Source organism: Mya arenaria, chromosome 15 (assembly GCF_026914265.1).
Source record: "Mya arenaria isolate MELC-2E11 chromosome 15, ASM2691426v1".
Taxonomy (NCBI): domain Eukaryota; kingdom Metazoa; phylum Mollusca; class Bivalvia; order Myida; family Myidae; genus Mya; species Mya arenaria.
This window is the reverse complement of record NC_069136.1, coordinates 11,432,534-11,504,622: the sequence shown is the minus strand read 5'-3', so window position 1 is coordinate 11,504,622 and position 72,089 is coordinate 11,432,534. Positions and strand designations below refer to the sequence as shown.

The window sequence follows — 72,089 nt, the reverse complement described above, 5'->3', positions numbered from 1 at the left end:
TCAAATGTCGGTGTTTTGATAAAGCAGACAGAAGGAACATTTTGTATGGCTTGTGAAATATTTTAACTGGCTTTTAGAAGAGCAGCTTAAAAAATAATCATACTGCTCAAAAATGTCTAATTCAGTTAAGTGCAGACGACGGCAGAAATTGTGTGCGTTAATTTTCGCGCCAAAATGTCGTAACATTTTATACATTGAAGTTAGGGCCAATAACAATTCTTATCTAATTTAATTTAACTCCCAATTAATTAATAACATTTTGGGAATTAATTTCATTATATTTTTAAAGCATTATTGTATGTCGTTTTAATAGATTAACAAAGACTACTGAATAGTAGGATGCCAATATCAATTATCAAATAGTGCTTACCAGTAGGATGATTGTCATTTGTGCCGTAACTTAGCAACGATCTCGGTTGAGGTGTCAATTGATTTATTGCATTATTAAGGTAAAACCTTAAAAAGTCTCAAAACCATATCTATATCAAAAATTGAAGGCCAAACATTGTTTTGAAGAATGTGGAAATTCTAAGATTGAGACAGATAAGAAACATGATCAATCAAAGGGTTATTCTGACAATGTTCTTATGGAAAAGTCTAACAAAACACTGAAGGAATCCGTTGCAGGCTTGCTTTTTTTTTTTGGACTATCAAAATTTTTGCTGGGCTACCTGGACTTTAGATCCAGTAGTCTGATGGACTACCTTGTGAAAAATGTTAGTGTCTAACCCTGACCTGTGATAGGCAGTATTAAATTAACACCTTCTAATGTTATACCCATAATGCATCAGGGATATCGTTGACAAAAAGAAATTTGGAGAATTGAAATATTAAAATGACCCATTTTAAAATGCGGTCAAACTTGTTAACATCCAGTAGTCTTAAAGCTACACTCTCACAGATTGAACGTTTTGACAACTTTTTTTTATTTTCGAGACAATTTTTGTGGGAATCAATGGAAATCAGTAATATAAGATTGCTGACAAAAAATTAGATTGCAGATTTTTAAATTTAAGTTTGACTTAGAATACAATAACGATGTAATAATACCAAGTTTGGTCTCTTTATGTCAAACCTAACTAAAATTATTTGATACATAAGGTGACTTTGATGCTGCCCTCCCACCAGCCCGCCCAAACAATGACGCAAGTCATTCAAATAACTTGATTTCACATTATGAAAATGTGGTTAAAAATATAAAAATATGCCTTTCAAAGGAAATTAAAAAATAAATAAAAAAGGGCCATAACTTGTATTTAGGCTTAAAACGGAGTTATGTTCCTTGTTGTAAGATGGTCCTAAATAATTTTGAATTTTATTAAGTGCATTAATGAATGGTATAGAAGTTTTTTTATCAAAATCCCAACTTGCCCTTAACTTTTACTTGCCTAAAACTTTAACCTAAGTCAATCAGGGGACATAACCTGTATTAAGGATATGGAGTTATGTAACCTCATTGGGTGATGGTCCTGAACAATTGTGTGAAGTATTAAGTCAATTGAATGAAGGGTATAGAAGTTATTAAAAAATATCCCAACCTGCCCTAAAACTTTAACCCAAGTTCCATAGTCAGGGGCCATAATTTGTATAAAAGATAATATGGAGTTATCTAACCTCATTATGTGATGGCTCTGAACATCTGTGTGAAGTATTAAGTCAATTGAATGAATGGTATTGGAGTTTTAAGTGAAAATCCCAACTTGCCCTAAAACTTTAACCTGCCCTTAAACTTTAACCTAAGTCAATCAGGGGCCATAACTTGTATTTAGAATAACATGGAGTTATATTACCTCATTGTGGGATGGTCCTGAACAACTGTGTGAAGTATTAAGACAATTGAACAAAGGATATAGAAGTTATTAATAAATATTCCAACTTGCCCTAAAACTTTAACCCAAGTTCCATAGTCAATCAGGGGCCATAATCTGTGTAAAGAATAATATGGAGTTATCTAACCTCATCATGTGATGGCCCTGAACAACTGTGTGAAGTATTAAGTCAATTGAATGTAGGGTATTGGACTTATAAGTGAAAATCCCAATTTGCCCTAAAACTTTAACCGGACGCCAACGCCAAAGGCGATGCTGGGGCGAGTAGTATAGCCCACCTCAAATAGTCGAGCTAAAAATAAAAAAGTAATAAAAATGGTATATCTGTAAGAATGCAGCTTTAAAGAGTCAGCAACATGAACAACATCAGCAAACTCGTTTACATGAACTGAAAGGTGAACACACAATAATACCTTCAAGATCTCGTGAAGCCATGAGATATCGTGCTGCATGAGTGATGTAAACATTTTTTCATCAGTTACCAGTTACTCTGAAACCACTATGATGTAAGCAATCTAGCAGGAAATGTTTCAACTCTTTTGTTGTGTTAGTGACAAGTTTCCCTCCCGTCATCTTTTCTCTCAACCTGTAAAAAGAATTGTATTGAATATATATAAAAAATAGTATTATTGTTCAAATGCTTGATGACAGAGCTCATAAAAAAGCCTGTAACAGATGTCAAATAAGCGCTTGACTGTCCAACAACAATATAACTGGCCAAACCCTTTTTTATCCTGGTTCGCAATTTCAAATTTCAGTCAAAGGCAAATGTAAAGGGTCGGTGGGGTAACCAGTAACAAAGATTTAGCCAAAATAAAGGGGGTTCAGAGAAACCTTTGGTCCAATGGTCCTGACCGATAAATGTTGATTTAAATTGTATGGGGCTTATATATAGTCCATCTGACAGTTTACAGATGTAATAAAATAATGAAGATATAATGTTTGGCAATTCTCAAATGAGAATTATTGTTGTTGTTTTTAAAAGAAAACTTCATATTGTCTTTATAATGTCGTCCAATCCTAATTTTTGCAATGTCTGCTTGATGCACAGCAGGAACGTAAAATTTTCAAGTTAACCTGGGAGGAAAAGTGTGCCCCATGTGGGGCTCGAACCCACAACCGCCAGAACATTGGCACAGCACTCTTACCATTACTGAGCTAACTGGGTGACTGGTTCTTTCTACACACACTTCACTTCCTCCCACCCCCGGTCAACCATTTAAGGCAGATGGTGGCACTCCTGCCGTTTGTCACTGCCACCATTAAAGTAAAACTTGGAGGTAAAGTGCTCCCATGTGTGGGGCTCAAACCAACAGCTGCACAGCACTCTAACCAACTGAGCTAACTCGGCAACTGGTTCTTACCCTCACACTCTATACACTAGCACAGCACTCTAACCAACTGAGCTAACTCGGCAACTGGTTCTTACCCTCACACTCTATACACTAGCACAGCACTCTAACCAACTGAGCTAACTCGGCAACTGGTTCTTACCCTCACACTCTATACACTAGCACAGCACTCTAACCAACTGAGCTAACTCGGCAACTGGTTCTTACCCTCACACTCTATACACTAGCACAGCACTCTAACCAACTGAGCTAACTCGGCAACTGGTTCTTACCCTCACACTCTATACACTAGCACAGCACTCTAACCAACTGAGCTAACTCGGCAACTGGTTCTTACCCTCACACTCTATACACTAGCACAGCACTCTAACCAACTGAGCTAACTCGGCAACTGGTTCTTACCCTCACACTCTATACTTTTAATTAGTCCAAATAATTGTACATTGACAGATGCTTTTATGACTTTTGATATGGCAAATCCTTCCCTAGATTAGAAGAATTCCGTATACTGGCTGAGGTCTCAAATCCGAACACTTTTTGAGGTTATTCACAATTATCTTGGAAAGTTTTTGTTGTAGCAAGTTAAAATTGCTTAAGTGAAACATCTTTGGTTAATGTGACAACATCTGTCAAATTACAGCTTCACGACCTCCTCAATTTTATGTTGAAAATCTTTCATTTTATAGGCAGTAAATCACCCTTAAATTTATGCTATAGCGGGCACAAATACCAAACACTTGCAATGTGAAAATACATGGTCATACAATTAAAATTTATGTATACTATATTAAATAAACACTGTAAAGCTGTAAATTTATTTATTGTTTCTGATGTTTTTCAAAACATGCAATTCAAATGTAAAGCGTGATTTCTATTTATAAATATCTTGAATGTAGGTCAACATAACTGCAAAACCTGAAGATGCGCGTGCGCCCTCTTACATTTAACTAGCATAAAATAACAATGAATTACTGCACTTTAACAAAGTCAGAAAATCTTGAAATGCCTAAGGCCAAAAAAAAATATAGATGTGTTTCTGGTGGCCCGACCGACCGTATTTTTTTACCGCCGACCGTAATTTTTTTATGACCCTTCGACCCACGCCGACGATGTTCTCGGGTTCAAATGATAATTAAGACGACAACGATATTAAAATTCGTAAATGTTAGACGGCGACGACACAAACTATTCGCCGATACTTTAGCTTAGCGTCAAAATGGCGGCGTTAACGGATGATAACAATAATATCTCATCTTTTTTGATCGCTATAGAGCTTGCGGCTTGCGAACACAAGCCAGGATCAAAACAAATAAAAAAAGTCGCAACAAATGCTACTATCCGAAATATTTTTGAAGAAATCCATGGTCAAGAAAAAGGGAAAATCGACGCACAAGTTTCGGTAAGAAAAAAAACTAAGTGTCACGAGTCTTTGATGATTCAGTGAAACGTGAAAAGTAGTCTGCATTCTGAAGCAATGCAACTTGCAATTTGTGGGATGTTTTAGACACTCTCCTTTCATATGAACATATTATTATACATCAGCCAAGGGCGTACTTAATTCAATTGGTTTGCAGTATCCCTGTGATTCCTGCAGGTGTGCAAGTTTTGATTTTACACCTCATATTTTATCTGGATGTATAAATGAGATGAAGAACCAAAATTTTCAGTCCTGTATGACGCCATATATTTATACCTACATATAGTGTTGGTTTGCTGTAACCCCCATGTAAATAAATATTAAAATAAATAATGTACCTAGTCAGTGGGGGAGGGGGCAGATGTGTCCGTATTCCCCTAGATTAGAATTTCCAAAATTAAGGGATCTTCTGTAATTTCTTATTTAATAATATTCAATATCAAAATAGTAAATAAACACAACATACAACAAATACATGAACTGCAAACAAAATAAAATCTGTGCTTCAATATGGCAAAACATGACAAAATTGATAATTCAAACATTAACCCTATATAGCAGTTGAAAAGATACTACTCGCTGATAGTTATGATCCGATAAAAGATTAAAAAAAAAAAAAAAAAAAAAATACCTACCTACCGACACTCTTTTTTTGACCATGCCACCAGAAACACATCTATTTTTTTTTAGGCCTAAATAGAGGATTTAAGCATTTCGAGATTTTCTGACTTTGTTATTTAAAGTGCACTTTTAACGCATTATTATATTCAACCCATTTAACTTGATATCATGATCAAAACAAAAAAGGATACGCTGTTTTAGCACATAAACACAAATTAAATCCAATTTAAGCATTTTTTAATGGTGGAATTTAATTTTTTTAATGGTGGAATTTAATTTCTTTGCACTGCGATTTAAACTGCCGAACTTCGGGGGCATAAAAAAATCAAACATAGACGATATCATGCAAATGTAGATCCTAATCATAGAAAATTATCTCTATACAAAATAAGATAAAAAATACATATATAATGTGTCCGAAATATTTATCCGAAATACAACCTTATTTGGATATTCTGCAAAAGAACAAGTTTTACCTTTCATACATGTAACTGCGCACGAAATTTGTTTATAATGAATAGTCCCGCTGAAATCTACAAAATCGCTTTCATGTTTGAAAACATCTCGGAAATATGTTTAGCATCGTCAGCAGAACCGCGTGTCAATTAGCGTACGTTTTTACCTTTCGCTTTCTGGGTAATTTATTCGAAGTGTGTTATCCAATCGTAACAACTCGGCGATCTCCGGCAAGCTACGAGATAGACAATAGTTGGGGAGTTGTCTTTAGGTTACACACCACCATTGTTATTCCCCATATAATTCAATGTAAAATTATAATTTTCCAGACAACATTTAAAGGCATTTCGAGCGAATGCAGGCTATGATAACCACATATATAATATTCTTAAAGTACAAGCTTTAAATTACCTTTTAAGCCAATAAAAAAGGGGGGTCAAGTCATTCCTAAGAAAAATCACTCCATTTGAAAAACAAACTCTAAAAATTGCACCGTCCGCCATGACAGATCTTCCAAAATGACCTTTCAACTATAGGGCAGCGGTTTATGCTTTAATCTCTACTCTAAATGATAAATCAAGCAAGAATAGATACTTAAGGTATAAAAGTTTCAGGAATGATGATAGTTTTAATTTACAGTGTATTGAGCATGTGAAAACATGTCTATCAATCATAAGAACATTTTCTTTTATTGAGAATTTTCACAACGGAAGTACATATGACGTAATAGTGACGTCATTCATAGAACGTTGTCATTCGGAACTCCTCGGCCATTTTTATCGAAAACATCCATCCGAGGTTGTTTGCGATATAAATGACCGAGGAGCTCCGAATGGAACGTTGTTGGTTATTTTGCACCAAGTTAAGTCGTAACGCTAAGTGATCATTGAGTAGAGGAACTTAGTACTAAAATAAAAGTATGGTCATATATCATTCTCGTACAGCAGAGTGATGATGCTATGCGTACCAGATTTATCATTATAAAACCTCGGAATGGGTCATATCTGCATATATTCTCTTTTATTCCACTTCTCAGTGATTTAACATATTATTTAAGTGACATGACATGCAATGCAATGAATATGTAAGTAACACAGATTAAAAAAACATTACTTAATCAGATATATAGATACATGTATGATTATTACAAATTACAAATTATTGATTACAATGATTAAGCAAATCCTTCACATTTTTGCTTACAATATTTACTATTTTTACCCGTCATAAATCCTTTAACCAATAACAAATTCCATCCTTAGCTTCCAGATATAATTAAGAGCTCATCGAAAACAAAAAACAAAGGCATTTACTGGCTGGCCGTTTGTGATGTATATGCATGTTGAGGTACTTATGCGACAAAATGCGAACTATATTTTATCATATTTATTTACACACTAGTATTGGTATTGTACAGACTTATAGTACCGTGAACAAATTTGCATGCTTTGTTTAGAAATATGTTTAAAGTCTGGAAGACTAAACGCTGTAATGAAGTTTGGCTGGAAGAGTATTCAATATAGGAGCAACGTAAATATATGTCCTGAACTTCTGACCGCATAATGCTTTAATTTCGTGTATAAACTTTTTTCTGTGGCTGCCAGTTTTGTTCGAGTAGCTATTAGTTTCCATTTACTTTAATTTGGGAATAAAGATGTTTTAAGGCGCACATTCAAACAACCAATCAGTTCGTATTTTAGCAAAAGTGATACATTATTATATCCGGAAATATGGCATGTCTGATGTTTAAATCCCTTTGTTACGTCCTTTGCATAACGTTAAATATATTAACATATAGAGAAAAAGTGCTTGTGCCATTGTAAGATCATAAGTTTATTTTTTATACATTATATTTGCGAAGCCACAAGTTAATATTCACTTCAGATGTTCTCGAGATGAAATCAATTAATATCTTACATTGAACCTAACAATTTTCCTTCTTCTTAAATTTGAATTAAAAAGTCAATTATTTACACCTTTTTGAGAAAAACGCGCCAAACAATGAAATGTCAATTTAAATTCACTTATAAATCTCTACAGACCACCGACAAGCAATATATATATACAGTGTGTGTATACCACGTGGTAAATTACGTCATTAATGCTACGTCGGAAGGCAATATTTTGCTTCGAATGATGACTTAAAACAACGGTAACTTTACTTTTTCTTGACCATTTAAATGAAACAAAGTGCAGTCTATGTCGCTTAAAGAGCACCGCCTTCGTTATATTACCGGAGTTTGATTAGGTGAGTAGTTTCCTCAAACACTTCAACAACCCTGTTTCCAAAAAAATGTTTTGACAGTGCTACATAAGGCGGCGGTTTCGTAAAAGGTATGTCGCAGTGTTTTAAGAAACTAAACTCTCTATCAAACTCTAGTAAAATACCGAATGCGGGACATTTTAAGCGGCTCAGACTGTGCCATGTTTAATTTAATTTGGTAAATAAAACGTAAAGTTGTCTTCGTTTTAAGTTTTCACACGAAGCATTTATGACGTAATTTATCACGTGGTATAACCACACTGATATAATATTGATTTATTGTATATATAAAGCTGAACAATGGCGCACTATTGTGTTCGGGAAGGCAGTATGACGGGAAGGCAGTATAACTTATGTAACTCACTAGCGCGTCGATCAAGGTTTGAGCGTATGATAGTCCTGTATAGAATTTGTCCATTTTTGGACTAGGGCACTTGTGGCCTAGTTCATAGCCATAAACCGCTATCTGCATTCTCAAGCCGCATCTGGGGGTTCACTGGCGTAATGTATTCATACGCTGTATTTTGATTGGATTGCGGTTAGCGAATTTGAATAATCAAAGTAGTACCAGAACTGATTACAATGAAAACATCCAATAAAAATAGTTCTCCTAACAATTCAAGCTAACTGTATGTTCTTTTAATGAAGCACAAGAAATTCATACGTAGCGAGTGAGTTAATCGGGTTAACTACATGAATGTTCTTGCATACGGTCAGATTATATGCAATAAGAATATGAACATATTGGAAAAGTACGCATCGAAATTTTTCCGTTCAATGCTCTGTATTGGTAGACTGGTACCCTCTTTCTCTTTTATCCGAAATGAAACCAGTATCAGCTAACCGCGGTGCCCGTCGCTCATTCGAAATGTCTTGTGAATTCATACGTAAAGCGAATAAAGCATGCGGTCTAAGTAGAAAACAACCAGGAAGGTTTGTTTAAAAGTATTGTTATCCTTTGTATAGAATGTTGGTATTCCGAAGTCGGTCCCTGTTCTTTTTTGGACATAATTTGCATGTTTCCGTGATATTTTCTTTTCGATACAAAGTTTTTTTTAACTAATCATCGCATGGCACTTAGCACTTCTTTAAATACAACATGATTTTTGGTATTTATTGTTCAAATACCATTAATGGTAACTAAAAACCATATGCCGCGTACCTGTATAACTTTATATTTTTTTAGGAAAAGTAAATCAGGGTACCAGTCTACTTATTGACCTCAAAATGTACTCTGATCAGAGCGTCCGAATGATTCAGACATGAAAGTTATCACTACTTCCGGATGCTTGATGATGTGAATTTCATAGTGTTTAATTGAGGAAATAAAGCCGATATTGAATGATTACCACCATCAAACGGTTTTATTTTCATCTTACCGAGGGTAGCATTTTTAATTTGACACGTAAATTTTCAAGCAATACAAGTTCGTTTGAACAAATCATGTAATTTCAATTTCGCAAAATGGAGATAAAAAAAACATCAAATATGCGCATACTTATTTATGAAGTTTCATTCTAAATGAAGCCAAATGTATGAATATGTGCACAGCATCTGTGAATAAGATGATTGTTTACCTATGTGCATAGAAAAGTATTGGAGCCACTCTCAGTGTAAGTACATAATTACTCTATACATTTTGTTCAGTGATATGGTGATAAGCCATCGCCATTGATAAAACAATCTTGCATGCTTAATTTTGATTTCCTCTCTTATAATGCACCAGTCAATTGTTACCACGGCCCCCTCGGGGATATACCGGGGAAAAGGGCTGTGTTTTTACCTTTCAGGTGTCCAAGTAGCTAAAGAACTTTAGCGAACACAATATATATTACCTTCTTGGACGTGTTGTTAACATCAAAAAAAATATCAACATTACAGTTATGGAAGCCAGAACTAGTGTCCTCGCAATGCCGGGTGATTGCGGTGGTTTTGTCTTCCCTCAAAATATATCAGGGAATTGCTCTTACCTTAGATCCCCTGGGTGCGGGGACGTTATTCAGGGGATTTTACCACCAGTTCGTTCTCCCAGGGCAGGGATTTTACCGGGGATTGGCTGGACCGAAAGTCAAAGTACCTGCTATTCCCCCGGGGGGGGGGCGTGGTTACAATTGACTGGTGCATACGTTACAAGTTCTTTTTCTGAAGACGCTTTGTGCTCACTTTTTGTTTTCTAGCCAAGAATGAAAATCAAAAATCAGTCAGAGATACAGTATGGTGATGCATTGTTGTTGATAGATCAATATAATTTGTGAAATATTTGAGGGAAAGGTATTTAGTTAAATAATTTACAAGTGTAACTTTTGAGTTTTATTTTACAATGCAGTGCCGAATATTGTGGAGATAGAATTGAATTAATTAATCAGTTGACTTGTGGCGATTAGGGAACAAAATTAAAATCAAAATATTCAATAAAGTTCCCTTATCACCCAATGTTGTGGAATAGTGAAGTAATGAAGATTTAACCTCACAACAGTCTTTCTCAAATGCTGTCCAGGGTTTTGTATACTTAAGAATAACTAACCTCGCGATGTCAGACCAGAAATCATCTTGGCATGAGATTGGATCACTATGGATCATTATGCACCAGTCAATTGTAAATACGGTTCTTACATCCGGGGGTATATCGGGGATAGCCGGCGAAATGGGCCATGTTTTTACCTTTCAGGTGGCCACGCAGTGCCGGGTTTTCCCGGAAAATACACTGTGGATGGGGCTTAACCTAATATCCCTTGGGTGCGGGGGCATTTGGTGGGGACTTTACCATCAGATTATCTCCATAGGGCGGGGATTTTAGCTAGGGTTGACTGGACCGAAAGTAAAAGTCCCCACTATTCCGGGACCGGGGGGCATGGTTACAATTGACTGATGCATTAGCTTGTGTATTCAGATAAAGTTAAGAATATATATTTATTTATATAAGTTATACTTTGCAATTTAAATCAAAGATTTGAAAAAGGTATCCTGTATCAATAAATGAAAGTATACATAAATGACTGTGCAAATCTTTATGTATCATCCAAATATGAGTACCTTGCAGGGTGAATGTTATTTGTTAAAATTATACTAAGTGAGCTTCCAAGATTACCTTTCCAATCGCATACACAATGCAGTTTGAAACCTGGATAATTAAAACAAATCTTGGTTGTAGACCTTAACTATTAAATATTTGATAAGTCACAGACATTATAGGTACAGTTTAAAGGGGCTGTACTCAGTTAATGATGAAAAAGCAATAATTTAAAGAAAATTGTAGAAAATTGACATAAACTTGGTATTGATGTGTACAATTAATGCATTGAAACTTACTAACTGACTAACTGATGATCCCCATAGTTTACAAATGATTTATTAATAGCAGTTATTTCGTGTTTTTTTCCATTAAAAAATGATTACTAGGTATGTCTACCGAGTAGAATTCATTCCTTATGCGTGATCTGCCGTTGATGTTATTACATGATATTAGCGAGTTAGGCATACATCTGGAAAACTCCATCCAGTAAAAGTAAGTCTTTATAGCATAGTAGGTACGACACTTCACTGCATTTTTTTTTCATTTTGGTATTTTATTTACAAAAACGATATCAAAGAGTAAACTATTTTATTAAAAAAGTGTCCTTAGATTCGTTAAAGGAAAAAAAACTTTTTTGGTGCCAATCTGGTGTACAGTCCCTTTCATAAACAACAAGTGAAGCCAATGCTGTATTAATTTGAGACAAACAAAAAGAAGACAGCACAAAGTTCAAAAAGTGTGACTAATGTGAGAATACCTTACATAATTTATAATGTTGCATGCGATTCAGACAATATTAATGCTATAAATCACGAAAAAATCATTCCCTTGAATTATTCCTGTCATAGTTTAAAGCTGCACTCTCACAGATTTACCGTTTTTACAACTTTTTTTGTCTTGGAAAGAGCAAATTTTTGCGTTAACATCTTCAAACAATGATATTAGATTGCTGACAAACAATCAGCTCGTAGTTTGTCATATTTCCTTTCGAAAATTAATGTTTTATGGCTTAAACCGTTACTAACAGTTTAAGAATAATGCTTAAAACATCATTTTTTTAACTTTAATATAAAAATCTACCATCTAAATTTTGGTCAGCAGTCTTATATAACTGGATTTTGGCAAAAATTGGCTCGTTCCAAGACAAAACATAAAAAAGTTGTCAAAACGTTCAATGTGTGAGAGTGCAGCTTTAAACTCATAATAAAATTTTAATGCACTGCATTTGACATAATTTTAAACAGATGAAAAAATGTTATTTTTAAAAAGCACAATATATCCTTTATGTGACCTAACATTATAATTAATTTATTCAGATCATAATTAAGTGACTTTTCTTGCTCTTAAATGTGAACAAGAAAGCTTGGGATTGAACACTAAATGAAACAAGAATGAAATTAAATGAATCACAAAATATCATCAAAATTATACACACAAATGTTCTTTGATATAAAAAATGAAACTTTTTAGACATTTCAAAAATTTAACATTTACTAAATACGGTTATATAAATTGATGAATACATTTGTAGGATTTTATATCCTACTAGATGTAACTCGGCTTCGTTCTTTTTTCTAAACTTTCTCTCAGTGATGAGGAATAAATTTTATTCACTGCAGTTGTTTTCTAAGTTTATGAAAATAAGAACAATTGAAAGAATTCATTAACTACTGTTGTTTTAGTGCAGATTGTGGGAGATCATGGTTGATTTCAATGAACCACCAATAAGCCCTGCCAATATTGGATACTGATTCGTCAGTCAGGTGCTTTTGGTAGGCATTATTAGCATGAATGTTCATTTTAAACATCATTTATGAATGTTTACAAAATCATTGAATATTGAAATAACAAGCAAAATGTTAGTTTGAATGATGAAAGCCATGAAATATGTGAAGTATTGAAAAAGAGACCAGTTTTTCAGCTTGTGTAAATAATGAGAAAATTGTTAAGCAAACTTATTTATTGTTTATCAGGAAAATGTTTAAATCTCATGTTTAGGCCTATAGTGATCATACTTGATTGCTATGTTATTGGCACTTATTGCAATATGTTTTATTCATTGCAATATCTATGTAAAACATTAATTATTATGTTGACTTAAGTTTGAAGATGAGAACTAATGGTATAGGTGATATGAGAATGATCTCGTAAGTCTTTAAAAACCCTTTTGGTATTGTGAGTTTTTTTTGCTCCAGTCTTTTTCAGTTTAGCTTTTGAAGATTTTCAAAGTAACTGCAAAACAAGTCCAACTGTCTAGAAAGACAATGTCAAACCCTGACCAGATATAATTTATTGTCTTTTCAAATTACCAACTTGGCAATGGTTTTATCATAACATAGGATATTGGTTTTAAAGAACATGTTAGTGTTTTTGTATGTGGAATGAAATATCATAAGTGGCACTAAATTGAACATAATTTATAGTTCTCATTGATATTTCACATAGCCCCAAGTACATGTTGATCTAAGATTTAAGGCTTGGATGGAGTCAGGGCAAGAAAAATGCATGTTCATACATTATACTTTCCAACGCAAGAACTGTTTATTTATTCAAGTAAATAAAGCAATCCCCACACCAAGGAACTGCAGTATTGCATAACCAGCTTAATTGACATTATGAGTTGGAGTTCAAATTGCTGCAATTAAAGGAACATCTAGTTTTTAGAATTATTCAAACTCTGATTTAGCAACTTTAATATAGTTAGATGAACTACTTTTGCAAAATGAAAGCTTTTTTTTAGATTTACAAGGATGGGTGAAAAGAATTTGCCAAATGTACTGCAACACCTGATACCTGTTGCCTAGGAATCCAACAAATTCTTGGCACTCCAAATGTTACAGTACTAAAATACTTGAAATTGGAGTGCCTGAAAAGAAAGCTTCTTGATTCTACATTCAACATCTTCTTCACGTATGACATATTGGACCAGGAGAATCATGAACCTACAACCTTTTGCATCTATTGAGATAGGGAGCTATCAGGACAGTGACAGAGGACAATACAAGAATGGCCAACTGCTGCATTTATTGAGTTATCTAATGCATACAAATTAAGACAGAGAAAATAGTTCTTAATTTTTCAAAACTACTTCCTTAAGCATCGTGTACATGTATGTAGTTGTGTTTTACAATGATTGTTCAAAGTTACAATGGCCCTGTGGGTTAAAGATGATCTGTCCACGGGGTAACATGTTTTGTACATAATAGGGTTATAAGTACTGCATTTTGATCCAGGAGATTGTATTCAACTAAAGTAGATTTTTGCACATTTGGATTTCACAAGGCATAAGCCGAGTAAAATCAAAATCTACAAAAAACTACCAGAATCAAATATGACATTCCGCCATATCCGGATCAAAACGCAGTACTAATAACCCTTTTATTATATACATTACTGATTAGATCATTTAGAAGCCACATCTTTGCATAGTAAATTTCATTTTAAGGATGCACTCATTGCTTTAATGACGTCAATTTAATATTGCGCAACATACTTGTTATGACGTGACGTCACAAGAGTGGTATATGGCCGTATTGCACTGGAGCGGAATATGGGTTTAAGTATTTTGTGATATGTATTGCATGTGGATTGATGATGGGTATGTAATAAAGAATAAAATTATGTTTGGTATTCAATTCTCACTAGCAGTGTGATAAAATGCTGACACCATGTTATGAAATTTGATGGTCAAAGTATTTAAACATTAGACATTTCAATATTTCATACTTTAAAAACGATATTCATTTCATCTTAGTCTACTCAGCTTGCTTTGCTATGTACAAAAGTCTGCAGCAGTAATATGAATAGCATTAGACAGAAGGCAGTGCTTAGTATTCATCAACAGCACTAAGTTATCATGGTAACATGTTATATGAATTGAATACCAAGCACAAATTAAGAGGGAGAAAATAATTCTTCACTTTTTAAATATAAACTACTTCCTAATAGCATTGTGTATGCAGTCTGACACAGGTGTACAATGTAGATGTATTTTACAAAGATTGTTCAAAGTACGGCCCTGTGGTTTAAAGCTCCCCTGAAAAAGAGGTGACAGGTTTTCTATATAGTATATAATTACATCATTGAAAATCTTCTCTGAAACTGCAAATAACAGGCCTTTGATATAAGAGGATTTGATCAAATTAAAGAGGTATGTGTGCCAACCACGTAAATTAATTTGTACAAGTCTGATTTAACGACTTTGAGAAATTCAAAACAACTATGACTTTATCTGATTTAACGCTTTAGCCCCCGCCCACACACACCCCTCACTCTACGCACACTTAACTAGATTTTTCAAATTTCCTTTGCAGCTTGCAAGCAGTTTTAGTCTAAAGTTTAAGCTAGCCCATCAAACAGTGACCCCTTGTGATGTGAGCCGATTTTGTCAATGCTTAGAACATGGTTGTCAACGTTCCCCTAAATGAAGCCCTAGTCCATCAGTGCTTTCAGCACTTTGATTTATTTCTCACGGTATAGAAGAAAAATATGCGAGTGATGTTACAAATACATGTATGTTAACCATTTTATTTTTAATCATCCTAAAAAATATTGGGGAGCTCCATTCTCTTCTCCGGCCAAAACCTCATGCATGTAAATGTACATCAACTTCATATTAAACTATGTTGTTTTCTATTCAAAAAGATATTGAGAATCGCCAGGTTCAGGACCCCATAAACTTCAAATCCAAATCTTAAACGTACATTATTGTGGCTACAACCCAACCATAACCCATCCGTGTTGTGCGCAGAATACACCACGTGTACAATAACTCAAGCACTATCATTGTCATATTAACCCGTTCCTAGCAGTCAGAAATTGTCTCCAACTATGCAAAGGTTTCTGTGTGATGCAGACCCCAACAGTTGACACTGACTCACTCTTAAATGAAGACAGATTTCAGTTTGTAGTTCGAGAAATGAAATATTGAAAAACAAATGCTGCAGCTGTTTTGAAACGACGTGCGTAGACGTTTAACATTGATCTTGGAAGGACGTAACCTAGTTTCAGATCGTTTCCAACACAAACCATTTAAGATTGCCACAGGCCAAAATTGTTTTGACATTATTTGAATCAACAAAACGAATAAAGAAGTTATCCATTCGCTATAAGACTAAATGGAGGCCGAGTTTAGTTGTTTGGTTTGTCCCATTCGTAGACATCTCAACTACTTAAAGAAGAAGTATTTTAGTTAATTTAATTACTGGTTTTATGAATCACATACCATGCCTGTTTTTTAAGCATATGCAAAAGCATGAATGGCAAAAAGTACTTTTTCATGGCTATATGTTTAACGAGATATGGGCTCTAACAGTAATAGTCATATATTTATGGATTTGATAGAACAATAATGAATCCACCCTAGCAGAAACAACTGTGTATTTGATGTCTACAGATGGGACAGTGGGGCGTTGAAATTAAGTAGGATAACTTTCACAGAGCGTTAGCCCAAAGATAAATAATATGTTTTATATTTTTTCAAGAATAAACAACCTCGCCAATATATATATAAACAGGTATGTTCAAAAATAGCATACAAGAGAGATCGAGTGTCTATACGGATTGAATAATAAATAATATTTGTAATGTCTACAAAGGAACATTTGCATTCGATTCGGACAACTTTCCAATAATGAAAGCAAAAAAGTTCAATAATAGTTTTATACTTTTAATTAATACACCGCCTTACCTAGACCTGTAAACTGTTACACCGCCTTACCTAGACCTGTAAACTCTTACACCGCCTTACCTAGACCTGTAAACTCTTACACCGCCTTACCTAGACCTGTAAACTGTTTTTATTCATACATGTACTAGTATACAAGAGAAAACTGAGAGAAAACCAGTGTCTTCTGATGTTTAAGGGTAACACATGGCAAAAAGCAACATTGACCTGTTACTAATAACAACCCCGTCTTTCTTATTTTATATAGAGAAATAAGAACTCAAATGCATATTAGTAAATGGCATTTGAATGTCTATCTCGAAGCTTGCAAAAAGCATAATGATATAAAAGCTTCAGTCACATTGGCATTACTTTGTCAATTTTCAATTTGGATTGAAAAATTTGGGTACATTTCAGTTGACAATGTAAAGCATCTAGATTTTACCAAGACAACACACCGGAACTAGTTTTTTCACGCAAACCTACCCTATACACTATTAAAGCCGAGTGGTCCGGGAGCCGTGATGCGTCACCGATTAATCCATTGGTGTGAATCAACTACTCGACAGCGCCACCACTAGGGCAACAGCGCCACCACTTTTATAAATATGTGCATTTTTCCTTTTTAAGAAGTGCTTATTAGTTTTGTTGTGTTCCGGCTTAGGTACTATACATAACAGTTCCGGCATAGGTACTATACATAACAGTTATGTTTGCATGCGTGAGAATGTTCTTACGGGGTGTGTAAGCACCGAAATGTACTAGCTATGCAATCAGATCTCAAAATATGCACTAGTCTGATTCGGGAGAAAAGCTCCTGGCACCACAGTTTGCACAATATTGAAACGAAATAGTAACCAGCCTACAGTAGAAGTGTTCTTACACGGTACCACATTCTCCGATTTCCGAAATATGTCCGTTAAATGAAATTATCAAATAAAATATAAATCATACTCACGTTTGTTCATGTAAACATAGGGCACAGCTCCATCACGGAAGTGTCGACAGCTCTTTTTCTTTGCACCACCATAAAGTGGTGGAGCTGGCGTTTACAGGCCGTGTACCAAGTCCAGAGATATTATAATGAAACGTCTTCGTTATCAACTTGATAGTAACTGGAGGTAATTGGGAGACTTGAAATACTAGACGCGAGAAACACAAACTTATTTTCTTCTTTAAAATGAAAAATGGTTATACACATTTGACGGTTTTTGTTCCAGAGACTGTAGGACAAGCTTCAACGAGATCACTTAGAAATTCACCCAACATATCCAGTTTCCGAACCCGCACATCTTTGTAAATTGATTCATTCCTTCCTTCTACAATATTTGCATGAAATTGTCTCCCAGTTGAAGCAACGACTGTTAACAAATATTGGTCGTTTAAAATGATGCCTCTATTCGGATAAGCCCAAAACACAAGACTGTACTATTATGGGAAACATCTGCTCCAGGACATACACACTCGCCTCCGCAACGATTGTAGTTCCTTGAATCATCATCTCTATGTTAAAAATAGTATTCCCTCTCCATTTTGTAGGTGTGGAAGACAGGGGACTGCGTACCACTTTCTTTTCATATTTCATCGTTTTAGTGAACAATAGCAACATATGCTAACTACTATTAAATCTCTGACTCAGAGGAAACCCTCCGTTCTTTATTCAATGGTGATGACACCCTGACTGAATAGCAAAATAGTACTTTGTTTGATGCAGTTCATCGTTTTATTTACATGTCAAACCTAGTTGATCGACTACACTCACCAAAACTCACACATCTTTATGCTATTACTTCTGCCTTTTTTCTCATACAGTAAAACTGCGATCGCTCGAGGTTGCATGGGACCGAGCATAAACCTCGAAGGAACCGATGTTTCGAACGACCCGATTTTTAATTCTCCTGTCTGTTATGATATATATTTCAGTGTGTTTCAAGTATGAAGTAGTCTGTTTACTAAGACACCGATTATGTGTTGCGTTGTGGAAATCGCTCATCTGTTCAAAGGCTGTCGTTTACTATATGTATACTTAATATAAAATGTAAAAGAAATATCAACAAATCGATTTTTTTAAATGGTCACATTGCAAAGCAAAGTGACAAAAAATAATTCTTTTCAGAGATTCCGATGTTGGATCGATATGGAAGTGTGTATTCATATTTGTATTACTTATTTACTTTCTCACAATTAACTTCTCGTCATTAACTTCTCATAATTGTCTTCTAAAATGCCTATATCAACCAATATCGGTCATGCGTTAGCAGTGTTAAACGGTTTTTCACACCTTATCAATTGCCTTTCAACTGTCATTGCAATTTTTACAGAACAGAACAGATAATTTATTAAGACTTGTACAAAGTACATCATCTTCTTAACCATATACATATAATAATTGAACACATGGTGAGAACACAGGTAATACAATAATGAGTAAATTAGAATACAGATGTATGGACATATTCAAATTAGGTGAGGATGAACAAAAATATAACAAAAAATGAATCATTGTTATAATTCAATATTAAGAGTTGTTCGTCTTATACATAACGCTTCTTTGACAAATAAAGATAGTTTTATAAGTTCTTGTCTATTTGTTGAATTTAACAGTTCAATAAATTTTAGTACAGACAGACGTATATAATAATTACATTTGATTTATTTCTTTCTAATAAGATTAAAACATGGACAAATAAAAATAAAATGGAACTCGTCTTCTATATCTCTTCTATTACAACATAAACAATATCTTTCATCACGTTGAATTCGATTACGATTATATCTACCCGTTTGAATTCTTAAAGGGTGAACAGAAAGTCTAAGTCTACAAAAGAAAAGGCGTAAGCTTTTAGGTAAAATATCTAAATAATGTTCATAACCAAAAGTGGTTTTAAAGTCTTTATACAAAAACAAGACTGGACTATCAAGAGAGCGATACCACTCTTGCCTAAAACAATCAATTATTCTAGTTTTTAGCTCACACAAAAATACTTTTCATTTGGTACACTGGCATTATCCAAGGCCAAACTCGCTCAAAAGCTTTCTAACATTTGATTCCCAAGTATCTATTACACAGTCTGATAATGCATACAACTTGCAAACATTTTGATACCTAGCAATTGTTTGTTTATTTTGGAACACGCGTTCGGGAAAAAGTGTGAAATTATGACCTCAAGGGAGCCATAAGGTTTTGTGCATGATTTTTGAACTTGGGACCGAGATTATTGCTCGACTCCTCGACATAATTAAGTTTCGATGCAGCGTAGGTTTATTTTGTATGAAAATAGAAGGAAACAAGTTCAGGACCAAGCTCCGACCTCGAGGGAACGCCGGTTCTCGAACGACCGCAGTTTTACTGTATGTCAATTTATTCTATTTTACTTCGTTTAATCAGTTCCTAAAAAGGAAATTGTTCTTTAATATAGGTCATTGCATTTGTAAATCTCACATCCAATTATCTGTGTTTAAAAACATAAATTAATATGGGCTTTTATGATAAAATTTTTATTAGTAATAACTGCCTCAAATGCCAATTGTTATTTATCATAACCGGAAAAGGAACTCTATAAGTTTTTTCTACAAATCCTATCAAAATTAATTTTGAGTATGTATTTATATTGAAGCGGTGTTTATTTTTTCTCAATAGAATTTGTGTAAACTAAACAGAAAATGTCTATACTTCGTTTTAGGGACAGACTTCTGTCTATGGACAACGACAGGCTAACATAAAAAGTATTTATTTACGATTACAATAGCTGTAAAATTAATTGGTCTAGTGGCTTAGTGGCGTAAAGTTGATACTTAGTGACATAAATCTTGAGCAGCAGTTTTATTCTAAATCTAATGTTGATCTGTCAAGGGCTACTGACCTGATAAGATACTCGATAAACGATGGTTACATGATGGGCAAAATGTTTCATGACCACTTTGAAAAAGGAAGATTATTTATTTATTAATTATAGAACGTTTATTGTTATGCCAATTCCGTTTGGGAATTCTATCCATTCAGGCGTATCGAAACAGGTCGCTTTGTTGGAGAACCCCCTGAAAAAAGACTTTAGTCGGCGTTGCAATAGTAACCAAGTCGAAAGTGAAACGTATTTCCTTTTATAGCGTGAGACATATACGAACATTAGAAATAGATTGTTTAATAATACTAATATTCTAAATGATTTTAACCTATCTTTATCGGATAAATTATGGTTGCTAATGCATTTTCTTCACAGGAAAGTCGCAAAATATATAACAACAAAGGCTTACTTATTTTGAAAAGGAGAAGTGTGCTGTATTCCTATCCTATAAATACACGATATTTCTGTAGTCATTGTAACTAAATGCATATGAAAATGGTGTATGCAATATGTAAAAATGTATGTAAAATTCACACTTTCGTTATCAATGTGATTTAAATTCAATATGAGAAAGGTTTTAATTTGTCAAATTATCTACAGCACTAGTGATAGGTCTAATCTAATATGTAATGTCAGTACAAATGGATTTTTGTCACACTTTTTTTATTCTTTTAAGTCTTATGTTGCATATATACTTTTGACACATACGACGAAAATGTGAATTATTATAAACATGTACATCATGTAATAGGTGAATATAAGTCTTCATTTCCTATGTAAAATATGCTACCGTAATGCATGTATGAGATCATGTCAACTTAATATTGATGCACGTTTGCCATATTATATATTTTGCAAATTGTACCACATGGGTCTATGACCTTCTGGGAAAAGATAAATAAACTAAACTAAACTATGTTATCATGTTCTTTTTATGTATATCGTTTTCCTACATTATTCATAGTAATAATACATGATCTTGATATATGAATACATAATAGCATTCAAGTTTGTAAAATGACTTAAATGTCAATTGGTCCGGGTGTATTACATTTTGTTCATATGTGAGGACTGTTTGTATTTATTGCTACACATGTCACTAAAAAAAACTCATTTCTTATCTGATCTTATTAAGACTAATGTTATGGCTGCATTTTGCAGAATATCCCCCCCCCCGCCAAAAAAATAAATAATAAAATAAAATAATAATAATAATTCAAAAAATAAATAAACACAAATATATAAATAAAATGATATGAAACAAATGAAATACATATAAAAAATGCATAAGGAACAAATATCAGCTTGCATGGAAAATGCACATCAATTCCCTCACCTCAATGTTTTCTTAATATTTAGAACAATGTTCTGGCTGCGGCTTGCCCTCAATTTTTTCTTATTTGAAGTAATGTGCTTATGACACGCTTACATTGAAAATGCCCATCCCCCTTTCCTTTATGTTTTCTTATAACTGTTTGATGTATCATTTACTTCACACAACATACACAAGAATATAAGGTTTTTATAATGCTATTACTTTCCAAAATATATGATGACACTCGTTGCCGTTTGAATGTGCTACTTCATTTCGAATACATAAATTGTAATGAGTTAATTACGAATACCAATAATTTATTTCATAATACAAGGCCTCCAGCCCAAGACACACACCATTCATTTCAATAATATGATGACAAATCCACGTCAATTTTTCAATATTCAATAACCATAACAAATGCAACATGAATATTTAGAAAAAAATACATATATGGAATGAATGAATGAACGAACGAACGAACGAACGAACGAACGAACGAACGAACGAACGAACGAACGAACGAACGAACGAACGAACGAACGAACGAACGAACGAACGGGCGGGCGGGCGGGCGGACGGACGGACGGACGAACGAACGAACGAACGAATGGAACATAAATAAACACACGTGTATACAGTACAATTTTGCAATACAATTTAACTAAATACAAGCATGTACTAGCTGAAGACAAGTATACATTCGGAAAATACGCAAACTATACGCAAATCGATAATCAAAATATTTCATAATCGGAAAAAATATAGGAATTTAATTATTAATTAATACTAACAATAAAAGAAAAGCCTTGTATAAAAATATACTAAAGCAAAAAATGGCCATCCTGCTTATTTGACATGATCGCATTAGACAGTTGAACGCTCTCAAATGATCAGTCTAGCCTATTTATGAATAACTTGAAAAAACATGTCCGTGATTGTTTGAATGAATGCATTAATAGCGTAACTAAAATATGGTAAATTTTCGATCGGCATTCTCATCCCTTCAATAAATGTCAACCATGATGTGTGTTTAATTTTTTGGTCCATTCATTAACTCTATAAGTATGACATTTCCTTGAACCATTTGACACGTAACTGCTTAAATTTATTTAGTTATCTTATAATTGATCATTATTATTGTTTTAGAAATTATTTTCATGAAATCACATGCAGGTCATTCATTACCTTAACGATTTGTTATTGTTTTGATAATCGCTATTATACGTGATAAATGCCATTTGCTGTTGTTGTTGCTGCTTCTGTTGTTGTTGGTGCTGCTGCTGTTGTGGTTGTTGTTGTTGTTATTGTTGTTATTGTTTGTATTGAATGATTGTACTGTTTGAATTAATTCATTTTATTTCTTCGTATACGTTTTTAAGAACAATATCAAGTATGGAACAATTGAACTGAATTAAATTACTATTTTATTTGTTCGAATACGTTTTTAAGAACAATATCCAGCTGTGCACATTACCTTGGTAAACTATTATTTACATCTCATACATATTCATTTACTCAGTATTGTTCGTTTACGACATGAAGTGTCTAACACATGTTTTATAATAGTTAGATGACATGGAATAACATTTTGATGATTAAGAATGGGCGGAGTGAGCGTAAATCATTATAGTATTACCTGAGGTCAGTTTAATGTCTTAAATTAGAATACTACCTCATTGGCTGACACATTGCAAGTTGAAATTCTTAATAATTAAGCTTAGTACTTAATAATTGCTTATCTACAATTTTATTGGCTTAAAATGTAGGTTGTATTCTAATATTCCTTTAGAAGTGTATACAAGTATTAATTCCAAATAAGAATACAACCTTCATTTTCAGCCAATGAAATTGCAGAAAGGCAATCTTTAATTATGATATTTTCAACTTTTGCGAGTGTTTAATGTCCGCCTACTACCACTCATCCGATACACACTCCATGTGCCAGATTTTGCGTTGACAATGTGCAAGCCAATGAGGCTGTTTACTAAGTCAGTAACGCTCATTTTGCCCATTCTTAATCATTAAATTTCTACTTCATATCATCTATCTATTACTCGGAGTTAAATGATCATTGGCCTACATCAAATCATCGTCGGCAACCACGGTCCTTTTTTCCGTTACACTTCATAGCGAAGTGTGTATCGGGGGTAGCCGACGATACTATCAAGTATTACCACTGGCACCGGATTTTCAAACTCAATCATTTTTTTTTAAATAAAAAAATATATAATTTCTTACTAAAAATTATAATACCGAATATGTAAAAAAATATTGAAAAATATTGTTTTTTAAATATGCATTTTGTACTGTATAATAATACTAATAGTTAGTATTTTTTTTTTTAAATATGCACTTTGTACTGTATAATAATACTAATAGTTAGTATATTACCACTGGAACCGGATTTTCAAACTCATTTTTTTATTTTAAAATAAAAAATTATAATTCCAAACTAAAAATTATAATAGCGAAAATGTGAAAAAGTATTGAAAAATATTATTGATTTTACAGATTTTTTTTAAAAGATTGAGTTTGAAAATCCGGTGGCAGTGGGTACTACGCTTAATCGAAATTCAACGTCCAGCAGCCTTTTTAATCCCGTTCCTACTCGGAATCTACTCGGAATCTGTATAAGCTCGTATTTGGAATGTACCTTTTCCTTTCCGATATAATTTCTGGAGTTTTACAACATATGGACTTATCGTATTGTTCTATCTTTTGTTTACATTCATTAAGAAGAGTTGTCTGTCCATTTAAGACCTTGAAATCAGAATAAAACATTACCGACATTAAATGATTTTTTGTTTGTATTTGTCTTTCTTTTTTATTTAAAATAATGAACATACAGTACAACATGAACACACCGGAAAACTAATAGCAGTCATTAATTTGTTAATTCTTTTTTGTTCGTATATTTTCGCATTATTTTCCCTTCAAATTTGTAGTACTTTGTATAGGAAAACTATTGTGTATTCATTTGAAATTCGATAAAAAAGAGGCGAGATTTGAAACTTATTTCGATGCATCTTGTTAATAAGTCCGCCTGGAGAAGAATACGCGATATTTAATGTTTCATCGGCCCATCTGTTTTCATTGACTATCTATCGGTTTACTAAACACTCTACAAATTGATAAAAATGAAGATGCTACAATTTAGCAAACACATATCGAGTATTTTTTCTTGGATATTTTCAAAAGGCGGGGTCTGAATCGCGATTGGCCTAATAAAGTGTGTTATTACCACGTGATAAGTTACGTCATATATGCTACGTCTGAAGGCAACATTTTACTTAAAATGAAGACTTAAAACAAACATAACTTTTCTTTTTCTTCAAACGAAGGCGGGGCTATGTTCGCGGCGTAGACTGCTCTATGTTTCATTTAAAATGGTGAAGAAATAGTAAAGATATCTTTAATAAAAGTGTTTATTCAAAGCAAAACATTGCCTTCCGACGGAGCATTTATGACGCAATTTATCGCGTGGTACACATTCACTGTAATAGGACTCCGTAATGTGAAAGGAAACCGTGGTTCAAAGAATAAAATGTTGATAATATAATTCAATAAAAAAAAGTTGCCGTCTTTTTCAAGAATTACTTTCAATCGAACTGTGTACCCTGATATAAGAATAAAACCTTTGTTTTCAGCCATTGCAAATGCTTATCTGCCTGTACATGTATTTGTTATAGGTTAAGAAGGAAAGGGCCCGTCCCACCATAATCAATACTATTTTACTTAATATCTTCTTTTTATTTCTTCTATGTACATGTATGTATCTAGTCATGATTCGGAAAGCCTTCGCTCAATGACGTTTCCGCTTTCAGTATTTGACTCATTGGTTGATTTCTGTTTGAAGTATTCAAACTCGTGTTTGAACCTTTTCCATATCTCACCCCCTGCCGAATCGCTCTGCATGTTTGAACATGTCCACTATTTTTATTGACATAGTGTCTGTTGCATTAATCGCACTGTCAGGCGATGCAGGGGCAAGTCTTTTGTGGCCATCGCCGCTAATTGTCAATATTTCAAACGTCCATACAAATTATGAGTGAGTGGTACAAGGCCACAGGTAAGTTTGCTATACGACCAAATCAAGCGCGATAAATTGTCTGCCTTTATATGTGCTATGTCCATATACAAAACCTAGACCACACGGCCATATCACTTTCCAACTATAATCTGCATTCCGTATTTATTATCTTAAGTAATTATCCCCATCCTAGGAGTAGAGCTATAAAAAATATCACTACGTGTTTCAGTCGATACTTCTCAAAAGAGGATCCGGAAACTAACAATTTGATTATATGCCCTGATGCATTCGTGCAATCGGAGCTCCTCGGTCATTTTCCATCAAAATGGTCCGACACTTCTAATTAAATTTCCTATATCTTCTATAGTCAACTGTCCAAGTTGCATGCAAGAAAATACTGATTTCTAATGCTTCACGACCCTAAACACCATATATCGAGAGAAAACTTGTGTACTTAACATTTAACATTAAACAACGTTAGAAAACGTTTTTCCAAAGAAAAATAAAATTGGTTGAACGTAACCACTGTGTATTCGGTAAAATGATCATATCCGGTGAACGAGGACAAACAATGCGGTGAAAATGTAAACAATATAAAGTAGATCAAGTAGATTCAGCATGTTCAGCCAGTTTTTGGAATAACAAACCATTCAGCTTCAAAACCTTTAAATATGGAAGGTGGCCAAATGGTCTGAGATGGTATAACCATACTCTGAGTCACTGTCAGGTGTTAATTAAAAGTAGGCACTTTCGTATTGGTGCAATTTGCCCCAAAACGAATGTTTCGGTGGAATTGGTCGAGGAGTTCCGAACAACGTTATGTGCATACCGAACAACGTCTTCATCCATTAGCGGGTGCACCTCGCAAATGGGCACGGGACTGTCACCGACAGGGTAGCTAAAGAGGGCACCTCCTCTATTACCACCCATATGTTGTTCACTACGGTCACAATATAAAGGGCGTACATATGTATAACACAAACCATATGGAGAAATTCCCCTCAGTTTGCCGAAGCCGGGTCATTATATTCGTGAATTATATCAAGGCTCGATTTCCAGTCTAAACGATGACTATCAAATTATAGAGATGATGTAATTCGTCACCAAATCTATTTCTGCAAGTTCTGCAAAATCTTTTATTTTTCGGTGTCATATTCATATTGCCGTTCTCTAGCGTGAGTATTTGGTATCAAATAAGGACAGGAAGTATCTATAAGGTTTATTTTATAACTTGTTGTAACCATGGCAATACAACCATTAATACATGTACGTATTTCTTATATTGCACTAGTGCTATTACTCAGCATTGACTTCATTATAGACATTTTACACATGTATATAAAAACATCTTCATTTTAGTCGGGGACTATATGTCATGCAATAACAATATAAAAGAAACTTTAACACATTCGTTCCCATTTTCTTGCCTTTTCATGTTTTGAGTCGTATGGCGTATCATGTAAGATCGCAAAAAAAAGCCAAATTAAGTTTAAATATTATGTAAAAACATTGCTTACCAGACGGTAAAATTAAGCTGAATACTTAATTTATAAAAAGGTCTTTTAACTTTTGTTTAACTCTTGCCTTTCACAATTTTGAGTTCACAAAGTCAATGAAAAAATATGTATACGTATTTTGTATAATATTTTCGAGACATAAATGTCATGAACTTGACGTGTGTGCGTGCGTGTGTTCAAAGCGTATTTCTTATGTTTCGGTGAGACCAGTGTCATCATTTAACATTGTATCTGTGGCTTAAAAAGCAATTCTATGATAACAAAATATGTTAACATGATGTTAGCTTCTTTTCTAGCACATCTGTATTTGTGTGAAGTGTTTTATGGTTCATAGTTTTTATAGAAGTACTGAAGTGAACGCACCGTCGCTTTCTTTTAATGTAGTTGCACGATATTTTTTTGCAATGGAAATAAACCAGATATGAAATCAAAGATCAAAGCCATGTTTGGTGTGTTATTTTACGCATAATATATTTTAATGATGAAATTGAAGGTATGATTCAGACAGTGAACAACTGTGTTTGCGCTTTTGCTAGTGATATTCGTCGAGTATGATATGCTGGCATTCTACCATTGTTATTTTATAGTTTATAAAGCTATTTTCGCTTGCTGGTCCGTTGACAAGTGGTAAGACACTGAACTGTCAATCGAGGAGTCGCGGGTTTGATGGCCCGCCTCACCACTAAAACACTAATCGTTTTCGCGAGGGACGTTAACCCTTTCACTGCCAAAGCTGAAAATACCAAATGTGCCAAACGTGTAATTTAGCGCAATTCAAGAACGTCGCAAATTAGGAAATAAACGTATCAGTATGACATACGTTCAGTAAACGTTAAATAGTTTCCGTTTCTCTTAAGCGATTGTTACAATTATAGTTTTAGATAAAAGGTAGAGGTTCACTGTTATTTAATGGAATGAGAGGGAAAATTATGTAGTACCGGTGTAGTAATGTGTCATTATTCACCTGTTTTATTATATCATATTATATCCATTATACTAATGTGTTAAAAAAACCTATGCATTGGCGCACATGAAAGAACCAAAGAAGCTCTTGGTTTAATTTTGTATGGTCACTATGCCACCAACGATAGTGACTGATGCTTTCACTGGTGCCGACGTCCATGAATAGACCAGTGGCGTCGTGAACGAAAAACAATATTTCCCCTTTGCCTGAAATATAGACCAACACTAACGAACTCATGTGAGTCGAAAGAAAGCGGAAATTAGAATAACTTTCACCAGCGGATGTGTGAATAATAAAAACATAATCAAGAACCGTAAAAAATGAGATTGTGGAGCAACGATGAATGACATCTACAACGTTGCCCAAAATAAACGGAGTGGAGTGGTCAGTATTTGTTACAGGACGTTCATAACATTGGAATAGCTTGTTCCGTTGTATCAAGTTTTTCTCCAAGTGTGACTCATAGGTAGGTTAAACATTGGTGGTGTTGTTCGAGTTTATACGGTCTGTAATGTCTTCATTATTTCTCGACCCCACCGCATCCCAAATGTGGTGTCAACGAGGAAATTTGAAGCCTTATGTCGGGATTTCTCCTATCAGCACGTGCTTATGTCTCAACGTAGAATGACGTATTTAACGGTCTTCACAACCGATAGATGGATGAAAGACACGGATACCACCCCCGGTTAAATTGAAGCCTTTATGGATGTCACGTTGGTTTATCTTGCATCGTTACAACTCACATCCCCTAGGAAACCTAAGGGCCTTGTAAATGCATGCAATTCCGAAGCACTTCGGCGGAAACAAACGATGGGCCGAGAAACGTCTAGTGACTGAAGGCCAGGTTTTCATAGGAAATTCGTTTACAATCACAAACCCTCTTAACAGGATTGGGGTATTAGATTCAATCATATGACGTGTTGTATGCTAGCATAAAACAATGCGAGAAATATAAACATGTACAATTTGAAAAACGTTTACATTTTGTCATGGTTGAAATTATGTTAACTATTTCACAGTAAGCAACAAAGACTGAATGAAAATGAACATTGAGATAAGCCATGCCTATTTGATTCGATGTTTAGGCATGTTTTAGCTCTCATAATAAAAAGAAATAAACAAGATGATCCGGGTACAATATTGGCTCAAGGTCATAGGGGGTAAAAATGTCAAATTCTTTCGCACTCGATAGTTTTTGATAACCTTCCGACACTGATACTTCATATGTGCAGTAGAAGTTTAATGCCGCTTTAATTGCTCACTAGGTCATAGGTCAAGGTCACATGGCGACATAAAGATGTAGTCCTTAAAAATTAAACATTTTACCATCTGTTTGACGCAGATCATGATTGTTCTCAATGATTTTTGTTTTAATGACTATAGGGCTGCTCGATTCCGTCCGTCTCTCCATCACAGTTCATGTTCGGTGAATTACTTCATGATGCATGGACCGATTAAAAGAATTCACGAGTTAACCACATCAAGAAAATGTGTGGCGGGCAAGACCCAGGACCATGCCTCAACGGCAGGGTCACAATGCAACTTCTTTATGTAACGTGTAGTGATGGTCCAGTCGCTGTGTACTCATAAACTCTAAGAAGATAACCCGATTTTAGTTCCCTACTGAATAGATGTTCACCTCATTAGATCTCATTTTTCAGCCTCGCCGACTGAAGGTCATGATCACCGTTCAAGGTATTAGGAGTATGTGTTCCAGGCGCATTAGTTCAAGGTCAAGGTCACCATTTAAGGAGAACAGCCGATTGCATAAAAGTGTTGTTGTTTTTTGGTTTGGTCAAAGTCTACCAAAATGAAAACCCAATAAAAACTTTTAACCAATAACATTATTCAGATTGGCCCAACGATAACATAATATTTTTTCACATATTCGGTATTATTATTTTTAGTGAGGAATTATAAGATTTTTTTTTATTTTTAAAAAAAAATGTTTGAGTTTGAAAATCCGGTGCCAGTGGCCCGGGAGTCGGATTTTTTTTTATTCGGACCGGATACTCATGATCTATATTTTCTTTTAGTATACAGTCAAATCCCGTTAGGTCGAACTCCAATGGACCGGCTAAAATACATTGAGCCTCAGGGAGCTTGAGCCAAGCGTGAATGCTTACATTGATTATAAAGAAATCGATTCTTTTCATTCAGTTCAAGCCAACGAGAAAATCGAGCCAAGTGAGTTCGAGCCAATGGGGTTCAACTCTACCTGAAATTACCTTTTTGAAAAAAAATCATAGAAAAACGACTGCGATGATGTTAACTGACGTCTTCACTTCAATATAATGTCTTTTAATGTTTTTTAAGCTATAATTTTTAAGTAAATGTTAATGGAAATCATATATTGAAATATAAGTGTATGATAAAAAGAAAACATTATTGCGTCACACAGCGTGACTCATCTAACATGGATTGCCAGATAGTGTATTTCAGCACGGCTGAATTCACCTTAAATTCCTATCCGGTGTGCTAGTCGTAGAGGTCCGACGTTACATCAATGTTGGATTTAGCTCAGACAAGACGTACACGTGTTCTGATTATTTTATTACGTCCCGTGAAATACATTTACAATAAATGTAAAAAAAAATGCAAATGTAAAAAAGCTCTAAACTCGTACGATATTGTTTGAATGCAGAAGCAATTCATTTCAAAACGTATTTGATAGGGAGGATATGCTTCGCAACGTCGATTACAAGAAAGTCAGAAGGAGTCGGTAAAACATCAAAAAACTACACCGCACTCGACCCGCCATCGAGATGTCTTATTCAAGGTTTTTGCCCAAACATACCCATTTGCAAAAGTCCGTTTATTATGACAGCATTAACCAAAAATTAACAATTTGAATTCATTTGCATTAGTATGTGTTGAAATCCATATCTACATTATACAATGATTTAGTTATATTTTAGTATTTGTTTTATATTATATTATGATGTATATAATACAAACCGCCGCAAATTATTCGCTTTTAAAAATGGATCATAAAATTTTACCCATTTATGAGTGTTGTTAATCAATTTACAAAATTAACAGATTCCTGTCATTAGTTATATGACATTGTTGAAGAGCATCTGTATAGAGAGGTGTGCCCTTAACCAAATCCCCAAAGGAGAGTTCCTAATATTCAGGTGCATCTCTTCATGTCAGGTAATCAAAAATATGTTCAATGTACACCTAAAATATGTAGACGCTCATCTAATTATAAAGGTGCACCTCGATTTTGTAATTTAACAATTGATGTGCACCTCTGTATTAGAAGTGCACTCCAAATATAGAAGTGCACCTCTAAATAAGATAAAGGTGTTCACTAAGGATACACTTGCAAACTGATGTTTACTAAAAATATGGCGGCTGGTAGCTAAATTAATAAACAAGTGATATTGCTACTAAGAGGCGGGGGAGAAGGGGGTACGACAATCTCACAACACGTTCGTGAGACATTTCGTATATGTGAAAATTACGGTTCAACAGGCGGCACATTTTTTGACATACAAAAGAGTGTATTTTACAAAAAACATGAGCGAGTCCCTTTCAAACTACAACAAGAGTATATTTAAAGATTTAGACCTTTTTCTAAGCCTCCATATAGTTCGGTTTTGAATAGGTTGTCCAATGTAAGCAGTGAAAGATAATTGCTTATTTATATATATATATATATATACAATTTTTGTATCTATTACGTAACTATATTTCTCCAATCCCAGGTTTCAAGTATCTTCCATGGCCGATAGCGTAAGATAGGTTCACCACAACCCGAGCGTAGATTTTTTGCGGAAACGAGGTTTAAGGAGTTTCTGCGGAACTTCCTGTGCGAGAGTTGGAATGAACCTGTCTAATGGGCCTGTCACACACTACCTCGTGGTTTTCCTCGCCGTGACTAAACAAGACCACACAATTATCAACGGCGAGAAAATCAGTGGAGCTCCGTCGAGAAAGCACTTGAACAATCACAACCGGTCGTAGCAATACCGATGTAGTACCGGCGTAAGACCCGATGTGCTACTAAATTACCACTGTTACTAATGTTTTACCGATTTGCCGCCGTCGTTCTAACGAAGTACAACCGCTGACAGAGGCTTTAACGGAGTGATACGTTGCGTTGTCGTTGTGCTACCGATGTACGGTATTAGTACATTTAGGCCACCGGAGATCCGCCGATCAATTTCGGGGCGCTATCGATGCTCTATGGGCGTTAACTTAGACAAACTTGAGTACTACCGATGCACTGTCGTTGTAGTACAGATAAAATAGTTAACCATTTCCGGCCGATGTTTTTCCGCCGATGTTCCGCCGATGTTCTGCCATTCTTTACGATGTGAAACCGTTGCGCTGTCGTACCAGTACCGATTCCCGAAAATCGCCGAATTTGTACTCCAGTGTAGCTCAGACGAGCCAAATCGTTAAGGTTTGACAGGACCTTTACACGAGCGGCCATGGCATTACGCACTTTCTTCCACCTCAGTTAAACACGAATATATTAAAAAATGTACTTTTTTGCTTTAACAATTTTGTGGGTAGTGAAAATGCTGTTCCGTATGTGTTCTTTGTGGTCTTTACCCGTGGGCAAGATAGGGATTTCCGGCATGGTCAAATACTTGAATCTACTTATCTGGGTTGAGAGAAAATTTCACGCCTACCCTCGCGCAAAGTGTACTGCAGAAACTCGGTAAACTTCATTTCCGCAAATACCATACACGCTGGCCATGGAATATTCGTATAATCCACAACATATATTAAGAGACAGCAAAAACGTACATTTCTTTGAAAAAATACACATTTTTTTCACGTTTTAACAACCAAACAGTTATATTTTAATTAAAATTGAAAAAGTTTGTTTTTGTAACATACATTCATTGAACCATCTGAAAACATTGTATATATATTTGTGTACGCCTGCCATGGCCTTCTGAAAATTTTGTAAAGAATGTGATTCTGGAATCTCTGTTGTTTAATTTTCCTGCCGGATAGGATGGTTTTAAAATCTGACCTTTACGTTAAGATTAAACTCATTTCGATATGTCAAGAATGTTTATCATTCTAATTGTATAAGGTATCTTTATCAAGCTAACTACACACCTTAAATGGACTAGACACTAGCTGATACAATTGAAAGAGAGACTTTTTTAACTTATATAAATTTGATATCGTTGAATACGACGCACTGAATCTTACTTACTGATGTATCACATCGCTAACGATAAATGTATCAGTTTTTGCGTATTTTTCTTAAATTCGAAAATTTCTGGGTTTGACGACCACGTAAATACCAGTAGATTTAAAAAGGTGTCAATATATGAATCTGTACTAATCATTTCATGTTCACATGCTAAATATACACACTAAAAAGAGGACACCGTTATGTGCTTTTTTAAAACTGGTAAACTCAGCTGAGACAGCGACAAAATATTATTTTTATCATGTAAAGTGGTGAATTATCGGCCTCATGCTAGCTCGCATCGACAATTCTAGGCTTGTTTTGAGGAAATACTGTTTTTATCGACTTTGAAACCATCTGGTGTCTAGTCCCTTTAATGTATTGTTAATAATATTTAAATCAGTCCAAACCCCTTTGAACATTACTTATTCAAATCAAGTACAAGTGACATTAACGCGGTGTGACGGAATGTCGGTATGTTATGTAATGCTCTCATAGGTCAAAGGACTGTCTCCCGAATTTTCATAAACATGTGCTACTTTCCATACTAATATTCTAGAGCAGTCAGAAAGCAATTATTCACACATCACCAGCATGTCATATTGTCAATGCGAAGTCGTTAACGGTCAAAACGTTTAAGGAGTTTCTGCGGAACTTCCTGTGCGAGAGTTGGAATGAACCTGTCTAATGGGCCTGTCACACACTACCTCGTGGTTTTCCTCGCCGTGACTAAACAAGACCACACAATTATCAACGGCGAGAAAATCAGTGGAGCTCCGTCGAGAAAGCACTTGAACAATCACAACCGGTCGTAGCAATACCGATGTAGTACCGGCGTAAGACCCGATGTGCTACTAAATTACCACTGTTACTAATGTTTTACCGATTTGCCGCCGTCGTTCTAACGAAGTACAACCGCTGACCGAGGCTTTAACGGAGTGATACGTTGCGTTGTCGTTGTGCTACCGATGTACGGTATTAGTACATTTAGGCCACCGGAGATCCGCCGATCAATTTCGGGGCGCTATCGATGCTCTATGGGCGTTAACTTAGACAAACTTGAGTACTACCGATGCACTGTCGTTGTAGTACAGATAAAATAGTTAACCATTTCCGGCCGATGTTTTTCCGCCGATGTTCCGCCGATGTTCTGCCATTCTTTACGATGTGAAACCGTTGCGCTGTCGTACCAGTACAGATTCCCGAAAATCGCCGAATTTGTACTCCAGTGTAGCTCAGACGAGCCAAATCGTTAAGGTTTGACAGGACCTTTACACGAGCGGCCATGGCATTACGCACTTTCTTCCACCTCAGTTAAACACGAATATATTAAAAAATGTACTTTTTTGCTTTAACAATTTTGTGGGTAGTGAAAATGCAGTTCCGTATGTGTTCTTTGTGGTCTTTACCCGTGGGCAAGATAGGGATTTCCGGCATGGTCAAATACTTGAATCTACTTATCTGGGTTGAGAGAAAATTTCACGCCTACCCTCGCGCAAAGTGTACTGCAGAAACTCGGTAAACTTCATTTCCGCAAATACCATACACGCTGGCCATGGAATATTCGTATAATCCACAACATATATTAAGAGACAGCAAAAACGTACATTTCTTTGAAAAAATACACATTTTTTTCACGTTTTAACAACCAAACAGTTATATTTTAATTAAAATTGAAAAAGTTTGTTTTTGTAACATACATTCATTGAACCATCTGAAAACATTGTATATATATTTGTGTACGCCTGCCATGGCCTTCTGAAAATTTTGTAAAGAATGTGATTCTGGAATCTCTGTTGTTTAATTTTCCTGCCGGATAGGATGGTTTTAAAATCTGACCTTTACGTTAAGATTAAACTCATTTCGATATGTCAAGAATGTTTATCATTCTAATTGTATAAGGTATCTTTATCAAGCTAACTACACACCTTAAATGGACTAGACACTAGCTGATACAATTGAAAGAGAGACTTTTTTAACTTATATAAATTTGATATCGTTGAATACGACGCACTGAATCTTACTTACTGATGTATCACATCGCTAACGATAAATGTATCAGTTTTTGCGTATTTTTCTTAAATTCGAAAATTTCTGGGTTTGACGACCACGTAAATACCAGTAGATTTAAAAAGGTGTCAATATATGAATCTGTACTAATCATTTCATGTTCACATGCTAAATATACACACTAAAAAGAGGACACCGTTATGTGCTTTTTTAAAACTGGTAAACTCAGCTGAGACAGCGACAAAATATTATTTTTATCATGTAAAGTGGTGAATTATCGGCCTCATGCTAGCTCGCATCGACAATTCTAGGCTTGTTTTGAGGAAATACTGTTTTTATCGACTTTGAAACCATCTGGTGTCTAGTCCCTTTAATGTATTGTTAATAATATTTAAATCAGTCCAAACCCCTTTGAACATTACTTATTCAAATCAAGTACAAGTGACATTAACGCGGTGTGACGGAATGTCGGTATGTTATGTAATGCTCTCATAGGTCAAAGGACTGTCTCCCGAATTTTCATAAACATGTGCTACTTTCCATACTAATATTCTAGAGCAGTCAGAAAGCAATTATTCACACATCACCAGCATGTCATATTGTCAATGCGAAGTCGTTAACGGTCAAAACGTCTCAGTCTAACGGTAAACGTCAGTCGTTTAAAAAGAGCTCCGTTAACGCTTCAGAACGTCAGTCAGGGATTTTGTTTGCAGCTGACCACAACGCCAACGGTACAAGGATGGTTTCAACAGGAAAGACAAACGTCCTTTTTCTTGTCCTAGGATTTCATTTATGTTTAAATTTAGCCCAGGGAAGGAACTTCTATAATGTTGGTAAGTGAGATTATATTAAAATCATGAATACGTTTTTTTTCTAAAGATGCTATTTATTTAAAAGAAACGTTGATACTGCAAATGCATGCATTTAAGATTTTGTTGTTTTTGTATAAAATTGTGATTCATTAAAATGAAGCAATAATAGTATGTTTTAAATGTAAAATAATAAAAATATAAATAATAAAATAAAATAATAATAATATTAATGATAATAATACTATAATAATAATAATAATAATAATAATAATAATAATAATAATAATAACATTACTAATAAAAAGGTTTTATATTCGGTGTTCAATTAATTTATTTATTGCAAAAAGTATGATATCTTCATAGTTGTCTACAAATTGCTTTTTATCTGTTTGTTCTTGATACACTTTTGAGCTATAGGAAGTATGTGACAAATGCGTTTTTACATGCTTGGCACATTTATGTTTCCTACAAATGTTCTCAGTACGTACTTGTTCAAGTAAAGTAATGCATATACATGTATATATAGAAAATGTCAATTGATTTATTTCCCGCTTTATTTTCTCTATGTGTAAAAATATATGATTACCTTGTAACCGTAGAATTTACGGCTCAACGATTAACGACCGTTAGATTACCGACTCAACGATTAACGACCGTTACATTATCGACTTAACAATTAACGACCGTACATTTAACAATTCAACGCATACATATTTCATGGAAAGCCATAACTATATACAACTATAAATATATACAATAAATCACGATTTCAAAGCTATGATTTCCGGAAGCAACAAAAAACTATGCAGAAGAATACGGAATATACTTAAGGAATATACTTAAGGAATAAACAATCAAAGTTTTCAAGAATACGATATTGAGTTGGTCGTAAATAGAAAGTATTTCATAACTGTTCTTACGAATATAGGGCCCATCTCATAAATGTAAAGCAGACTGTCGTAAGATCGAGACATATAGAAGGTTACTGGGCGAGTTTGAAATAAATCCAGTTTAACATTTCCAGCCAATCTATTTATTTCAAACTATAGTGCAATTCAAGGGCGGTTCAAATTTTCGACTTTAGGGGAGGCGTAACTAAGGGGTGTAACCTTTTTACTTGCGCCCCTCCCTCCGAGCTGAAATTTATTTGGTTTAAAGTGAAGGGGAGTTTGGAGGTTCTCTCCCAGAACATTTCGACAATTTTTAGTCCGAAGTAGAGCATTTTGGGCGTATTTTAATACAGTTTTCCTACTATATTGAAATACAAAGTAAACTTGGGACGATGGGGGGTGGGGGCGCTGGGTGCGCCACCCCCTGGAACCGCTAGTGGAATAAAACCAAGTATAAAAGATCGTACGTTGCGCTGGTTGATAATATGGCTCCCACAAGAAACCTGAAAAGCAAGAAATTTGCTTACTTTTCACCAGTCAGTAATTGCCAGAAATTGTCTTGGCTCACCAAATATTTATATTAATTAGTTCAAGATTTCTTTATTAACAAACTATATAACATGGCTGCACATTCAATTTCTTTAATAAAGGATATAAAGCATTAAAGCAAAGGCAAACACGAATCTATTGTTTTGTAAATGATTGATTGATGGCCATGTTTACAAGACATGCTTTAAAAAAACGATAACCGCAAAAACGCAGGTTAACGATTGTCATAATAATGTTTGAACTTTTAAGATCTGCATGTTATTTGCTGTCTCATGAGTTTTACGCACGTGTAAGTTTAAATAATCATATTAAATATACATGCAAATAACTTAATGCATATTCTAGTTTTGCTTTTATCATCCACCAAATTCAGATTTAAACCATGGTAGCAGTATAATCTGCCAGGAACATTTTTTTCTTATAAATAATAATATACAAAAAAGGCGGTAACTAACCAACGCCATTTCAACCATTGTCAAATAAACTTTACGTACTATTACCTAACTAATTTAAGTGAAAAACAACACTCATGTGAACTAATTTTGATGCACAGGTGCGAAAACCGCGTTTAAGTACAGTCGAAACCCGTTGAATCGAACTTCCCGGGACCGGCAAAAATATCCCGAACCTCAGGAAATTCGAGCCGAGAGAGATTTGTTACATTCAGTAGATACAAAACGGTCATTTACCTCAAGTTCGAGTCAAAGAGGAAATCTAGCCAAGCGAGTTCGAGTAAAAGGGTTTCGACTGTTTACATTAAATGGTTTTCATGTACATTCATCTTCAGAACATGGCACAGCATATACACCAAGAGATTTAAAAAACGCAATACATGTAGTCTGAACATTGTTGTGCTTTTAAAGTATCCCAGTGTGTATACAACATGAATTGAAGGGCAGTTTTCACAAACCAAAGAACTGTCCTAATTAAATGTGCACTGTGTATTCATTGTGACCAGGATGTTGACATTTTTACTTATTTTCACACAACGCACGTGTCAATGTTGCGCAATGTTTGACATATAATTTGTTTATGTATTGCAGGTCTGTTCAACATTCATGATAAACATGACTGTGCATAATTAAGACATTAAAAGTAATGGACGTGTATTAGGAAATTAGGACGTATCTGAATTAACAAGTTGCTATTAAAAATGACGCACACCGCTAGACAATAATTAGTCTATCTCTTTAAGGTTGTCACATTGTACTCGTTATTTTTAATGAATACTAAATGACATGATACCTTAATTCATTTATATCTCAAAGAGAAGGTGTGCCGGTCCAAGAAAATGATAAATTGTTGGAAACCGGTTGGTAAATTAAAAAAGGATAAGTCCGTGAGTTCCTGTTTATGTTTATTACTTTAATTGAATATATTTTCGGTCAATTCTTTTATTAAATTAATTTCATGTTACAATTCATATTTTTTTTTAAACCGCCCCCCCCCCCCCCCTTTCAGTTTATGGGCCTTTAAAGAGACTAGACAATAGATAAGTCAATTGCAAGAAAAAAATAGAAATTTGAAAAACACGTACATGAAATCGATATCGTTGTGTACAACTCATTGAATATTACATACTGATGTATCACATCGCTTACAACACATGTATCTTTCGCAGTTTGTGCGTACTTTTCCAATTCGACATTTATTGTTTTTTTTTCTAAAATACTTACGTTTAATTCTGCCTATTTTCTATGTACATAATTGAATCGTGAATCATATCTTATGTTGTTACTATATATGTTTGAAAATCATTTGTAACTTATATATCGAATTATGTTAACTCACTCTTAAAGGTGACCTATAGACCCATGGGGCCGGGTGTACTCTCACTGTATAAATTATGTTATTTATTTGTATGATACACATGTCACTATAATAAACAATCTACTACTACTTTATTGAGTTGGTCTACCACGTAAATACCAGTAAAATTAAAAATAGCGTCGGTTCTATCAATCTTTATTTATCACGTGACTTTAACACTATCTGGGAAACCTTTATGCGCTATTTTTAAACATGTAAACTCAGCTCAGACGGCTACAGAATATTCTTTTAATTATGTAAAGTGATGTATAATCGGCCTCACACTAGCTCGTTTTGACAATTCTAGGCTTGTTTTGAGGAAATAATGCATTTGCCGATTTTAGGACCGTCTGGTGTTTAGTTCCTTTAAAGTGAATACATATTTATAACTATAATTATCTATATATAGCAGTCCACTTGACGACAATTTAGAAGAAAACCCAACAATTTAAGGTTAGCTCTTTTAATAAATGTTGAAATTGTTGTTAACGATGGTCTAATAAACATCAGATGAGATGTTCCAATGCATGGCTTTGGATGAGCACACCTTTTTAATTGGCAAGGACGATACGGATTCCATACAGATGTAGCGCATGGACTCATAATTTTTTCACAACGAATATGCAATGTCCCGTGTTGTCATTTACAGGTGTGAAGTATGGGGTAACAATGAACGTGTACTCTGGACGGGACAACCCTAGCTGGGTTATAGACGACAAGGACCCTATGTACTCGCAGATATCGTGGGCCGTAAACAGCAACCCACCTACTGAGTAAGTACAGTGATATACAGTCAAACCCCGTTGGCTCGAATTCCCAGGGACCGGCGAAAATACCTCGAGCCTCGGAAAATTCCATCCAAGCAATGGGTCCTTAACATCCAGTTCGAGAAAACGAGTAATTCGAGCCAAACGAGTTCGAGCCAACGGGAACCTACTGTACTGCTAAAATGGTCGTAATCATGGATAAGATGTTGATGAGTTTGGTCGAATAAATAACTGAATTGTTGATAAAAATTGTAGCTCGAGAGGATGGTCATGCGCATATACACATTGCAGAGGAAACTGGTAGTATTTGTGAACACATTGTTGATTACAAGTGGCCATACAAACTAGTTCAAGCCCCTAGTGAAGTAAATTCAAGTTCCAGAGAACTTGGGTTTCACTGACTGCTCCAAGGCGGTAATCCCTTCATTTATCGGTTTAACTTTTTTAATGAGTGTATGATCTGGTTGTAGTGTTCGTATTTGTGTATGTGGTGTTTATATGATTGTGTCTCTAGTTCATTGTCGGTTAGGCCCTTGCAATGTGCCTCTCTACCGGGTTTATATTTTAGTGTTCGACTACTGGGCTTATCCCTGTAGTTTTCATTGTATTCAAAACAAAATGCTGATGATAAAAGTAATGGTTTTGAAATATGCTCGTAATTTAACGCACGATGATTATGGTATTTTTCATGAACAGGTTACTGATTATTAGGCTCGTATTATTGAATTAATTAAACATGCAAATGGTCGTATCCATTAAGCATTTATTGATGAAACCATCTATTTTAAAGCCATAAACTGTCACGAAATACGACTTTTTAATAAGATCCCTGATTCCTGGTTCGGGTTGGGTAGACATTCCCAGCGCCAACATTTTCGTTTTATAATGATTGAAGCAATTGTGATTGTAGATGGAAATGATATTTTGTCATCGAATACATTCAATCAAGACTTGGAACTTAAACTGGTTCGTCAAAACAACAAGGCCAATTCTTTAATCGTGATATGTCATTCATATAAAGGCTCTTATAAATGTCATTTATACAACAATTCTTGAAATTCATACAACGATACTGATAAATTTTTAATCAATGAAAAATAATGATATGTAAGCTTGAAACGCATAAATGTCATTTACCTTTTTAACAAAGGAAAAACGATCTCGCAGTACCAGCTTTAAATTAAAATATGGAATGTCATAAATGTATATGCAAATTCGATAAGTAATTATCGTACAATACTTCGTTATAATATTATAATATTTCGTTGAGTACATATCTAAATAACTCGTGTTTATGCTTGTATCAATACAACTGCTACAACCGCCATGTTTATTCATTTCTGTTTATTTAAAAGTCATGAACATTTTTTCCAATTCCGTTATTTAACGCCAGCACTGTACTCTCTGTTTATCTGATAATTATACAAATATTTTGAAATTGATGTTGATTGTGTGGCAATATTTTGTTTGTTCATTAGCGATATATTGCGTTAAAAAGGTGTGCCGATGCGTGTGACCTGAATATGTGGCAATGTATTGTCTGTTGAATATGTGCGGCGATGTCTTGTCTGTTGAATATGTGCGGCAATGTATTGTCTGTTAAATATGTGTGGCGATCTCCTGTTTGTTAAATACGTGTGACGATCTCCTGTCTGTTGGATATGTGTGACGATCTCCTGTCTGTTGGATATGTGTGGCGATGTCCTGTCTGTTGGATATGTGTGACGATGTCCTGTCTTTTGGATATGTGTGACGATGTCCTGTCTGTTGGATATGTGTGGCGATGTCCTGTCTGTTGCATATGTGTGGCGATGTCCTGTCTGTTGGATATGTGTGGCGATGTCCTGTCTGTTGAATATGTGTGACGATCTCCTGTCTGTTGGATATGTGTGACGATGTCCTGTCTGTTAAATATTTGTGACGATGTCCTGTCTGTTGCATATGTGTGACGATGTCCTGTCTTTTGGATATGTGTGACGATGTCCTGTCTGTTGGATATGTGTGACGATGTCCTGTCTGTTGAATATGTGTGACGATGTCCTGTCTGTTGGATATGTGTGACGATGTCCTGTCTGTTGGATATGTGTGGCGATGTCCTGTCTGTTGGATATGTGTGACGATGTCCTGTCTGTTGGATATGTGTGGCGATGTCCTGTCAATATGTGTGGCGATGTCCTGTCTGTTGAATATGTGTGACGATGTCCTGTCTGTTGGATATGTGTGACGATGTCCTGTCTGTTGGATATGTGTGGCGATGTCCTGTCTGTTGCATATGTGTGACGATGTCCTGTCTGTTGGATATGTGTGGCGATGTCCTGTCTGTTGAATATGTGTGACGATGTCCTGTCTGTTGAATATGTGTGACGATGTCCTGTCTGTTGGATATGTGTGGCGATGTCCTGTCTGTTGGATATGTGTGGCGATGTCCTGTCTGTTGAATATGTGTGACGATCTCCTGTCTGTTGGATATGTGTGGCGATGTCCTGTCTGTTGGATAAGTGTGGCGATGTCCTGTCTGTTGAATATGTGTGGCGATCTCCTGTCTGTTGAATATGTGTGACGATCTCCTGTCTGTTGGATATGTGTGGCGATGTCCTGTCTGTTGAATATGTGTGACGATCTCCTGTCTGTTGGATATGTGTGACGATGTCCTGTCTGTTGAATATGTGTGACGATGTCCTGTCTGTTGGATATGTGTGACGATGTCCTGTCTGTTAAATATTTGTGACGATGTCCTGTCTGTTGAATATGTGTGACGATGTCCTGTCTGTTGAATATGTGTGGCGATGTCCTGTCTGTTGGATATGTGTGGCGATGTCCTGTCTGTTGCATATGTGTGGCGATGTCCTGTCTGTTGAATATGTGTGGCGATGTCCTGTCTGTTGGATATGTGTGGCGATGTCCTGTCTGTTGGATATGTGTGGCGATGTCCTGTCTGTTGAATATGTGTGGCGATGTCCTGTCTGTTGAATATGTGTGACGATGTCCTGTCTGTTGAATATGTGTGGCGATGTCCTGTCTGTTAAATATTGTGTGTTGAATAGTAGGCGATGTCTAAAGTGTAGACAGTGTGGCAATGTCTTGTGTTTCAAAAAGCGGCGGTGTCTTGTGTATTGGAAGTGGGTCAATATATTGTGTGTCAGTTGTGCGACGATGTCTAATGTGCTTTTTGTATGATTGGCATTTGGCTCTTGATTTACATCGCTATTGCTTGTAGGCGTGCAGTTATATTTGCATGTTACAACTTTTTCCAGCCTAGACGACGACCACCTTGGCTACTGTGGTTTCACAGTACAAGCCACAAATGCTCTTGGTCAGACTGCCTACAAGACTGTTGGGCGTCACACCAGTAGGACGATAGAGTCTATGCTGCTGCGTTCTTGCCCATCCAGCCTCCAGCTCAGTTCGGGGCTGATGAACCACGTGACTTCAGGCATCATGGGACAGGTGAGCAAATGTTAGGTCTACGTGGTTAATCGTAACTGCTCGGCCATTTCCGTATTCATTCGGAAATAAACCGAAAAGTAATACTTTTAGTTAGATTTTTAGTATATCAAGAAACGGTTTAACAGTTTCCGCCAGAATACTTATCAGCTTTATAATACTTCCAACATTTACCTCCTGGTGGATGATTTATTGTTATATAACATAAAATATTAACCCTTTAAACGATGTATACATTCATATGCCCTAATACGGCATGAAAGCGGAAAGGGGTCTACTTAAAAAAACTAATGTCAAGAGTGATAGTGGTTTAAAGGTATTGTTTAGAGATAATAACACTGGTTAGTCAGATGACTCTTAATATAGAATACAGAACAAAACATTAGCTTTTTCCGCATTCCAAATGCCAAGTATGACTCTACCCAAAGACATACCGGTATGATGTATTTTCCAAAAGCAGTATTGTGCATTCTTTACATTATAGAAACGTCCGGCTTATCATGAACGATTTTAGCACAAGTTAAATGTTTTTAATTAGGAGATTATTATTAGCCACTGTATATATCTTTTGAATTTATAATTTCATCTTTGATATGTATCGTTGTATTGCCGCTGATGGGTTGCCAGTGCGTGCGTGCGTGCGTACGTGAGTGCGTGCGCGTATGTGTGTACTGACAAAAGTCTGCCGAAATTAATTATAGTTTTAACATTTTTATCAACTCCGATAAATGCCTTAATTTCTGAAATCGTTTTCTATTGACGTGAACCATTGGACAGGGCAACCACGACATTATTGCTTTATTTAACCCTTGAATAGTTCAGTCATGGTTTACCATGTAGTAACATATGTAAAACGACCCTCTTACAACATGTAAGAGCAATTTACATATGAAAGAGACACAGAAATAGCCGATTATACATGTTTTTGGTCTGTCGCTCTTCCTTCGAGCAATGTACAGTTCCTTCCCTATTTGTCGCGTATATTTTGACCATGTTGATAACTTATTAAGGATTGTTTCGGTAGTCAGGAATATTCCATCAATTTTAGAACGGGGTTCGGGTGGGTGTGTAAGCTTATTTATTCTCGCACTCGGGCCTTGCCCATTCGGCGAGTGCTGCGATAAGATTGTTAGTAATTTGAGGTTTATGAAGCATAAGTGCACAGACAGAATATAGCCCTGGTTAGAGCTACCGTGTTTTTTTATTACTTGCACCAGTGTATAGCACTGTCACACGGGAAATAAACGTTGATGATTTAAAGCTGCACTCTCACAGATTAACCATTTTTACAACTTTTATCTTAGAAAGGGCAAAAAAATAATGATATAAGGTTGCTGACAAAAAATCAGATTTTCATATTTCAGTTCGAAAATTGATGTTTTATGCCTTAAACCGTTACTAACGGTCTCGGAACGAGCCAATTTTCGCGAAAATCCATGGAAACCAGTAATAAAAGACTGCTGACAAAAAATCAGATCGCAGATTTTTATATTTAAGTTCTAAAATTGATGTTTTATGCATTTTTCTTTAAGGCAAAAAATAAAAAAAGTTGTCAAAACGTTCAATCTGTGAGAGTGCAGCTTTAACTCTAAAAATAGATATTATTGGAACATGTATCATCTGTACAAGTTAATGATGAACTTTTACTCCCAAATGAGATGTACCACAATTGTTTTAATTTACCGAAAAGGGTGAAATAATATCGAACACAATGGTTCAATCTTATGAAGGATACCGCGTTTAATTTGAAAGAAAGGTGCAGAAAACGCGGTGTTTCTACCTTATGAGATGATAGAAGATCACAGTAAATCTTTTAGCATTCACTAAATTTGTTAAGGCCCACCACTCATTTAATATTTTTGCGTTTTCAGCTATCAAATACAGGGTTACAATCTTGTTATCAGTAATTATTATTTACCATAAATGTATAATGTAGTAAGTTGTAATAGTTTATCATTCAAAATTAATGTTTGTTACACATGTTTATGTATTGATTTTGAATAAGAGTGTCACTTCAAAAGAGAGCGATTGTCAAGTACTGTTTTTCATGTTCGTTTTATGACTGCGAACTTACTTTGTTTCATACTATCGTTAATTTATTATTATTGCCCGTGACCTATTTCCTTGTCGATTGTAAAGTGGCCTATAATTATCTTTGAATTACTATGAATATACCGCCATTAATGACACATTAATTATGACGTATTTGTAACATATTGCTGTCGTAATTACATTGACAACATTTGCGTTACTTTGTAATAAAAAGCATGTTAGTTTATATTAAAGCGTAGAAAAGACACCTTTGAAAACAATTACAACGATGTTCTCCATTTCCTTCTTTACACTTCAAGTGCCTTTAAGGGCATTCCACAGTGCAAAAGTTGTTTGAAGGTCCAGAACATACAAGTTTTTTGGGGCATTTTTTTTTTGGTTTTGAGGCTCAATATGTAGCCGTTCGTAACTTATCGGCCATTATTATTGAAAAAAGTTCGGATGAATATGGAAGGTTTACAATGTCAGAAATCGGTTCACTTTTAGTTTGCTGTACGTAGATCGCGTAGTAATTTAATACAAGTTAACACACTACATTTAGTAATTGGTATAATTAAAAAAATACAAATTACTTCTACTAATGAACCAGCATACATCCGAAGTTGGTTTTGATACAAATGGCCGAGGAGCTCCGAATGAATATTTAGCAAGCACAATACATCCGATGCGACATGTGTAGCTGTAATTTATAATAGGAGTGGAGCAAATTCTACGAATTTGAATTAAAAAGCATTTGCATTTTTTTCCTGGAAACGTCTTTATACAAAATGAATATTTTGTTTGTGTCAAATCAGATAAATCATTATTATGTTGTTGACAGACTTATCCGAGAAAGTGCAAATGCTTTTTGGTCTAAAACGGATAAAATTTTCTTTCGTAAAAGTCCGAATGACCCCAAAACTTGTCACAAGGATGCTTGTTTTACTCCCTAAAATGATCGTTCTTCAAAACTAAATATCAAACATGAACTTTTGAAAGAGTTTAATATTTGACCTTCCCCACCCACATTTGCACTGTGTTATTTTAACTGGTTGCAAATTCGTACTGGGCTGTCATACAAATGTAAAACTTAACATGGCGAATCAAATCCACGCTTTCTTTTTCCGTTTTCAAGTGACACTCTTATTTAAAATCAATACAAAACACATGTATAACAAACATCAATTTTGACTGATAAACCTTCAACAACTTACTAAATAATGCATTTATGGAAAATATTAATTACTGATTGTAACCGTGTATTTAATAGCAGGAAGCGCAAAAATATTAAATGATTGGTGAAGGCGAAAAGATTTAGTGTGGTCTTCTATCGTCTCATAACGTAGAAATGCCGTGTTTTATGCTTATTGCCTTCAAATTAAACTCAGTATTCTTCATACAAACCACTGATTTCGATATCTATTCATCCTATATGGATACTCAATTAAAACTATACTATAAATTGTGGTGAATCTTATTTGGGAGAAAGAGTGCATCTTTAATTGGTTTTGAAGATAGTTCAAATTGACCAATATATATTCAACTTCAGTCTAGTTCGACTGTTAAGATATCTTGTCACTGTTCTGAATTTAAGATATTTTTTCTGACAAGTTGACATGTTAATTTTGGGATCATAAATTGATAGGTATGAAACTTCTTTGATGTGAGTATTGTTGTCAAAGCAACTTTCAGCTGACATGTTAATCATTCAAAGCCGTACAAAATAGGTTGATACATTTTTTGTTTGTAATTTGAATGCATTACCATGTTAAACTCATTTGACTTTAATGATACCCCCCAAAAACAAAACAAAAAAAAAACAAAAAAAAACAACAACAACAAAAAAACAAAAACAAAAACAACAACAACAACAAAAAACCACAAACAAAGCATACGATTTGTGCACAGATTAAAACATATTAACCTTTATTATGCGTTTTTAATTAATAGCAACGTGGTCACATACTCTCCAGTTAAAAAAGCGCCAAATTATCGCTATTATTTTTTTTTATCTGTACACAAATCATATGTTATTTTGATTATTTATCATTAAAGCTGCACTCTCATAGATTTACAATTTTTACAACTTTTTTTATTTTTTGTCTTAATAAGAGCAATTTTTTGCGTAAATATCTGCAAACCACTGATATAAGACTGCTGACAGAAAATCAGATGGTAGATCTTCATAATTCCGTTCGAAAATTATTTTTTATGGCTTAAACCGTTACTAACGTTTTAAGAAAAATGCATAAAACATCATTTTTTTAACTTAAATTTAAAAATCTGCGGTCTAATTTTTTTGTCAGCAGTCTTGTTTAACTGCTTTCTATTGAATTTCGCCAAAAATTGCTCGTTCCAAGACCAAAAAAAAGTTTTCAAAACGTTCAATCTGTGTGAGTGCAGCTTTAAAGTCAATATGTACAGCATGATAATGAATTGAATTATAAACACATTACCTGTAGTGTACGCCTTAAACTACACAAATACGAGTGTTGTACGATAATATCCGCAAGTTGTGTCTAGCAAAAAAAATCATGTTAAAATAATTAAATACGCTTGAAAATTTGCTTTTATATGTTCACATTATGATTAATTTGCTGTTGAAAATTGTATGGTTAAATCTAGTGTTTCAGTGAAATATAGTATATTTTTCCACAAGTGAGCAATAACTTAACGAGCGTATATATTTTATTTTGGTGTTCAAGAGGTAAAAATATGTTTAATGTTTTTTAGTTTTATTAACAAATACAATAGACAATATGTCCATGAGTATACCTTTACAAATAGAGAATTATATGCATGTAAGTAATCAAATGGTCAAATAAATCACCAATGATCATATAAATAAATATTCATGTTTCATGTCATAATAGAGACACAATATAGCATTATGTACATGTATATGACAGCGAGAGATCATTGTGTACATGAAAAACACATATTATTCATAGTAATAATGGTATTGGTTTCTAACATTAAATGCCTTATGTATATACATAGCTAAATTTCTATTCACTTTAACATTGTCCGATTGCATTAACTCAACAAACTTTGGTACATTTGGTCTAGTCCAATAATATTTACTAATATAAGTTTTTCTTAAATCACTATACAATGAGCATTCTAAAATAAAATGAAATTCATCTTCTAATACATAACAACACAAACATTTTCTATCAATATATGGTATTGGGTCAGGTTTGTGCCATCTGCCTGACTCTATTGACAGTCTATGTGAAGAAACTCTCAATCTACACATGTCTTTTCTAAATTTGTACATATTAACATTTGTCAGATAAGGTTGTAACATAAAATTACTAAACATTGTATACGATCTTGCACGAGATGAGTTATTTAATTCTGACATCCAATTCTGAATAAACATATCATTTAGTCTTGTTTTTAACAATGATATAAACATATTTTCATCACCAACTCCTTGGTTTAACCATACATAATGAAAGCCTAGAGATTGCAATAAAGAACACACATCATTTGCCCAAGATTTACAATTAGGTCTTGTTTCAATATAACTACACATATGAGAATACATACCTTTAACATATTTATGAGCATCTAATTTTATAACTTTCAACCAATATCTTATAACATTAACAACTCTCCTAGTGTACAATGTAGTTCTACCAAGTTCGCCATATATAAAGTTATTCTGAGTTTGAATTTTAACACCTAATAATCTTTTGCAAAAATTTAAATGTACTCTTTCTAAAACAATAGAATCCTTTAATCCCCATACTTCTGATCCATAATTTAAAATTGGTAAGATTAATTTATCAAACAAATCTAACTTATTACTAATAGACATATATGGAAACTTAGCTAAATATGAGTTTAACTTGAAAATAGCCTTGGATGCCTGTCCTGCTAAAGTATCAAAGGTGGTGGTGAAGGAACCACCACAGGTAAAAATAATACCTAAATATGTAAAATGTTTAACTATTTCTAAATTGACCCCCTTATAAGAAAAAACAATATTTTTCCTTAACCTGCCTCCCTTTTTAAAAATCATAACTTTAGTCTTGGTAGAATTAACACTTAATTTCCATCTATCACAATACTGCTCTAGTAACAACAAACCCTTTTTTAACTGGTCTTCAGAGTCAGCCATAATAACAATATCATCTGCATATAATAACAGAAACAGTTTCAGCATACCTATATCAATACCATCAAAACCATTTAACATGTAATACTCTTCAATATCATTTAAATACATAGAAAATAAGAATGGAGATAAGCTTTCTCCTTGTCTAACACCAAGCATACATGTAAAGTCATCTTTACTAATAGTATTATGCATTTTAATTCTAGACTTAACAGTGGCATACATAGATTTAATAACATTAAACATATTTCCTCTAATTCCTAACTTCAAAAGTTTATACCAAATGACATCTCTCACTAAAAAATCAAAGGCCTTAGTAAAGTCTACAAAAACTGCATAAAGTCTCTTATTATTTTCTAACAAATAATTTATAACACCATGTAGTACAAAAATATTATCAACTGTGCCCATATTTTTTCTGAAACCAGCCTGTGCCTCAATATATACATGATATTTTTCAGCCCAACAATTTAATCTATTATTTATTACTTTAGTAAACAATTTACCAAATGTACTTAATAATGTAATACCTCTATAATTATTTGTATCATTCTTATCACCCTTCTTATGCAAAGGTACAATAAACCCTTCAGACCAAGCCTCTGGAAAATATCCACAACTCAACAACTTATTAAACAAAGTACATACAACAATAAAGAAATTATTACTATTAATACCATGTTTAAAAAACTCATTTAACAGATAATCAGGCCCAGCAGCTTTACCATTATTTAACTGGTTACATGCCTTAACAATATCCTCATGTGAAAATGGTACATTCAATTCTTCAAACATAATATTCAATTCTTCATTCATATATCTATCATGAAAATACAAAATATCTTCATCAGGTTGATAAAATGTTGAATCTGGGTCATTAATAGCCTTAAAATATTGTAGAAAATCTGCATTTGACAAATTACCACATTCTTCCTTAACAACTGACCCTTTTAACATTTTCCAATACATCTTAGCATTTGATAATCTAACACTTTCTAATTTCTTAGTCTGCATTTTATCATACATACATTTCTTTTTTCTCACAGTACTCTTATACAAGCTTCTGGATTCTACCATATTCTTTCTATTTACATCACATGGATAATTTCTATACATGTTTAAATTTTTATAATAACAGTGTTTTAAATTTTTACAACCATCATCAAAATATAAGCCATCATTTGCTCTACATACATGTGCAACATTATTATCACAATATTTTTTAAACAAAGGTGAACATATATCTTCTATAATATTACAGAATGATTTCAAATTGGAATCAATATCATCATTACTATGTGAATTTTCAATGTCATCACACAGTGTTTCAAGCATATGTGTAGTCTCTTCATTATTTAATGTGTTAACATAATCATTCTTTTTGTCATCACTCCACATGTATTTATATGGTATATTATCAACTGTATCATCAATTTTCACATCTTCATTACAAAGACTATTATTACCACAAATTTGTGAACATCCCAAGCTAAAACTAACAACACAATGATCATAATGTTAAGACAAATATTGCTTTGCTCGTTTGTGTATTTGAATATAAAAGGTCTGCATTCTGGCAAGATGGTGGTTTATAAGCGTGTTTATACTTACACTCCATTCAGAACTCCTCGGCCATTTTATCAAAAACAACCTCGGATGTGTGCCGGTACATTAGTTGAAGTAGTTCGTATTTTTTTTTAATTTTATCATTAATAAAATGTAGTGTTTAAGAGTTGTATTATTGATCTAAGTTTAAATTCATCGCCAGTGAAGTGTATTATTGCAAACATGATTAAGACTCCCAAGAGTTAAGTGATACAGTTTAACTGCTAAATAAAATACAACGATATTACAGCTTTTTGAGTAAGTAAACCGTCCAATTACATCCGATGTTGTTTTCGATAAAAATGGCCGAGGAGCTCCGAATGCTCGCACTCGGGCCTTGCCCATTCGGCGAGTGCTCCGATAATATTGTTAGTCATTTTTTTGAAGCAAAGCCCACAGACAGAATGTAACCATGGTTAAAGCTACCCTGGTTCTTTATCGTGCACCAGTGTATAGCGTTGTCACACGGGCCCTTCCATTTAACGTCTCTCCTGGAAGACGATTTGTATTTGTTTAGTAGTGCGGGAATCGAACCTGCGACCCCTGTATTGTCAGTAAAGTGTGTGACCACTAGACCATGGATCGGTCACAACTACTCACAGTACAAGGGAGCTATTGCAGTGTGTGTATACCACGTGATAAATTACGTCATATATGCTACGTCGGAAGGCAACATTTTGCTTGAAATTTAAATTTAAATCAAAGATAACTTTTCTTTTACTACACCATTTTAAATGAAACGAAGGGGTGTCTATGCCGCTGAAATAGCCCCGCCTTATTACCGGAGTTTGATAAGGAGATTAGTTTCATCAAACACTTCGACAAACATGTTTTCAAAATAATGTTTTAACAGTGCTCCGTCAGACGGCCGTACTGTGAAAAGGTTTAGCGAAGGGTTTTAAGAAACTAAACCCTCAATCAAACTCTGGTAAAAGACCCAAGGTTGGGCTCCGTAAGCTGCGTATACTGCGTTAGGTTTCATATAAAATAGTGAAGAAATAGTGAAGTAATCTTTGTTTAAAGTGTTCATCCAAAGCAAAATATGCCTTCTGACGTAGCATTTATGACGCAATTTATCACGTGGTACACACACACGGTACTGGTGCCCGAGGGGAACGCTCAACCACTCAGAGTTATCGGAGCGATCACAAATCTAGCTTGGTGGTGTTAGTAGTTTATACACCGGGTCCCGGCGTTAGCACATTGAAGGGGCCCAGAGTGACAGTTCAACCACTGCACTCCTATCCTGGGTAGAACCAGTACTAGGTGTCTTCACCTCTGCAAGGATCTGACAACTTCTGTACATACCAGGGGCAGTGGTACAGTGCGAATGGTCGTAGAAAATATTTCATAACCAAACACAACAGAAGTGACCTGGTCCGCTCGGAAATCGAACCCGGGTTCTCCGATTCAGAGTCCAACGCTCTACCGATTGAGTTAACCGGGCGGACTTCAGAGTTCAAATCTAGCTTTTATGTTCTTGTTGTTGTCGAGTTTACACAGGTCTGCCCGCGCCCTATAATGGCTGCATTATGGCTAGACCCCGTCACATTCCCAAGTGTGACTTAAACAGAATTTTGAAGCTAAAAGGGGAGTTTTATGTTCTAAATTTATTTATAGTTTATATAGTTCTGTTACCTAGTCATAACGTCCATATCTAATCGTTACAGATCCGAGTGACAAAGCCCCAAGTAGCGAAGATTTCCGTGACCCACAACAATGAAGAGGATAACTTTACAATCAAAATCCGCCAGACAATTGGGGGCCGGAAGAAGCGGCAGGCGGCTATGTGCGCCACCAGATTCGCCCCAGAGAACTGGAACTACGCGCCAGTACAAAGAAGCAATAACTGTTACAATTATGCCACAAACATACAGACCAACACTTTTGCTCAGCCAGGTAAGTGAACTTCTAATGTGGTTGTTGTAGTTGCGGATGTTGTTTTATGATAATTATTTTTTCGATTCTCATATTATCGTGTTGTAAGCCATTTACTCACTAGCTTAAAATTGTATGACATTTTCACTTACATATATAATTTTACCATGACGCTGCATGATTACACTCTTAGTAATTAAACATTAACGTTCATGTTTACCTACATTCATTATATTTTCATTATTTCTAATAATACCATTCTAAGTAACTTAACATTAAATAACATACTCACTTACACATACTATATTCTCATGATTTCTGACGATAACATTTTAAGTATCTTAAATTTAAAGGACATACTCACCTACATATACTATATTATCATGATTTCTTATGATAATATTTTAAGTAAATAAACATTAAATAACATGTTCACCTATATATATACAATAATCTCATGATTTCTGATGATTACATTTTAAGTATCTTAACATTAAATGACATATTCACCTACATATACGATATTCTCATGCATTTTTGACGATAACATTCTTAGTATTTTAACATTAAATCACATACTCACCTACAAATTCTATATTCTCATGATTTCTAATGATAACATTCTAAGTAAATTAACATTTAATAACATGTTCACCTACATATATGATATTCTCAGGATTCTAAATGCTTCTAATGCCATTTAAGTGTGACTTTCAAGACAAAGCACGAATTAAGTGAAATGGTTGAAAAAAATAGACATACAATTTATTGGATTTTTTCCTAGGACGTGCTTCCGGTCGTCGCTACACCAGAACCACCGCAGCTAACGTCTATGCGGCCACCTTGCGTGATGGCCTAACGCCCCTTTCCCGCCCTGACGCCGGAAACCAGTGCTTGGTTGCTCTTGTTATCTGGCCGGGAGAGGACTACCATTTCTTGCGTCTGGATAACGACGGATCATGGTCACAGAAGAGCGGACGCACGCGGGCACGTAACGTTGACGATAGTGGAAGACGTATTTTTGACCCCCGGACTGCCGACAGAGGTCCATATGTTGTATTCGCTGGTTTTCTCGGTGTTGGACCCAGTGCTAACGTTCGTTAGTTCTGTAATATAGAAACACAACACTAACCTATAGGCAATAATCGCCACGTGCCTCAAAGTTACAAAGTATTATTTTCATTATAACTGATTTTAAAATCTGGAAATAACAGTATGACCAATATTAGCTGCAAGACCCTAACACTAGAAAAAAACAAACGAATCCGGTGTCGCTAAAATCAAATGTTGAGACTTTTTGTGCTTTAAACCGAATTTAATTTTACTTCTGGAGATGTTTTTTATCCGAAAATAGGGCTGTTTATACCAAATATATCTTCTTTTACATGTGTAAAATTGTGATTTGATGTCTTTATTCTGTCCTGTTTCTTTATTCAAACCATTTAATTGCACATTACAAAAAATATGTGATCCGAACGTTGACGTCAATTGGAAGTCAAGCTGACTTGGTTTTAATTCCCTGAATAAATAAATTAAAAAGTACACAGCAAAATCTTCAAAATCAAATTTAAAGACGAATTGTAAAAAAACTTGGACACTTTGAAAACACCGAAAATAGTGTGATTACATTTACTACTTATTGTATTTACGTGTTGTCGTATTGATGTTTTGTATATTGTTATTTTAATTATTTGTACAAATATTTCTAAGCACTTTAGAATAGTAAGTGAAAGTAGTATACAATATTAAAAAGTTGTTAAAAATTAAATTATTCATTAAAATGTTTTCGTTTGTTTATTCATTATTCCTATTCGTTGATGCGCATGTGCGGCTCCGAACATCTAACGTCATATCCGAAATCTGTTATTCACAATCTCGTGTGGGTGTACTCATAAAAATCAATATCAAACCTTTAAAGGCCTAGTTTAAGCCTTCTATAAGTGAAGCCCCCCCCCCCCCCAAAAAAAAAAAAAAAAAAAAAAAAAAAAAAACCGTGTATTTGTACACAACCTCTGTTAATTGATCTTAATCTTATTGCCTAATTGTCTTATCAGATCTCCATTCTCAAGTCAAGTCAAACAACGTTCATTCTCTCATACCATAATATATGGCAAATGAGGTATATCAATGAAAATCAATGACATGGCGGCAGATTCATCTAAAACACTGTATTGCTCTGACCATCTTTCTGATTCTTTCTGTAACAATCCTTGAAAATATCTTATATATAACATTAATTAAAGAAATACCACGATAGTTGGCTGGGTCGTTTTCAGCACCAGACTTATGTATAGGTGAAATTAAACTAGTTCTCCAACTGTCCGGAAATTCACCCGATGAAAGGATTTTATTAAATATTATATTCAATATAGGCGTTATCAATGTAATGGTATTATTTTTTTATAGAATTCAGCGTCCTATGCCATCAATACCATGGGCCTTTCCAGCTTTTAATTTCCTTATACTTTTTCTCGATTTCCTCATTTGTGATAGGTGCGTTTAATAAATTTTCAATTTCGATATGTTCAGCCGTATTAGAAATATCCAAGCCAGCAACAGATTCTTGATTGTCTTTAAAAAGTAGAGATTTAAAATATTCAACCCACTCATTAGGCTTAATTGAGCTCACTGCCTCAGGCTGTTTATATGTACATCGCTTTAATGTTGACCAAATTAATTTTGGGTTTCTACTATTATCTTTCAACATCTTACGTGAATGCTTTTGATATTCTAATCGTTTCTTTCTACATACTTTCTTAAATGATGACCGTGCTTCTTTATACATATTAAAATCAAACTCGTCATTAGTATGCCTGAAATGGCGCAATACTTCTGTTTCAATTGGTTGCAAGTTCGGTACCACCATTTTGGTTGATCCGACTTATTAAGCGATATCCTTTTCTTACACTGCATGACACCCGCCGCTCGTTTATAAATATACAATAGCATAGAAATAGCACTATCTATATCAATTTTGACTAAATCTAAAATTGAACGACTGTGTAAATCAATCATAGAAGAAAAAATAGATAGAAACTTATCTGCCATGCGTTCACTCCATTTAAAACTATCAAACGTTTGTATATTAGGTTCGCGGTCCCCTTGTATATTATTAGTACCGTTATTGCCTTGCATAGGAATTGAGACTTGAGTAACCATAGGAAAGTGATCAGAGCTATCTATATCATCAACATTAAAGTAGCTTATGTAATGAAACAACTCTGATGAAGCTATATGATAATCTACTACACTTCGACCCCCATTAGCACAACATGTGATATTCTCCTCTATATCATTATGTAGTCTACCACTTATAATATGTACATCCAAAGTGCAACATAATTCAGTTAATGCTTTACCAAATGCATTGTATCGTTCAGAATCCTTATTGTTTCTATGCATACTAAAGTAATCCGAGTTATAACCTACCTCTGCATTATAAACATAATTTAGATTGTCATTTGGTATATAATCTAAAAGGTTTTTTGTTCGAGCATTAAAATCACCAGCCATATATATGAGACAATTGTCATATGTATGCTTAATCATATTATTCTCTATTAGAAAAATGCCGTTAATGTCTTCTTGGTATATAGTGGAACCTTCTGGGGATACATATGCTACATGAAGTATAATATCATGTGCAAAATCATACAAAGATGACTTAATATAAAGTACAATACAATTTACATAATCCTGACATATGCGGCTTATAAATCCTGATTGAATATATTCACATTTTACAAAAACACTTACACCGTCGCTTTTTCTAATTGCATTTACAGGTTTCTTTCTAATATATCCGAAATGTTTATATGATAATAAAAATAATAAAAATGAATCAAATTCGCGTTCGTTATCACCCCAAGTTTCCACTACGCCGAATATATCAAACTGTTGCACATAACGTTTAATCTCATGAGCATTATAGTATTTGCGTAGACTAGCAACATTCCACGTGGCAATATCAAGTTTATAAACAAGGTCACATGTATTCACGCTTTGGCCGCTTCCCTAGTCGATCCTCGGAGTGTCCTCGGTTTCAGTCGGAGTGTCATCATCGTCCAATGAAATTTCGTCCCGCTGAGCTCGTCTATTGTCGTCCCGCTCCTCGCGATCACGTGCTCGTCTTACGCGCCATTTGGTTCCCGGTTTACCGCGTGCTGGTCCAATTTCATATATAGATTTATCCCGATCATTGTAACCGTAAATAGTGTCCTCGATTACCAACTTGTCATAGTTCATTGAGCCATAATTGCCTTGTTCACGCTCGAATATCAATCGTTTGCCTAATTCTTTGCGGATGGCCCTTGTCCTCTCAGTAAAATCCTCGTGAACGATATATGACGAGTTTCGTAAATAACGTTTGGCTTTATTCAGAATTTCATCTCTATCCTTGAACTTTGCAAATTTAACAATAATAGTGCATTTATCGGCACTAGCATTCGATTTCATACGATGTGCCCGCTGTTGGACCGTATTTGGTACAAAAACGAATATGGTACAAATTTGTACCATATTCGGCCGAATATGGTACAACTGTCTAATTGTACCATATACGTATCTGCAGTTTTGGGGTAAAATGCCTGACCAAATATGGTACAAACTTGTACCATATTCGGATGAAAAATGTACCACATTCGTTCCGAATATGGTACACACTCATCATCGTCATCGTCATCATCATCATCGTCATCATCATCATCGTCATCATCATCATCATCATCATAACTACAATTTGCATCAACGTCATCAATACCATCATGAAAATAATCATCATCGTCATCATCATCATCATCATCATCATCATCATCATCATCATCATCATCATCAGCATCATCATCATCATCATAATCATCATCATCGGCGGCCGGTAATCATTGGCGTCAACATAATAAAAAACTTTTTTCATCATCATCATTATAATCATTATCATCGGCCGATAAACATCGCAGTTATCATCATCACAATCATCAAACCCCAATCATCATCACCATTGTCATCATCATCAATTACATCATCATCGTCACCATTAACGCCATTATCATCATCATCGTCATGATGATGACAAAAGTTTTGATGATGATGACGACGATCAAAATTACCGTCATCATCATCATCACAAACTTTTATCATCATTGTCATCATCATCACCATCATTATCACCACAATCATCAAGGTCATCATCATCATCATCAACACCATCATCATCATCACCATTATCATCATCGTAATGAAGATCACAAAAATGTGATGATGATAACTGCGATGTTTTTCGGTCGATGGTGATGATGATGACAAAAGTTTTGTAATGATGATAACGACGGTCAGCACATCATCATCATCATAATCTACCGATAAAAATCGCCGTCAGCATCATCAAAACACATTTGTCATCATAATCATCATCATTATAATAATCATCATCGACCGATAAACATCGCTGTCATAATCATCAAAATACGTTTGTTATCATCATCATCATCATCATCATCATCACATCAATTATCAACACCCCAATGATCATCATCGTTGTTATCTTCACCAACACCACCATCATCATCACCATCAAAACCAACATCATCATATCCATTATCATGATCGTAATGGTGATCACAAAAGTTTTTTTTGTGATGATAATGACAGCGATGTTTTCGGTCGATAATGAGGATGTTGTGATGATGATGACGACGATGAGAATATCATCATCATCATCGGCCAATAAACATCGCCATCATCATCATCACAAATATTTTGTTATCATCATCATCATTATCATCATCGTCGGCCGATAAACATCGCCGTCATCATCATCTAAAATCTTATCATCATCATTATAACCATCATCATCGTCCGATAAACATCGCTGTCATCATCATCCCAAAACGTTTGTTATCATCATCATCATCATCATTATCATCATCATCATCACCACAATCATCAAACCCCAATCATCATAACCACTGTCATCATCATCACCACCACCATCATCATCACAATTTTTTTACCATCATCATCATCACAAATGTTTTGTCATCATCATCATCACATATTCATTTTACATTTTGTATTTTATAATTTGTTTCATTCAAGAGATTCAACAAACTTGTACTTTTTTCATTTATTGGTATACTGACAGGATTTTTCAAAGTAATATTGAAGAACATAGAACAGCATTTAAATTTTAATCCAACTGTAGCATTTTGACCAGACATAATATACATATATACATTCATTTTAGTAGCAGCCAAAATATCCCAAATGTGCTTCGTAAAAAGTTACCATTAAATGAGCAAATGACAACAAATTTCCGGTAGAAGAACATAATCATCAATCACAAAAATAACATAACAGGTTTCCAAACACCGATATACATGTATATTTCACCTGTAATGTCTGTACATGACATCTATGATATCATACCAACCGATTCCACTAACACGCAAACGCAGCCATGCGTTTGCCCATTTTGGCCCCTTGATGATTTCTTTTATTGCCGAAATAAGACCGCTGTTTCTGCCCGCTCTTGTTAATAGGAAACGAACGCTAACAGGATTTCTGTTACTAGTATCTAGTCCAATATCCGGCCGAATGTAAATTCTAGGTGTTTGCAAACTCATTGACCTTATTAAATCTCTAAAGGGTTTGCCGACCTTCGCCAACACAAACTGGATTGACGGGTTTGATTGTATGCAGAACTTAAAAATTTCAACTTGAATGTGAAGTGGTAACATCAGAAATGGAAAAGTCGTTCGCCTCTGTGCCCTCCTATTGTTTATCATATCTTGAAGCTCTTTCAGGGCTGAACACACAGAGACGTCACCGTTGTCACCAGAGTCACCGTTGTCGCCGGAGTCACCGTTGTCGCCAGAGTCACCGTTGTCGCCGGAGTCACCGTTGTCGCCGGAGTCACCGTTGTCGCCGGAGTCACCGTTGTCGCCGGAGTCACCGTTGTCGCCGGAGTCACCGTTGTCGCCGGAGTCACCGTTGTCGCCGGAGTCACCGTTGTCGCCGGAGTCACCGTTGTCGCCGGAGTCACCGTTGTCGCCGGAGTCACCGTTGTCGCCAGAGTCACCGTTGTCGCCGGAGTCACCGTTGTCGCCGGAGTCACCGTTGTCGCCGGAGTCACCGTTGTCGCCAGAGTCACCGTTGTCGCCGGAGTCACCGTTGTCGCCGGAGTCACCGTTGTCGCCAGAGTCACCGTTGTCGCCAGATGCAGTGTTGTCGCCAGACGCAGCGGTGTCGCCGGAGTCACCGTTGTCGCCAGAGTCACCGTTGTCGCCAGACGCAGCGTTGTCGCCAGACGCAGCGTTGTCGCCAGACGCAGCGCTGTCGCCAGAGTCACCGTTGTCATACGACTGTTCTAAGCGTGATATTATGTCCTTGTACACGCGTTGATTGATACGGATACTAACGTAATGCATGCCAAATCCTTCTGGGAAATACCCCAATGCAATTGTTCCAACATCACCATCGAACTTTCCATCTGCTGACACAATTGATGAGTGTTCTAGTCCTCGGGTACAAACTACCAGGCACTGCAAATTATATTCTCTCATAAGTGCAATGAGCGTGAGGTTGTCGCCGTATGTCCCATTCTTAGACATATTCTTAACGTATTCATCAAATGTTTCATCATAGACAAAAGTTTCATAGAAATATCTGTTTTCTACAATGTGATGGACTGCTTCCTTACGTAAAGCATCTACGTCTTTGTATATACCAATTTTACCAAGTTGATGCGATATAGCAGCAAATTGACAATTTCCATCCGGATTTGGGTCCATGGCAATATTCACCCCATCCAACAACTGCAGATTTTCATGGTGTGTTGAAACATGATAGTACTTAGTTCTGTGATTTTGTTTCTCTGAGCGGTTCTGTTTTAATGAATGTTTTTTAATTTTTCGTTGTTTCTCTAACGCAACAGTTAGGCTAGTCATGTTTTCGACCCCAACCGATTTGCTTACGAATCCAAGTTCGGGTTTGTTCGGTACTTGAAATGACACGATATAAACACCATTTCGTTTTACTTTTTCTACCTTGCCTTCGATAACATATCTTTTGGTTGGCACCCTGGATTTTCGAAAGGGATAGCGAATTAATACTGTCTCTCCTACTTTGTACTTGCTTGGGGAAGTTGCGTTTTTCAACAGCGACCTGTAAGCCTTTTTATTTGCTCGCCGTATGGTTTTCTTTATTTCACGAGAACTATGACGTTCTTTGGTAAAAACATGACTTCTTCCGTAGTAGGCTTCAAAGGGCGTGAGACCCCCAAGAACTCGTTTGAAACTTGTGTTTATGGCATAGGCTAAATCTTGAAGCCCTTCGACCCAGTTAAATCCACGTTTACTTTTTGTTGCAAATAGAATCTTGGCCTTTATAACACTGTTTGACCTTTCACACTTGCCCTGTGATTGAGGATGATACGGCCTACTATTGATCATTTTGATGTTGTACTTGTTCAACAAAAGTTTCATACTAGGGCCTTTAAATTCCAGTCCGTTGTCACATTGGATGATGTCAGGGGCAAGGTTAACCATCAACACGTCCTCTAATGCCTTTGCAACTTCACGCGAACTCTTCGTTTTCAGGGGTTTTGGCATAACGTACCTAGAATAAACGTCCACGACTTGTAGAATATAACTGTATGTGGACCCCTTGTAGCTAACACTTTGATTTTTCATGTTAATTAAGTCAATCTGCCATCTTTTGCCTGGTTCCTCTTCTGTAATTGTCTTTGGCGTTGGCTTGTTTGTAAATCTCGGATACTTCTCATGGTAATACTTGCTATTGTACAGTATTTCAAGGATAGCTTGTTCCGAGAACCCCGTGTAATTTACTTTCAGTTTGTTGTAAATAACCCTTGCTCCACATCCTTTGTTTTCCATGAACATCTTCTCAACAAATCTAGGAAGATCTTCTTTCACAAGGACTTGCTTTCCGCCACACAATAAAGAACCCCGGTCACCAAGCTCGAAGTCCTTACGTTTTCTAATCATGGCCAAACAATTATTCTCTTCAGGTGTCCGTTTCTTCACAGGGACATCGAACGATCCGTTTAAACATCTGACAATAATGTCGTACTTCGACCTGGGCAAGCACCCTAATTGCTTCCTTTTTCTCCTAATTGCTTCCTTCATCTGAAATAATATAATAAGTTATTATACATTTATACTTCATTAGTTAATAGAGCTTGTATTGAACACCGCGTGTCGAAAACGAATGTCTCACGACATGAGCTGAGCTAAAATCACTCGTCTGATAGCTCCGCTAAAATTTACAATCCGAACTTCCGGGCAATATGCGCAATGAAAGTAGCAAGTACTTCATGTAAAGTTTCATTGAAATCCAACCGAATTCAAATTCAGGGGAAAAATAGCGGGCAAACTTATGGCGGTCAACGGACAAACGGTCTGTAGAAACCAATGCTACGTGGATGGAAGGGATATAAAGAAGGGGCCCTGGGGGCCTAGGTCGCTCACCAGAAGTCACGACTAGGCAGGGTTCGAAGGTCAAAGACCTATAAACTCCATAAAATTTAAAATGTTCAAATCTACAGATTAAAGGAGCTCGATCTGATTTTGGTGGAAAATACACTTTCGAAAAAAATTGTTTCCAAAAGTCGCTATTAATGATTTTGTGAATTGTTTGGGTTAATCTAAAAATACTGACCAGAGGACATTGCATGACATCAAATACAATCCGAAAAAATAACAAGATTTTTTATTTTTCAATTAAAATACACCAAAATTGGTATTTTTGTCCTATTTATTGAATAGGAATGGAATAGGCCGAAAATATCGCGTTAGTAGATCTAACGCGAAATCCATTTTCCATGCATTTTCAGTTGTTTTACGATAGAATTTCTTCGATATAATTCAATATCCTTTGGTCAGTAGTTTTAGATTAACCGAAAACAATTCACAAAATCATTAATACTTTAATAGCGACTTTTGAAACAATTTTTTTCGAAAGTGTATTTTTCACCAAAATCAGATTGAGCTGTAATAACTGTAAGGAAAATAAAGGCAAAAGCTTCAAAATTAAGTCACTTGGTCAAGGTTTAATTCATCAAAAGTCGAAAGTTCAATAGAAAATGTCACATAACAAATATCAAAGCTCTGGGCAAAGTGGTTTTAGAGAAAAAGATATATATTTTTAAATTTCTCTATATAATAATTATATAGTTAAACTAAGCGTTTTTGTACCAAATACTGTCCGACAGAGCAGTATAAGTATTTCAAGTATGTTTTCATTTATTTTATGCTGCTTTTTACTTTAATTTTCATTTTACAGTGATTAGCGTTTATTTTCTGGGTTATATGGAAATCCACACAGTCATTTGAACGTAAATGAACTAAAAAAGCATTGCAATTTGAAATGCTAACGTCTGACAAGCTTTACCAGTCGGTATATAATTTATTTATGAATCTTTAAAATAAATGTCTGTTTTCATGGGCAAATCTTGCCCAATGTTTGGCTTGGGAGTTCGTGCATTTTGTTTTCAGAAGAAAAGTTAACAAAAATGAAACAGTAGAAGTATGCAGATGTATATTATGTAAATATTCAACACAGGCACGGGACGGTGCCAATTTTTACCCCAGGGGCATAATTTGAACAATCTTAGTATAGGACCCCAAAATTATGTCACATACCAAAATTATGTCACATACCAAATATCAAACCTCAAGGCCTTGCAGTTTCGGACAAGAATATTTTTAAAGATTTCACTATGATTTGCCTTTTCGTTGCCATGACAACCAGAGTTCTTCATGAAATGGAATTCTTTGAACAACTTTGGTAGAGCTTGATGCAAGGACTATTCCTGCCAAGTTTCATTGAATTTGGCTTAGCGGGTTAGGAGGAGAAATCGTTTGAAGAAATTGTTGACGGACGCACGTACGGACGCACGCACGCACGGACGATGGACAACTTGCCATCACAATAGCTCACCTTGATCACTTTGTGCTCAGGTGAGCTGAAATGTATCTTGAGAGCTGATGATGGACAACATTTTTCATGAAGTTTCATGACTGTAGCTTAAATATTTTAGCAGTTTAGGAGTTACGCACCCGGAAGGAATGCCACGGACAATTGGATAGACGGACGGACAACTGCAAATGCACTCTGAGGGGGGGGGGGGGGGCATAAAACATAAAAATCAATGCATGTTAAAACATCAATGCATATTAAGACAACTGAAAATTAAAATTATGTACAGTACTTACTGTCAAGAATTCTTTTGAAGTTTGAAGAAAGTTTGGATTTCAATTCTTTCTAGTCGAAAATCACAACTTTTCTTGCCGACCGCCAAGTCAAATATGGTTACTGACTTCTGAGTAAGACTCGTGTGCAAAATTCCCGCCTTTTTAAAGCGGCACGTTATCAAAGAAAAAATCGGAAACTTCAAAGCTTTGTCGGCTTCTCAGCAATATGACGTCGGAACGACAAATCAACTTTACAAAGTAAGGCCAAATAAAACATTATGTCTGGTTCCGGTGACATGCCCCCAAAAAGTAGGTAGGGTAGGTCGGCATTTCTTTTTATTTTATTTATTTATTTATTTTTACTGATGCTGAGTGAAAGGTGATATAATAACGTTATTTTAATGTATATTTTGTGTGATTAAAGTCTTCTGTGCGTGCAACACTAAGCTTTTTATGTACTGTAAACATGCATAGTGTGCAAGCTGGAGGAGTTTTATGCACATTTAACCCTATAGGTTTAATAATTGTTTCTTTCTGTACGTGTTATATTTTGAAAATATAATTCGCTATAAACGAGACCATTTTCGGTGCTTGCTATGACTAGTACAGTATTTATGCAATTATATGGCAAAATCATGGGTTGTAGAACATTTTAAATTGACTGAATATCAGCGTAAAAAGAAGTCGCAGGGAATGCTTTACGTTGAATGCTTTAGTGCTGTGCAAATTCGTACATTTATTTAAAAATATGAGGTTTTGATTCGAACCTTGCCACAAGATCAATGTATTTCTATTTTCAAAATTTACTTTCCCTTAATCAAGACAACATATTATAGATTCAAAACTTAAACTAAAATTATTAAGTTTTGTTTTATTTTTAGAATGTTTACATGAACGCTTTAAAAACGTTCTTTACAATTCTCTTGAATATTGAGTAAAAAATCGGACCAATTTTTTCGTATTCAAATAAAAAAAAGTTTAGGGTCGGGCGAAAAAAATAGGTAGGGTCGGGTCACCGGAACCAGACAATTTTTTTCTTTTCGCCTAATGTTTAGGAATACAGTCACACCTGTCTAAAGCAGCCAGTCAAACATCCTTATTTTTGGAGAGATATATTCATTTAAAAGAGCTCAAAATCTCTTAAATCGGATTTTGGTGAAAATACACTTTCGAAAAAAAAAGTTTTAAAAATTTGAAAATTGCTATTAATGATCTTGTGAATTGTTTATGTCAATCTAAAACTACTGACCAAAGGATATTGAATTATATCGAAGAAATTCTATCGTAAAACAACTGCAAATGCATGAAATATGAATTTCGTTAGTTATTTTTTCGGCCCAATTTCTTGTTTATTTTTCGGATTTTCTCATGCAATATCTTCTTGTCAGAAGTTTTAGATTGACCCAAACAATGCACGAAATCATTAATATGGCTGACGCGACGTCATTCGACCAATCGAATGCGACGTCGACATTCCTGCAACGACGTTTGCTTAAAGCAATCATATCTGGACAAAACCTACCAATTATTATTAAAATGTATTAAAATATAAGCATTAATACCGAGGGGTATTAAACGATCAAATTTTCCAAGAAGCGCTGGCGCGCTTCATGGATTTGCTCGCCTACCTTTACCCTTACAAGTTCACACTCTATGAACATAACCAAAATGCGATAATCCTCAAACTTTTACAGAGTTACCTGGAGCAAGCACGTCTCTAGTCTTAGAGTACTAGTACTTAGTAACCAGTACTAAGCAGATACATTCGCCAGTAATTGACAACTGCCCTACTTGAAACAGCGGTATGGGAAGAATGGCCGTAGAAATCATTTCGTGACCAATCTCCACGAAAGTATCTGGCCCGCCCGGGAATCGAACCCAGGCCGCCTGCGTGCCAATCTGACGCGCAACCGACTGAGCTAGCCGGCGAAACAGTTACACAACCAGCAAAATCCATGTAAAGTGTGGTTAGGTTAGCTGTTTCTGTTACTGCTAGTTACGACGACGACGACGACGACGACGACGACGACGACGATGATGATGATGATGATGATGATGATGATGATACTTTTGTCACTTCCAATATTAGGTTAATACAATGTATTTGAGTTTGAAAAAAAGTTTACACATTGGCAGACTATTTCATTTATTAAGAAATACATAATTTATGTACCATATACGTAGGCCATTTTCATTTTATGAGTTTTTTTGGTATGTACCAAATACGTTTTGGCGAGCATAGAAAAACTTATTCCAACCGAATATGGTACAATGTTTGTACCATATTCGGTCGAAAATTGTACCATATTCGGTCCGAATATGGTACATTTGTACCATATTCGACCGAATATGGTACATTTGTACCATATTCGTTTTTGTACCAAATACGGTCCGACAGCCCGCTCTATGTCAACATTTTCGAGATGTGGCAAATTTAAGTCAATTTTGATGAATGAGCGCACCTTATTTTCTGTTATATTCCATGGTTCATTGATTTTACCTTGTATACCATTGAATTTCGAGTTGTTGCGCTTTATTTGAGCTTCACATTTGTATGTCTTGGATTTGAGAAAATTCCCCAACAACACAAGGTCAAACTGTCGCGTAACATCGTGCCAACGAGAGTGATTAATATAATGTTGTAATAACTTGTTTCACAGGCAATGACATGACGTCATTGTGTTTGGCACAGAGGACGCATTAAAAGAAATATACAGACAAGAAAACATATATCTCATACGCATTACTCGTATATCGGCGATTTTGTATCGCAGCAAGCGGAAGGAAGAACAAAGTAAAGCTAAATGTTGAGGCACCGAGTTAAAGTGAGAGTTCATCTTGGCGATCTACAGGAAATGGAGCGAGTGCAGCGGAGCCACAGGTCGAGGAAGTTCGCACCATTTCTATAGATTGTCAAAATGAACTCAATTGTTATTTATTGATTTATTTGCTGTTCGCTCTAATTTGGCAAACTAGCTCCTCTCTTTGTGTAGTCTATAATAATAATAATAATAATAATAACTTTATTTAAAGAAGGTAACACATTAAGACATAGGCATCATATTATAAACAAACATAACACACGACTTATTAACAATGTGGCCTTCTGAAAGAACATACACACGCACACACACATAAATGCTTAGAATGAAAACGCAAGCATAACTTTATGTTATTTCAAAAGGGTACGTATTAAAATGTTATACGAAAACATAAAGAAACATGAATATAATACATTAATTATAACATCAATGCCGAACAATACATCAATTTGTACCTAAAGGTTAACAAATCGTATCATTAAAATTTATTAACTGAGTAAGTAGGACAGTCAAACATGTATTTAACACCTTACTCGAGATATATATAATGTAAAAACAATAGTCATGGAATTATGCGTACAATTCTTACAACGTTTTTGCAATTGATGATGTAAAAAGAACTTCTTGCAGCAGGCTTTAAATGTCTTTTTCGTGTTCGATTTACGTAATCGTTCTGGTAAAGAGTTCCAAACTGTCCCGCTGTAGCATGCAAACGAGTGTTTCTTGTATTGAGTTTTATGTCGAATGTGGGCAATGTCTTGTCGCGTAGAAGATCGTAATCCATATCTTGTATTATTTGATAACTTTATAATGTCTCTTATATAACTCGGTGTAAGATTGTTAATAGATTTATATACCATAACAGCCGTTTGATATTTGCAACGTGAAAATATATATCGGTATTTTGGCGCGAAATTTAAACCGGCCATTCATTAAACAAGTGTCGGGCGATGGTAAATTGTTGCAGTTTGTTCTTATATTATTTTAGCTCGACTATTCGAAGAATAAGGAGGGCTAAATTACTCGCCCCAGCGTCGGCGTCGGCGTCCGGTTAAAGTTTTAGGGCAAGTTGGGATTTTCAATTATAAGTCGAATACCCTTCATTTAATTGACTTAATACTTCACACAGTTGTTCAGGGCCATCACATAATGAGGTTAGATAACTCCATATTATCCTTTATACAAATTATGGTCCCTGATTGACTATGGAACTTCTATACCCTTCATTCAATTGACTTAATACTTCACACAATTGTTCAGGACCATCACACTATGAGGTTACATAACTCAATATTATCATTAATACAAGTTATGGCCCCTGACTGACTTAGGTTAAAATTTTAGGGTAGGTTAAAGTTTTAGGGCAAGTTGGGATTTGAATAAAAAAAACCCTTCTATACCCTTCATTCAATGCACTTAATACTTCGCAGAATTATTGACGACCATCTTACAGCAAGGAGCATAACTCTATTTTAACCATAAATACAAATTATGGCCCTTGAATGATTTTTTTTTCTTTTTTTCTTTTAATTTCTTTTGAAAGACACATTTTTATATTGTAAACCACATTTTCATATAGGGAAAACAAGTTATTTGAATGACTTGAGTCATTGTTCGGGCGGGCTGGTGGGAGGGGAGCGTCAAAGTCACCTTATGTATTGAATAAATTTAGCTAGTTTTGAAATAAAGAGACCGAACTTGGTATATATGAAGAGTTTATGGGAATGCGTTTGAGGCCCCTAGGATCAAGGTTAAGGTTACTATTAATAGATAAAGGGTTGGTATTGAATAACTTAAGTAAGGGTCTACATATTGTGACCAAACTTGGTATATAGGAAGAGTTTATAGAGACCTTTCTTGAGATTGTGTTTTGGGCCCCGAGAGTTATGGTCTAGGTCAAGGTCGCTGTTGCTAAAAATAGAAATATGGTTAGTACTGAATAACTTAAGTAAGGGTTGACATAGTGTGACCAAACTTGGTATATAGGAGAAGTTTATGCAGAGCTTTCATGGATTGCCTTTTGGCCCCCTTGGGTCTAGGTCACTGTTACTAAAAATAGATTACTGTTTCAATTATGGTTGACATACTGTGACCAAACTTGATATGAGGGAAGAGTTTATGGAGGACTTCCATGGGATTGTGTTTTTGGCCCTTAGAATCAAGGTCACTGCATGTTACAAAAAATAAAAGAGAGCAGTTGAAACTGAATCTCTTCTGCCAATCATTAAAAACCTGGTTTTATCACATCGCGATTCTTGCTCACTTTTTAATTTGATTGTTTTATTGCTTTTGACAGGCACATATTATATCATAATTGTATTCACTTCTAAGTGAAAGCGGCGTAGTCGAGCGCTCTGTCTTACAACAGCTCTCGTTTGATCATATATTTAATATAATATTAAGCTTAATAACCCAAAACAGTCATTTAAATGTTAGAACCAATGCCCTGAAACGGTCATTAAAATGTTAGAACCAATGCCCTGAAACGGTCAAGATAATGATAGAACCAATTGCCTAAAACGGAAATTAAAATGTAAGAACCAATGCCCTGAAACGGTCATTAAAATAGAACCAATGCCCTGAAACGGTCATTAAACTGTTAGAACCAATGCCCTGAAACGGTCATTATCATGTTAGAACCAATGCCCTACAACGGTCATTAAAATGTTAGAACCAATGCCCTGAAATGGTCATTAAAATGTAAGAACCAATGCCCTAAAACGGTCATAAAAATGTTAGAACCAATGTCCTGAAACGGTCAATAAAATGTAAGAACCAATGCCCTTACGGTCAGTGTAATGTTAGGATCAATGCCCTGAAACGGTCAGTAAAATGACGGTAAACATAATGTTAGGGCCCGGAACCGGTCAATATAATGGTAGAACCAATGCCCTGAAACGATCAATATAATGGTAGGGTCAATGCCCTGAAACGGTCAATATAGTGGTAGGGTCAATGCCCTGAAACGGTCAATATAGTGGTAGGGTCAATGCCCTGAAACGGTCAATATAATGTAAGGGCCAATGCCCTGAAACGGTCAATATAATGTAAGGGCCCTGAAACGGTCAATATAATGGTATGGCCAATGCCCTGAAACAGTCAATATAATGGTAGGGCCAATGCCCTGAAACAGTCAATATAATGGTAGGGCCAATGCCCTGAAACAGTCAATATAATGGTAGGGCCAATGCCCTGAAACGATCAATATAATGGTAGGGCCAATGCCCTGAAACGATCAATATAATGGTAGGGCCAATGCCCTGAAACGATCAATATAATGGTAGGGCCAATGCCCTGAAACAGTCAATATAATGGTAGGACCAATGCCCTGAAACGATCAATATAATGGTAGGGCCAATGCCCTGAAACACTCAATATAATGGTAGGGCCAATGCCCTGAAACGATCAATATAATGGTAGAACCAATGCCCTGAAACGACCAATATAATGGTAGGGCCAATGCCCTGAAACGGTCAATATAGTGGTAGGGTCAATACCCTGAAACGATCAATATAATGGTAGGGCCAATGCCCTGAAACGGTCAATATAGTGGTAGGGCCAATGCCCTGAAACGGTCACTATAATGGAAGGGCCAATGCCCTGAAACAGTCAATATATGGTAGGGCCAATACCCTGAAACGGTCAATATATGGTAGGGCCAATGCCCTGAAACAGTCAATATATGGTAGGGCCAATGCCCTGAAACGGTCAATATAATGGTAGGGCCAATGCCCTGAAACGATCAATATATGGTAGGGCCAATGCCCTGAAACAGTCAATATAATGGTAGGGCCAATGCCCTGAAACAGTCAGTATAATGGTAGGGCCAATGCCCTGAAACAGTCAATATAATGGTAGGGCCAATGCCCTAAAACGATCAATATAATGTAAGGGCCCTGAAACAGTCAATATAATGTTGGGGCAATGCCCTGAAACGGTCAATATCATGTTGGGGCAATGCCCTGAAACGGTCAATATAATGACGGTAAACATAATGTTAGGGCCCTGAAACAGTCAATATCATGTTGGGGCCAATGGGTAGCTCTAGCCAATGTTACATTCTGTCTGTGCACTATGCTCCAAAAACCTAAAAAGACTAAAAATCTTATCGGAGTACTCGCTAAAAAGGCTTTGCCCGAGTGTGAGTACAATGTATAAATAAGCTTACACTACCCCCGGGAATAACATTGATTACTGGCCCTCTACGTGTCATTGGATTTAGATCGTCATGTAAAGCGCAAACCGCCAACCCCTTGAAGTGAATGATATATTTACATATAACAATTATGATTATTAAAAGTACATTATATAAGAAAACTAGAGTATTTTATAAAATCGTAAATACTGTCACTGAACAAATAAGCATTGCCTTATATTGAATGTATGACCACACCACTTACAAAAACGATAATGACATGACATTCAAATTCGCAATGTAACGTTGATATTTCTAAACCAAATTAACTAAACCGGAACGGAAAAACATGACCGAGTTGGGGCCCCGGTTGCGGTTGCGGTGGCGGTGGTTGTGGCGATTTTGGTAATAGAATCTTCAACAAACACTCGAATATAAGAACATCATGCACGAAACTGAGGTAAGTAACAATACATAACATTCTGGATCTTAAATCACTTGCACACTATTAATATGTTGTATCTGTTGCTAAGATAGGCGTCAGTCT

General features: G+C 35.3%; 1 protein-coding gene and 1 long non-coding RNA gene across 2 annotated transcripts in view; one reads left to right on the top strand and one right to left on the bottom strand.

The window, feature by feature from the left end:
• LOC128220333 (uncharacterized) overlaps positions 1-5,834 on the bottom strand; it is a 12,950-nt gene extending 7,116 nt beyond the window's left edge. The window contains exons 1-2 of the long non-coding RNA XR_008258749.1: positions 5,696-5,834; positions 2,243-2,415 (exon numbers count right to left, since the gene is read on the bottom strand). This is a non-coding gene — a long non-coding RNA (uncharacterized LOC128220333). The remainder of the gene's footprint in view (positions 1-2,242; positions 2,416-5,695) is intronic.
• A 30,286-nt stretch (positions 5,835-36,120) lies between these two features.
• LOC128218718 (uncharacterized) lies at positions 36,121-55,070 on the top strand. The gene is made up of 5 exons (XM_052926405.1): positions 36,121-36,297; positions 40,174-40,297; positions 43,546-43,738; positions 53,168-53,396; positions 54,160-55,070. The coding sequence occupies exons 1-5, from the start codon at positions 36,204-36,206 to the stop codon at positions 54,477-54,479; spliced, it is 960 nt and encodes a 319-aa protein (XP_052782365.1). The 5' UTR covers positions 36,121-36,203; the 3' UTR covers positions 54,480-55,070.
• Positions 55,071-72,089: the final 17,019 nt, after the last annotated feature.

Excerpts from the sequence above, each read along its gene's own strand:
- LOC128218718 (XM_052926405.1), top strand. The coding sequence starts at position 36,204 with ATGGTTTCAACAGGAAAGACAAACGTCCTTTTTCTTGTCCTAGGATTT. Across the intron at positions 40,298-43,545 it reads AACAGCAACCCACCTACTGA|CCTAGACGACGACCACCTTG; the intron begins GTAAGTACAGTG and ends AACTTTTTCCAG. Across the intron at positions 43,739-53,167 it reads CTTCAGGCATCATGGGACAG|ATCCGAGTGACAAAGCCCCA; the intron begins GTGAGCAAATGT and ends TAATCGTTACAG.